The sequence below is a fragment of the Malaya genurostris genome, chromosome 2 (assembly GCF_030247185.1).
Source record: "Malaya genurostris strain Urasoe2022 chromosome 2, Malgen_1.1, whole genome shotgun sequence".
Taxonomy (NCBI): domain Eukaryota; kingdom Metazoa; phylum Arthropoda; class Insecta; order Diptera; family Culicidae; genus Malaya; species Malaya genurostris.
In genome coordinates this window covers 337,601,900-337,673,988 of record NC_080571.1, presented here as the reverse complement: position 1 = coordinate 337,673,988, position 72,089 = coordinate 337,601,900, and the positions used below count along the sequence as shown (strand labels likewise).

At 36.4% G+C, this 72,089-nt stretch overlaps 2 protein-coding genes and 1 pseudogene across 2 annotated transcripts; 2 read left to right on the top strand and 1 right to left on the bottom strand.

Moving 5' to 3' along the window:
* The first annotated feature begins 37,826 nt into the window (after positions 1–37,826).
* On the top strand, positions 37,827–43,061 carry LOC131429355 (uncharacterized). The gene is made up of 5 exons (XM_058593429.1): positions 37,827–38,290; positions 38,367–38,862; positions 38,930–39,053; positions 42,876–42,932; positions 42,986–43,061. Exons 1-5 carry the CDS (start codon positions 37,889–37,891, stop codon positions 43,059–43,061), a joined length of 1,155 nt encoding a protein of 384 aa, XP_058449412.1. The 5' UTR covers positions 37,827–37,888.
* An 11,840-nt stretch (positions 43,062–54,901) lies between these two features.
* On the top strand, positions 54,902–56,696 carry LOC131429354 (uncharacterized; annotated as a pseudogene).
* A 1,157-nt stretch (positions 56,697–57,853) lies between these two features.
* LOC131427910 (uncharacterized) lies at positions 57,854–58,587 on the bottom strand. Its single transcript, XM_058591492.1, has 2 exons — positions 58,249–58,587; positions 57,854–58,197 (listed from the first exon to the last, which is right to left on the bottom strand). Exons 1-2 carry the CDS (start codon positions 58,451–58,453, stop codon positions 57,872–57,874), a joined length of 531 nt encoding a protein of 176 aa, XP_058447475.1. The 5' UTR covers positions 58,454–58,587; the 3' UTR covers positions 57,854–57,871.
* Positions 58,588–72,089: the final 13,502 nt, after the last annotated feature.

Genomic DNA, 72,089 nt, shown 5'->3' with positions numbered 1-72,089 from the left:
TGAATTTTATGATTTTGTAGTTGAAAAAACGCTGGAAGTTGTTTTTGCTTTGGAGCCTTTCGTAATACTGATAAACTTTCAAAATCCAATCTGAAAGTGAAACTTAATCTGATTGATCAATTGGTAATCTTTCTTCTCTATTACCTTACGTTATGGCCATTTTTTCATCTTATCAGAAGCAAATTTTGAAAGCATAAGCAATTTTTAATCCACGCTATCAAAAATCTGTACAAATCTGTATTTTTTGCCAAAAATCTGTAATCTGCATATACAGAATCTTGGTCACAAATTTATCTGAAAAATCTGTAAAATGCAGATTAATCTGCATATGTGGCAACCCTGGTCGCCAGGGTTACCATCAGGGTTGCCACATTTAAATCTGCATTTTTCAGAAGAAAAATCTGTACATCTGTATCAGGTGATCAAAAACCTGTATTGAAAATCTGTATGAGAAATGTGGTGAGAAATCAAAGCAGAACGGAATGAAAAAGCCTTTCTTGGTTTGAATTTTATGATGTTATGGTTGGAAAATGGCTGGAAGTTATTTTTGAGTTTGAGCTTTTCGAAATGATGAAGTGAGCATGGAAAAATCTTTATTAGCAGATAGGACATCTGTATTTACTGTTCTTGGTATTCTTATTTATGTAAGTTTTACCCTCTTTTAAGAATTAACACAAAATCAGGATAATGGTTTTACTTCGAGAAACAACAGTACCATGCTTCAATATATTTTACCTCGATCATTATTCAATTTTTAATCCACATTCTCAAAAATCTGTAGAAATCTGTATTTCTTGCCAAAAATCTGTAATCTTTAAATACAGAATCTTGGTCACAAATTTATCTGAAAAATCTGTAGAATACAGATTAATCTGTATATGTGGCAACCCTGGTTACCATATTCACTGGTTTTCCTGTAAAACTTCAGATTTTTTTTATTCATTTTCGCTACACAAATTCTGTGTCATTTTTGAATTCAACTATTCACAGTAGATACGTTGACTTTGATATAGTACAAATAGACCTTGTGATTAATGATGCCACTTTTCGTTGAAGTCAAATCCGTGGAATTGGTTCCAAGTGTACTTATACTAATACATTTACATAAACTTAACAGCTTTTTAGGCTCAGATCCACAAAAGCAGGCTTCCAATAATGACAGATCGATGGTTAATAGATGCATGATTGCAATTTTAATTGGACAAGCGAAAAAATTATGCAGACGATGTAACAATATTTAATTATTTTCCTTTGAAATCAAGAGATATAATGCTAGATCAAGAGATTTCTGGTAAAATAATGCTAAATCCGAAGATGTCATATGATTCATCCGTAGATCCGTAGAACAGACAGAAATCCGTAGATCTACGGATAAATCACTGCTTGTGATGTCATGAATTTTCCTCCCAGAAATAACAACATCGCTACTGCAAAATGACGTTAGATGTACACGTTCTTAGTTATTTCTGAGAACATTAATTTTTATTTCTTTTCAGCATCCTAGTATTTTACATATGAATTTTTTAAATTCGATTGGTTCAAATTTGGAATATTAGTTCCGAACTAATCGATTAGATACGAATTAAGTATTTCTAGTGATGGGCAGCGATGCCAACTAGAGGCGTGCAAAACAGCTCATTTTGGTGAACAGCTCCGAACCGATCAGCTCACTAAAGTGAATCGATTCGATGTATCAGCTCATCAGCTCTTTTAGTTTGAACTTAAATTTCATTTTGTGCGCCGTTTTTCTTATGCACTGGTTTTCTTTCAAATGCATGATCGAAATTGAATCATTGATTTGCAATGATGCAATGAATGCAATGCGAATTAGTTTATCTTTAATTGATGTCGACTAAATTGAATTTCTTAAAGAGCCGAAGATCCGATCAGCTCGTAGCGTGTTCTCTTCGTCATAATGCAGTGAACTGGGTAGCAAATGAGTGAGCTGATGAGCTGCGGTTCTTTTGAAAAGAGCTGTAAGCTGTCAGCTCACTTCAATGATTCGATTCACTGGAACAGCTCAGGAGCGAATTGCCCATCTCTACTTTGAATTAAGGTAGCGCTTCGCCGTGGTCACGGGAGTTCGCTGCCTATCCCGGGGTTTCACGCACTTTACCCAAAATTGTGAGAAAACGGGAAAGAAAACGGAAATTCCAAGAACATACGATTCTAGATAATTAATTTTTCTATCGATTCGTATATAAATTGTGCCTGATAAACGTTTTTATCGAAAGATTTCGTGCGAGTTATAAAAATAAATGAGTTTTTCCTTATTCTTTCGCACGCACACAATGTCAACGCATGCATTGGGGTGTGCAAAATGCCACATGCGGTAGACGCTAACAACATTTCTTTTGTTTTCGTTGTCCGTTCTCTCTGCGTTAACGTTGAATATAGATGAGTAGAAAATGTAAGTAAGTGTTACTACTTTGTAAAATAATTTCTATTCATGTTTCAGTAGAACCAGAAATCAGTAAAGATTTTCATCGCTACTAGCTTTGACGCTTTGTTGAAAACGTAGCACATCCCTACATATGCGAGTTGTTTATAGCGAGAAAAGGTAAAAAGAAAACAAAACGTTTTACAAAACTCGCACGAAATCTCGCGAAAGAAAAGCTTTCTAACTGATATTTTTCGCCAAATGCATAGTAAAATCGTTTACCTACAATCGTATGTTTTTGATTTTTCGTGAATCGGGATAGTATTGGAGAAATTCGCAATTTAGGGTGAAATTTCGGCGACAAAGCAAGAGAAAGCAGTGAGTTGTCTCGCTTCGACCTGACCACGGCGAAGCGCTACCTTAAATTACGTTAAAGGTGTTCGGGGTAGAGGCGTGCAAAACAGCTCATTTTGGTGAACAGCTCCGAACCGATCAACTCACCAAAGTGAATCGATTCGATGTATCAGCTAGTGGTGGGCAATACGGTTCATTTCAATGAGCGGCTCTGAACCGAACGCTCTTTTGTAAGAGCCGATTCAATTGAACGGCTCATTGGCTCTTTTTCAATAAACGTCAATGTGGAGAAGCGGTTCGAGAGAGTGAGTGTGAGAGCCACGGAAATGCATGAGCGGTATGGGCGATCTAATACACTGAGGTCTTTTTTTATGCGGTCTTTTTTTATGCGGTTTTTTTACGCGACTTTTTTTATGCGAATTTTCAGAGTTATGCGGTTTTTTTTATGCGAAGTTTCAGAGTTATGCGGTTTTTTTTATGCGAATTTTCAGAGTTATGCGGTTTACCCTTCTGCGGTCTTTTTTATGCGAAGTTTCAGAGTTATGCGGTTTTTTTTATGCGAAGTTTCAGAGTTATGCGGTTTTTTTATGCGAATTTTCAGAGTTATGCGGTTTTTTTTATGCGGTTTTTTATGCGGTTTTTTTATGCGGTACGTAAATTCGCATAAAAAAAGACTTCAGTGTATTGTGTTTCACAACTAGAGGTGTCCGTGTGCGAGGAAGCGGGATATTGAAATAAATAAGTTGAAATTCCATTTGGAAAAAAATCTATTTTTCTTCTCCTATTACGACAGAATTCTTTGAAAATTCGCTGCTGAATAAATGTTCCTATGTATTTTTGACAGCTTCATTAGAAAACATCATCGTTCAACCAATAACGCAAACAAATTTGGGCGTACACAGGCACACAGATTTTCCAAGTTGAAACACAGATTTTAAAATGGTAACTCTGCTTGAGAGTCGCGGTTCAATTTTGAAGAGCCGTGGTTCGTTCGCTCATTGCTACGAGTCGGTTCAAATGAACGGCTCGTGAGCGCTCGCCCATCACTAGTATCAGTTCATCAGCTCTTTTAGTTTGAATTCTGCCATTTTCTGCCCCATTTTCTTATCAGGGTGGCAAGTGACCGGGAAAAACCGGGAAAAAGTCGGGAATTTTAGTGAAAAACCGGAAAAATATTACTAACTCACCTATGCGTAACAGTTTTTAGAATAATGATGTTTTTTCAACAATTGAAAAGTAGGAGACAACACCCAATTTTGCGTTTTAGCGAAATGTTCTGTACAAGTGTTGAAATAACTTATTGTCCATTGGAAATATGCCAAATATGCCAATACCCCATGTCTCGTCAAACAAAATTTAGAGGCTTGCAGACAGTTTTAAATCAAACAGGAAGCATCAGAGTTTTTTTAGTTGTTATCAATAACAGTATAATGAAAGCTCATTTTGAAAAATAAGGCTAATTTGGATGCTTCTGTTGGATTTTTGTTAAATTTTTAAATAAGTACTCAACACATATGGCAAAATCTCAAATTTATGGCAAAATTTCAAGTCAACATAGGGAAAATTGTAACAAAATTATTGAATATTTTTAAGAGCCTAATGTTTTTAAGTTTGCTAATGATTGCCCTTGTATCATCAAAATTGGTCTCAGTAATGTCATCTTGAAACAATACTTGTGTTATGCTTATATTTCTATTAGATGTCAAAAGGACTCGCAAAATTGGAAGAATTTTCGACTTTGATCTTATTCATCGATTACAGGAAGTATTTGAGTTCCTTTTTTGAGAGTTGAAACTGGTTTCTGAGGACCAGTATAGAATCTTAGAAAGATTTAGAAAATGGATTGATTTGTTCAGTGAATCTATGTTTAATTTTTTAAAGGTCCTCAACTATTCCATAGTAGGATCACAAGAACGTTGATATTGATGTAGATGAAGTTGAATTGAATTTAGTTTGAGTTTCTGGAACTTCAATAAAGTAATGATTTGAATTATATGAGGCTATATCTATATTCCCCAAAACAATTTTAGGGTTTACATTCGATAGTGTTCTAGTCGATTGGTTCTAAGCTAGTAGAATATATAACTAATTGAACTAATCATTGCTTAATTTGAAACCCTGAATGTTATTGATTGATCTGCTATAATCAGTTCAATTGTAGAAAGATTTCGCATAGAAGATAAATTAGTTAAGCTATTGGAAATAAAACTGGTTTTAAACCAGCGGAGAGTTCATCATGAAGAAATCGTGCTTCCTGATTATTTTTCTGATTCCTCTACGAGCATTTATAATCCTATTAGAAAAAAAAACACAGATCGATATATTGTGCATTTTAACAGTTATCATTTGATTTATTTGCCCATCAACGCATTGAAATCGTAAACATTGTTTATTGACTGACAGATATATTAGAAAAAAATGGTATTTTAAAAGAGCGAGTCGTGGCACCCGAACGGTTTTCCGAAATCTTAGGTATACGTACATATAATGATTTTAAATTCAATTCTATTACTTAAAAATTTCAAATTTTTGGTCTGACAGGACTTTGTTAATAATTGGTTTTATAGTTTTCATCACAATCACAGCATAATAATTCATCTGAGAGTATCGTTCATTGAACAGATGTGCTTATAAGTACATAATTTAAACAGTATATGTCCATATTACAATTTATTGTACCATGGCCGAAGCTCTGGCAATGACGATATTATGTTACGATTCTCTGTGCCATCATCAGTGTTGGTGATTGCCGATAATTTGGCAGAAAGTGGCTCGATATTTCTCTACATTGTATACAACAGTTTCAATCTGGTAGAAGCTGCTAAAAGAACTCGCTGTCTCTCAATGCATGAACCGTGAGAGTATTTTTCTACATTTCTTCGCTCCACTTCATACTCTAAGTATTTCACAGCCCTTAACAAAATATATACAGTCCGGCAATGATCGGCGCTGTGAGGAATTTACCAAGAGAGAAACGCAAGTTGATAATTATCGCAGATAATTCGACTTGATGATTCTCATACTAGGTTGAAATATACAATATTTCAAAACCCTGGTCTGAAGCATTCACAGTTATTTTCATAGATACAACTTATTCAAAGGTTATATGCACATAGTTAGAATAAGCGGTAATAGTAAAATGATTCTACCGCAATTATCAACTGCCGTATAGAATCGGATCGCAAAACGAGAATAAGCGACCGTTTGTTGCTTCAGAGAAAATCCCCACAGCAGCGTGCTAACCCGTGATACTCAGACAGCTCATCAAGAGAAATTCGCTCTCGCACTGATGTCCATTCTAGTGAACCATGACGGTGTTTTGTTGCTGAGGTGATATCCGTCTTTCTTTGATGGCAATGATTGAATATTGTGAAAAGTTGGTAGAGAGCGTTCTTTGATACGATAACAGCCATCCTTGGCCATCATGCCGTTTATAATTTTCCTGCCGAAATGATTTGAAGTTGCAAGCATAGATTGTTGTTGTTTTTTTCCGAGTGGCAAGCGTCCGTTTTTGGGATTGTTGTTCCTTATTGATTTATTTTCAATCATATGTATACGAAAAAATAATAAAAACAGTCATGTGCACTCGGAAAAAATCGGTTACGTGTAATCAAAACCCCTGAATGACTTGAAAAAGGCTTTATGCTTTTCTTATATGCACATGATATAATGAATATTTTTTATTTATACATCGAAATGCTTGGAAAGTAATTGAATCCTCAATTAGCGGGCCTATTACAATGATCCTTTTTGGACATGGGATGTCTGTTTAAATTTTAAATTAGAAAATATTTACAAAAAAAAACTAAACAGGGGCGATTTGAGCCTATTCCAAAAACCGGGAATTTTTCTCTAAAAAAACGGGAAAACCGGGAAAAAATCGGGAAATTGAAATCGGCAATTCACTTACCACCCTGTCTTATGCACCGGTTTTCTTTCATATGCATGATCGAAATTGAATCATTGATTTTCAATGATGCAATGCATTCAATGCGAATTAATTTATCTTTAATGTCGTCTAAGTTGAGTCTCTTAAAGAGCCGAAGATCCAATCAGCTCGTAGCGTGTTCCCTTCGTCATAATGCAGTGAACTGGATAGCAAATGAGTGAGCTGGTGAGCTGCGGTTCTTTTGAAAAGAGCTGTGAGCTGTCAGCTCACTTCAATGATTCGATTCACTGGAACAGCTCAGGAGCGAATTGCCCATCTCTATAATGGTGAGCATCAGTGATGCCACTTTTCGTTGAAGTCAAATCCGTAGATTTGGTTTCAGCTGTACTTATACTAGTACATTTACATAAACTTAACAGCTTTAGGCTCAGATCTACAAAAGCAGGCTTCCAATAATGACAGATCGATGGTTAATAGATGCATGATTACAATTTTAATTGGACAAGCAAAAAAAAATATGCAGACGATGTAACAATATTGAATTATTTTCCTTTGAAATCAAGAGATATAATGCTAGATCAAGAGATTTCTGGTAAAATAATAAAATATGACATCCGTAGATGTCATATGATTCACCCGTAGATCCGTAGAAAAGACAGAAATCCGTAGATCTACGGATAAATCCGTAGGGTTGACATCACTGGTGAGCGGCGCCGAATCGATCAGCTCACCAAAATTAATCGATTCGATTTATCAGCTCATTTCGATTCAACTGATGGTTAATTTTGTGACCCGTTTTTCTTGCACCGTGAGAGGTAAGATTTATTACTGATAATGTCGCATTCAATCCGTTAAGGTGAAATGTAGCGGAATGCGAAAATCGCGTTTTTGATCAATTATTCAAAAACTAGACCGATTCTCGACAAAACCAAAAACACTTAAGTTTTCGAAATCAAATTTATCATAACTAAGTATTCCTAGAATCTTGAAATTTTGCTTTGCCGAGTCGTAATTGGTTTTTGAAATGTATAAACGGTTACTGTTCCGTTCCACGGGGATGGTTTTAGAACGGAAAAGTAGTGTTTGTAGCAGAATTTCACAAAGAATCTGAAAATGCAACTCAAAATTATAAAAATATTAGCTAAAACAACCGAAATTTGAAAAAGTTTACATAAACTTTCCGCATTTTTTTTATTGCTTGCGCGCTGCTGTTTCGTATTGAGGTGGTATGAGAAATGCACGGTGGGCACGGTGGCATAATATCGTGAGCAAAAATTACATATAAAATAATGACGCGAATTTATGCAGCATTGGGTTTTGTGTTGAAATAAAAAACGAGTTGAATACAATAAAATGGGTATTGTAAGAAATCGTTTATTTTCTAAGTAACTGTCATTTATACTGCTAATAAAGTCCAATTCTGTTGAGTTCAATGCATTGATGTTGCTGAAGCAATAAAGCTTGGCTGTGTAATATCGTACAACAGGTATTATTTTAGATTGTAGCAATTTTTATAGCAAAACTATAACTTCATCATTGACAAGCTACTGAATGAAATGAAAACAAGCCAAGTATTATCGTTCATTAACCTGTGATACAAACAATGTGATAAAAATTGAGAGTCAGCTTCGAGCCAGTCAGCATGGAAAACTTATTGGAATTCATTGGTTTTTCAATTATTATGAATACAATGAATCAACGCTTGATTTTCCTTTCAAAATCGATTGAATAATAATGAACTACGAAATAACTTTATATTTAATTTCGTGCCCCAAATATGTGCTTGAGAAAAGATTCACCAAATAATTTTAACTGCATGGTAAGATGGATTCATGCGAGTAAAGTAAATACTTTTACGTAAATTCTATCTCAACGGCGGGAAAGGCTTGGTGAACTACTGGTAAAGATATAGAAAATACTTGAATGTTCTCTTGTCTTCAATCGTTATTTTGAAGAAGAATACATCCTTGCTACTAAGCTCAGGCATATACATGGTTAGCAAGTTATTCAATACATATACATATAACCGCATGTTAGTAATTCATAATTACTCATGATTTATAGCTCTAGTGTAAGAGTAATCACTAACAATAACGATTGAATTAGCATATATTCAAAGTGTGAAGGATTCAAAAATCCATTACGTCCAGTCTTTTTTACAAGCCAATATAACGAGAGGTAAACCCACTGCGCTCAATCATTGGAAAAAGTTCTTGTTTCTATGTGTCCGTTTTTCTTGGTATGCTTTGTGCGACGGTTCGTTCAACTGAAGCGGATAAAATTTTGCGCGCATTTTATGACGCTACATTTCACCTTAAAATGGCAGTTTTTGTATAATATTGCCCATCGTTGTCTACTTTTCGTTGTATTTTGCTCCAATGCAAACGACCAGCAGCAGGATGACGCAATCGCTCTTGTGTGAAGAGAAACTGACTCTGTGAACGTCCCGCAATTGATTCAATACTGAACTAAATTCTTGATATTGGAGCTGGAACTAAGCTCTGGACCTGAACCAACCGGAATGATGCAATTGATAATGAAACTTCTCATGAGGCCCGGCTCAGTTAATTCAAAAAAAAAAACTCATCATATGGAAACTTTTCAATGGTTAAATTCGCGCTTATTCGATTCGCATTTTCAGAACCGAAAATGTAGGTGCAGAACGCATCAATCAACTAAAATCCGTTGCCCAATTTACTCATTAAGGGACCGTAAGTAATGGTGGCAATTAGCCCTAATGGGAACAAACCCATCTCGAATTCGACATGCTAATAGCCATCATAAAACTGCTTCAATTCGCATCCTGCGAGCAGCCCCGAACTTCGTTATTCATAACGCGGACGAAATCGTAAACCAAAAACGAATCCTTTGTAGCAGTTTGTTAGCGCTTTTGCTCCATTTCTTCCCGCAGGATTATACTACTGAATAAGCGAACTGAGCACGCACTGAATGAAATACCTCATAGTAACATTTTATGCTCAATAAAATTTAAGGCAAAAATCATAAACATTCGCTAATGGGAGTTTTACAGCCGGGCGCTGGCAATTCTCATACCAATGCGGAAAAGCCAAAGCCCCGGAATTAGTGCCCCGGTTTGGTGATAAGACTTGCCGACTTCCGGTTGATATCGTGAAGTGTCAGATTTTCATTCGAACATGGGGAGGTACCGGAACAAATTCACTTCCCTCCCCCCAAACCGACGCCGGTCGATTGACCGATAAAATCTTTATTGAAATTTAATCGAATTAGGTCATTTAAAGTTTCAGGCAGAAGAAATCAATTATGTACCGAGCTGTCCGAACGCTCCGTCAATAATAAACCCCGTATAATTAAATTTTCCATTTCAGAGCCCAACCCGTCCACCGAGTCAATAACGGTCGAATAACAGCAAAGGCAGTACCTGCAGGGAGTCCTTTGTCATTTGACCGGTCACCGTTTCCCGCCGGGTGAAGGTTTCTTGTCGGTGTCGCCGGAAACGAGTTGGGGGTTTAGGAACAGGTAGAACATATCCGGCTGCTGCACATTGTGTAACTTGATCCGGTTCCATTGTTGGTTGCTTGCTTCGAGCCACAGTCGCATCCTAATGGATTATTTCTTGATCCGGGAAAACTACAGACGACTGACAAGTGACCTAATTTAGCAAAAGAAAGTTCGGAAACAAAATTAAACTGGATTAAAGCTGGAACTTTTAATGGTATCAATTTCTGATAAACAAGCATTAAACAAAATTTCCCGTTTCCAAAGAAAGTCCCAAATAATTTTAAGCTCAATTATCATGTGGCTTACCAATATAAATCCGGACAAAACCGGGGATGGTCCGGCAGTGTAACATCGGTATTTAATCGGTCATAACGATTACCTATTTACGACTATTGCTTGTCGACACAAGGGGCGCCCACTCGAATCCAAGACGACCCGGACGAGTGAGTCCGATAGTAATCTATGCTAAGTTACGACATAATCGAGTGGGGGAGGGTGTAGAAAGAAGAATCTGCCCCCAATCGAACAAACGTTGGAACCGGCACAATTGGAACAAATTTGCCACTGACTGCTCCGGAAGTAATCCGAATCCAGCAAAGTGGAAACAATCAAATCAATTATCAATTTAATGATCATTGGTCACGCTTGAGCTGGGGAAACGAAACGAGGCTCCAATGCGGGGAGGGTGGAATCCGATTTTTCATTGATATTGCTTCGCAAGGATGTACGCAAAATGGTATCAATTTTGCGTTCAACTTGTTACGATAGAATCATCTACTCGACTGGGGAGGATAATGCAATGGAAATATTATTCAAATTAGTTCTCGATGCTTTATTAATTCAAATGCTCGGGGGGAATCCTTTTGCTTTCTGTCTTCCGACTTTTCAGGAGCTATGAATTGTGTGACAGTATGATTCTAACCCCCCGATGACAATGGTTGACAGAGAAAATATTATCAAGATAAGAAGATAAATGTGAGAGAAATTGATTGACTCTTTACAGTAGCTTTCGCTGGGTGAGCCGTTCATTGAAAATCTTAGGAAGATGCAGGAAAAGTTTTCATTTCGATAATTTCTGAAGTCACTTTTTATGATAATAGTATTTAAATTATTTGCTTGTTTTTCTTTAATAAATACAAAATCATCCCCATATTTAGAGTAACGCTGATATGAAGATTTAGAACCCTATTCCCAATCCACCTAGTGGTGTTGAAATGACTTTATCTTGTCATTTACTCTGTCTCATTAAAACACTTTTGGAATTTTTATTAAGACAATTTTTAACACGAATTTGGGTTCATTTTTGATACAAATTTATTCGAAATAATTCGGGATTGTCACACATTCGGCAACATGCCACAAAACCGAATGCCTCACCAATAATACATTTGAGCTTGGTCATTGGTCCTTGTTTGAATGAATTGTGTAGTTACGTGACTTGTACGATTATATTTCCGGAGACAGAAAGGGAACAATTTCATCTTCGATTCTCTATTCTTAACCAAATATTAGCTTCGAACGAATCTAATGGCGTTTTCGTTTTTAATTTGCACTACACCGGTGCAGTGCTACACTGAGGCATGAATAAACGAACAAAAATGACGAAAACATAAACAGTAACCATTGACTACAATAAACGATTCCATTGCACAGAGCTACACCAAACTTTTGATGAGTGCTACACCAGTGGTATCGGTGCAGAAAAAGTGTAGCACTGGTGTAGTGCAATTGGTAAAAACGAACGGTTTCAGTGCAGCTTTCGCTACACCAGTGTAGTGCAATTTAAAAACGAAAACGACATAAAGCTTTTGAAATCCGTAATAAGTTTATTGTTCACATCACATAAACCATTTCTGTATAAAATGTTCAAAACGACGTATGTAACATTGAGAGATTCTCTTTGTTTACTTTCTCTTTCGATTATTGCAAAATATTAGCTTTAGTTATTATTATCGGTAAATAATTAGAGAGAAGGATTGCTAAGAGTGCCGTAATAATCAAAAGAGAAAGTAAACAAAGAGCATCTCTCATTGTTACATGCGTCGTTTTGAGCATTTTATACAGATTTTTTCTCCGGAACCAGAAGTGACCGCAATGTGGTCTATGTTAAGAACTTGATCAAAAACCCAATGGAAGTTTTTAAATGAGCTTAAGCTTGTTGAAATCGGCTCAACCATCTTCAACTTGATCAATGACTTTCTTATAGTTGCTTCAAAACGAGCCACAGCTTGTTCAAATCGGTTTTGACACCCCCACAAAAATTAGGTCTATAAAAAATGACGTTTTGCCGGCTGACGTTGTTTTTTACGAGCTCGATTTTCTCAGAGATGGCTGAACCGATTTTAATAAACTTATTCTTGTTTGAAAGCTATTGTTAGACCATTGATCAAGTTTGAAGATCAAATGGCTGTGACTTTTGGTTCCGGAGATGTGATTGCATGAGTGACGTAACCGACAAAACACGTTGTTTTTGTCGTGAATACGACTTACTTTACTATAAGGTGCCTTTTCAAAATTTACCCTCTGAGAGAGTGATAAGTTTTTGATCGTGAATATCTCTTGTTGTATCTAACGAATCAACATAATTTTTGCTACACGCCATCGGAAATATGATCACAATTTTATGATAAAATTTCCAGTTGTGCGACATAATCTCAAATAATTCAAAATTAAACTTTTCTGAAATGTTTGGTATAAACGAGTATCGAAGAGGATAATTCATAAGGCGCGTTTGCTAATCTAACTACCACTAGAATCGAAATTTTTCGTCTTAAACGTGTATAGCAAAAGCATTGAAGTATGTCAATAGTACACTATTGAAAAACCTGTCTCATTTGACCCATATCAACACCAGCCAATCAGAACGCGTTCTGAGGTAGAGAACAAAATATATGCTGCTGTACAACAAATCGTTGTTCCGAACAGTGTTTAATATCGTAGTGAGTTCCACAATTTGGTCCTTCTGAAAGGCAAAAATGAATCTCGTACAGCATCCGGATAGTTTCTTTTAATGAAATGCAAATCCGAAATGAAATAATCGAAATTAAAATTCTATATGCTGCTAGTTTTATAGCCGTTAGGACCGCCCATTAGTGAAAAAGCTACAAACGAAATCAGGTAAAAACAAACCTCTCAGCAAAAATTGAATCAGTTTGGATTCTATCGCCACTACGAGCAGATGTGTTTTGTGTCGTTTGCAAAGCTAGTTTCGCTTCCGACAAGAGCGATTACGTCACAGCTGCCAGTCATTTGCATTGGTAAAAAAGCAACGCTGGTGAGCATTACACAAAATCAGCCGTTCTAATGGTTCTAAAAGTTTTCTAACGAACTATTAGGATTTGTTGTTCGCAAATCGAAGGGAAATATCCTCAGTTTAGTGCAAATCTAGAACAGTTTGGTTAGATTTGTGCGCTTTTCGCTGTGTGAAAGTCACAATAATCGAGATCAAGTGAATCCTTCTGTAACAGTTGCACACTATTCAAGTATTTAATACTTGATAGTTACTTATTTATTAATTTATTCATTTATGTATCTATTTTTTAATTTATTTATTTATTTATTTATGTATCAACTGCTGTATTTATTTGTTGAATTGAATTTTTTCAATATAAATTCAATTCTTCCAAAACTCATTAACAAACATCCACATAAAGTAGACCGTAGTTTTTGGTGCAAATGAGATCCACAAGTCAATTACCCATCAATATAATTCAAATCAAATCCGCCTGGATTTATACGTTGTAACGGGTCGTCCTTCAGTCCAACCATTGGTAGCCAAAGATCACGCTTTAAGACTTTTAAGCCGAGTGAGATTGCCGAACATAGTCGAAGAACAGAATCCTTTCAGTGAGTTTGAAGGAAAGAGACAGATAGAATGCTGACATGGGCTAGAACGAACTAAATAGTTGAATGACCCAAGATTCCGAGTAATCCCGAAGAATTCTCGGGAAATGACGTACTTTCGCTTACGTTGAGATTCTCTTCCCTAACCTGAGGATTACAGGGCTCAATCACTTTGTCCCAGTTCGTTGAGTAGAGTGGTAGTGACGCGATTTTGCTCCGTTTACTAAAAGTGTTAAAGGTAATCGTGATGTGGTATGTCTTTTCAGTTAGCTATAAATTTCTATTCTTTTTACATAGCCAGGAAAGTAAAGTTTGTGAAGTTATCGTGTGCGAAATAGAGTTGTGTGCTGATAGAAAGATAAGGTAAAAATGTGCTTAAATTGAAGACCCGCTTTATGCTAACGATCCGTTCGAAAAACCACGTTTGTTCCATCCAATTTCTCAGGCTATCATCCGTACGAAAGCACGCTCGCTGGACACCGTTCGCTGACTGCGTCACTCGCCACATCCTGGAGGACATATCTGCCCGACGCACGATTTTCCGTCGGAAGAGAGTCGATCCGCTACACATCGCTCCATTGGAAGTAATCTTCCGGTGGCCTTAGGAAGTCCACGTGTCGGTGAAACACCGATCATTCGACCGGCAGAATAACCAGCAGCATCAAAGGCCATCTTCAGCTGGTTAGATTCGGGCGAAGTGCTCATAGCACTTGGATCCCCTCGTTCCCCACATGCTCTGCAGTAAACCCAGTATCACCATCCATCAGTCGCTGAGTCCGTTCCGTTTTACTTTATTGTTCCCGACGTCCATAAATACCGAAACCGATATAAATTGCTATCCGCTAGATTGATTTTCGGACCCCGCTTATAGACGGGCGCGTCCATGAAGTGATCACGTTTACGATCCATGTGCACATGTGACTGCGTTCTCGGAAGCACCCTCCGAAACGCACACAAATAATAACACCCGGGTGTCCAAGCTTTTACCATTCATCGCTTGCCGCTCCTGAAGATGTCATCATAACCTGTGGTTGGGTCGAACAATGAGAAAAAAAAGCACACTAACGAACTAGTAAATAGGGAGAGAAAGAAAACGCACACAATAGAAAGCTAGGCCTAGAAATTAGCATGCAGAACTAAATTATACTTACCGTGAAATCACGTCCAATTTACTAAATACATTACAATCTATGCTTAAAGTTAAATAAATGTTTTTTTGCTAGTGTAGCTAGATAGAGTTCTTAGTTGACTGAAATGTTTCCACGTCACTTCGGTTATGTTGAGTCCGATGTACAAAAGTGGTATTGAAATTTTAGAGCGGCGCTGGAATGTTTACGTTGTTCTTGATGGAGTTTACGTTGATGAATAAAGTCAGTTTTGAACCAAAACAATCGTGCTTTATTTTTTGTTAGGCCCGGGACTTTTCAGCCCATGTGTTATGTAGAGATTTGAAACAGTATCCACAACAATATTCATTGACATACACTCATTGATTGGTTGATGTGTTCTGATTAACACGTTCAAACATCAGTCAGTTCAATCCAATTTATTATACGAACTTCTTGTAAATAATTAACACTTTTTCAATTCTCGTTCAAGTTGAATGTTTTCAAATCTATTGATGGTTAAATCTTGATTAACATTAGATTGGGTCCTAAGTGCAAGTGACAGTTTCTCTTTCAATTATTACGAAATATTCCTGTATTATATTAAACAGAGCAAATCTGTCAACAAATCACCGAGAATCAAGCGCTTAAAATTAGGTCCGAAAAATCTATCACTGAACGTTCTAAATTGTCTGATAGTTACCGGAGAATCAAAATCTACAGATAATATACTCAAGCGAACACTGTGTGGAGCAAGCAGAAAATGGCATTCACACACCGCACACAACGCATTATCCTTCGAGCGACTGAATGTAACTTACAGTTTTGTCAACCACTCACTAATCGAACAACTTGCCTCGTTCACCGTCCGAAGTTGACAGTGGAAAAAAAAGTCGGCTCATATATTTATAGATTCCCTTTTGTGCGATAGTTCGTACGGTCGGAAGGATGACATCATTATGGTTAGCTCTTATTGGCTCGTGAAAATACAACGTCGTATACTATTGAAATATTTAAACGACGTTGTGTCATATGTTTAGGTTAAATGTTTCCGAATCGATGGTTGTTAATTTTTTTTATTGAATTTATTTGGTAGGCTTGGTCACCATATGGCATAGCGTAGCCGAAATCAAGTTTAACATTTTTTGTTTACATTTTACATTCTTTATGGACTATGTTAGTTGCTTCGTATTAACACTTTTCAGTTTGTTAATAATAATTTAAACTACTTAATTTCAAAAGGTTAGTATACATAATAATTTTTGTTTGCATTTCTCTGGCTTTTCGAAGTTGTTGTAGATGTTGCAGGTAGTATTGGTTTTTGGGTACTAGATGTATCTAGGTACCTGTAATAAGACAAAATTGTGATTAAATTTGTCAGTATCTATCGTACGAGGCCGTCTTGAAGGAGAATCCTTCAAAGCATAGGAAAAGTCAAACTTAAATACTGATATCTATTTGTTCTAAAAAACAATAAATTAGCTTCATATACTCCAAATCCATACATGCTAAAACTTCTCTAACTTCTCTAACACATAACTCGAATAAAGTCACGGCTCATGCCCAGACCCTTGAACCAAGGTTTTTTGACACAAGAGGGAAAATTGAATGTAACCATCTTCCCATCGTTCCGTCTGACCATTTTCTCTGCCAGTATATCATGGTTTCCTGATGCGCCAGCGAGTAAAATTCATCAAAGGTAATTCGTCTTTCGTATATATCTCCTTCTAAAGCCCCCACCTTTGCCAGAGTATCCGCTCTCTCATTTCCCAGAATCGAGCAGTGAGAGGGGATCCAAGCCATGGTGATTGAATATGAACCATTTGACAGATCACTCAAGGTTTTTCGTATTTCATTCAGGAAATACGCTGAGTACTTGACTGGTTTCATTGACCGAATAGCCTCAATAGAGCTTAGACTATCGGTGAAGATGTTGTAGTGATTTGCTGGAAGGGTACCAATGTGCTCCAGCGCATAGTGTATTGCGGCTAGCTCTGCAACGTATACTGAACACGGCTTCTGGAGTTTGAATGAAGCTTTATGGGATGTATTATAGATACCGAAACCATTAGTATCCATTATTTTTGATCCGTCCGTGAAGAATCTTCTGTCTTTATTGGCATATCTATAATTGTGGTCAAAGATTGAGAGGATGAGCTTTGAACGATGAGTTTCCGGAATACCCTGGATCTCTTTTTTCATCGATAGGTCGTAAAATACGGAGGGCCAACTGTAGTCTGTAGAATTGTTATGTTTAACATCGATACTGGAAGGACTAACCTCCAGGGTTATATACCAGTAGTACATTGTCATAAAACGACATTGTGGATTATATTCGAGTAACTTATCAAAGTTTGTAATGACCTGCGGGTTTAAGATCTCACTTCTCATAAAAAACCGAAGTGAAAGCTCAGAAAAACGATCCATCAATGGCTGAACTCTTGCTAGGATCTCCAGGCTCATTGTGTGCGTTGAATTCATAGAACCCAGCGCAATTCTGAGGCATCGGTATTGAATACGTTGAATCTTTAATATATGTGTTTTTGCAGCAGATTGGAAACAGAAGCTACCATATTCTAAGACTGAGAGGATTGATGTTCGGTAAAGCTTGATTAGATCTTCCGGGTTGGCCCCCCCACCACGTTCCGGTAATTGTTCGCATGAAATTGATTCGTTTTTGACATTTTTGTGTCAGATAAGCTATATGCTTTCCCCAAGCGCACTTGGAGTCAAACCAGATCCCTAGGTATTTAGCAAAATTATTTTGGACGATCGGCTTAGTTTAAGTGAAAATTCGGCTGGGTTGCGCTTTCTTGAAAACACTACCATTTCTGTTTTCTCAGGGGAGAAGTCTATACCCAATTTCATAGACCAAATAGACAGGTTTTCGAGAGTGTCCTGCAGCGGGGTTTTTAGTTCGGTTATTGTTGAGCCTATAACAGAGACAACACAGTCATCCGCCAGTTGTTTCAGTGAGCAATTTTCTGCTAGACACGTGTCAATATCCCTGACGTAAAAATTGTAAAGGAGAGGACTCAAGCATGAGCCTTGTGGGAGACGCAAGACAGCATTGATATTGGGCGGTAAGAGTTGCAATCAGACTCCGGTTTACCTGGTTTTTGGACAGAAATTACTTTAACTTGTCTCCAATCATCCAGTTTTAAGTTGATTTCCAAGAGTTGATTGAATAGATCTAGCAATCGCCACTTCGCTATATTAGGGAGCCACTTTAGCAAATCGAACTTAATCTTATCAATTCCTAGAGCAGAGTTATTGCAGGACAGAAGTGCTAGCGAAAATTCGACCATCGTATATTCTTTATCTATCTCGTTTCTCTCTACTTGTGTTTCTCTAAATTCTTGTTTCAACGGTACGGAGTCTGGACAAACTTTCTTGGCAAAGTCGAATATCCACCTAGATGAGCTCTCTCGAGCTTCATTGTTCAATGATCGAGAACGCATTTTTCTTCCTACAGACCATAGGTCTCTCGTGTCAATCCATTAACAAATTCGCGCCAGTAATTCTTTTTCCTTGCTTTTATAAAGTTTTTGAATTTTCGAGAAAGTGACGTATACTGTTAAAAAAATTATTAGACCTTTTTTTCGGTATTCCCTAAACTCGGTGGATTTCTCTCGGTAGAGTTTTGTGCACTCGCTATTCCACCACGGACTAGATGTTTTTTTACGAGACGAAGTATTGTGCACTGTTCGCTTTTGTGCTTGGCTGGCAGAGTCAATAATAAGATTAGACAGAAATTGATATTCTTCTCGCGGAGGTAATACCGGGACTGATTGAATACCTTCAATAATCACTTTCTCGTATTTTACCCAATCAATGTGCTTCGTGAGATCAAACTTGAAATTGGCGCGCGTAGTTGTGTGTGTGTTCTGTTCATAAACGAAACTTCGATCGGAAGATGGTCACTACCATGGGGATCTTGTATTACTCTCCAAGTGCAGCTCAAAGATATTGAACTAGAACAGATTGAGAGATCTAAGCGACTGTCTCTCGCTGTAGGTACCACTCGTGTAACTTCACCTGTGTTCATAATTGTCATATTAAATTCTTCGCAGAGATCGTATATCATAGTTGAGCGAAAATCGTCATACAGCTCTCCCCAACCTGTTCCGTGGGAGTTGAAATCCCCCAACAGAAACTTTGGCTCTGACATTGCCAAGCAGATATTAGGGAGGGCTGCGTGAGATACTGTGGTTCTCGGAGGAATATATATTGAGGCTATGCTAAAAGTTTTACCTCTGACAGTTACCTGACAGGCGACTGCTTCGACACTTGGGGTAGAAGGTAGATCGATTCGGTAAAATGAGTGGCATTTTCTGACTCCTAAGAGAACTCCACCATATGAATCTAAGCGATCCTGCCGAATAATATTAAAATCTGAGAAGATGAAATTTAAATCTGGTGAGAGCCAAGCTTCTCATAATGCAAAAATATCACATTGTGTATTATTTACTAATATTTTAAAATCATCTAAATTTGACAAAAGACTACGACAGTTCCATTGTAGAACGGTAATTTGCTCCCTATCTTTAATATTCGATCCATCCATCAAAAGATATTATGGTTGCAAGGAGGGGCAATTTGGAAGCTATTTGTTTAATGAAAGGGGCCACACAGGGAAGAATTTCTTTTATAATGGATTTTACGTGTTCGGAAGCATTAAAAAAGTTCAGGATGAGATCGACTATATTTGTGAGTGTGAACATTGGGGTCTCTGGTGACTGCTGTTGATCCACTGTAGATGGATTTACTTTAAAAAAAAGGGAGTTTGGAGTTGTCGGGTGTATCTATTAGTGGAGGAAAATCCATTTTATCTTGGAGATTGAATATTGAGTTTGATTTCTTCTCTCCGGTTTGTTTCTTGTTGGATTGGGAGCCACTGGGTTTTATTTTATTGATTTGGGTGCCATTGTCAGATAGCTTTTGAGTTTCTTGAGGTTTTTTCTGGGTCACCCTCATTTTTTTTCTTAAAGCACCTGTGGTTTCGAAATGATCTTCGGTGCCAATTCCGTCGTCAGAGTCTTGCTCATCGTGAGGAAGGATGTTATACATGTTCGCGGATTCCACAGAAGAGTTCAATTTTTTTTAGTATTTCGGAATAACTACGGCGAGAACGCTGTTGCAATGATCGTTTCTGTTGATCCAGTCTTTTAACATAGGTGGGACACACATCAAGATCATGTGGAGATGTGATCTTTGGTATATACAGTCTTACCGGCAATCGAAGTTTGTCAATTACGACATAATCCGGTAAAGCTGATCCAGAAAAGATCACTTTTTTGTCACCCTCTAGTGATACTGAAGCCATCTGTCTACACTCCAGTATCTTGATGGGATTACTTGCGTGTTTCTTGAATTGACCGTGTCCTTTCATAATCTCCGCACAGGTCATACTCCCTTCGGTAATCACACCCGAAATTTCGACGGTGTGACTGGGAAAATAAACATGATATTCAGCGGTAAAGCGCGCACAGGAAACTATTTCGTTTGCCTGTTTGCGATCACCGATAGTTACTCGAAGTTTGAAGGTACCGACCATATCAATACTGGTTAGAGATATAAAACGCTTAGTTAAATCTTTGCTGATCTGATTCGTATTCCGTCTTTTGATTTTCGAACGGAAAAAAACAATATCGGGACCGGTATAGTCTTCGGGGTAGGACTTGAGACGGGGGGTCGGAAGGGTAGAGCTGATTTTAGGTGGAGCATTATTATTTTTATGATCTGGATTCAAAGGATCGGTGTCTATTGGGTCACTCATATCCATATTCGGATCGTTTGTTAATAAGGTTTTTTCTGTTATGGGATACGATGTACCCTCTGTCGGTTCGCTATCACCCATTGATGTGGTTTAGGACCATCGGAGGCACTAGATAAATTACGAGTATGCCCTACTACAAGTATCTACTGTAGGTGACACAAGTGATAGGATACAACTAACTTGAATCTAATATACTTAGCTGTGTCTGTATCAAAGCGATGTATTGTCGTCGTCTGCTCACGTAGTGGTAATAGAACGTTCGACAGTAAGACGTCAGACGCTCAGATAATTGTTGTTACGCTGGTATGGGTGTCGGACAAAGATCACTGCTGCTACGATGATCACACTCTTCCCTGTTGGAGTGATCTGATCCCAACGCAAGGAAGCTGCGCGGGGAGTGGATTTCAAGCAACGGAAGACAACTCGCTGAAGAATGGCGGATATCGTGGTTTCCTTGTAATCGAAAACTTGTTGTACGGACAATCGATGATTTTGTCAACGATTGCCGTTTCTACACCAAAATAGGTTCTCACTGCACTTGAATAACTTCCTACCTGCACTTGGAAAAATAAAACCTCGAACATAGGTAAACTAACTAAATAGAACCTGGGCTCACAAGACACATCGGCTGACTCGCGCTGTAGCTCGACGAAGAATGTGTTGTTAAATTATTCAAATCCATCAACATGACATGACAGGAAATGGTTACGCGGCTAGATTTTTATTTTTTAATTGACACCTGGCCCCGTTCAGGAATGCCAAAAACTATCAATTCCCCCATGCTAACGACCACCAGCAGGATGAAACCCTCGATCTTCTTTGAAGGGAAACTGACTCTGCAAACGTCCCGCAATTGATTCAATACTGAACTAAATTCTTGATACTAGAACTGGAATTGAGCTGTGAACCTAAGCCAACCGGATTGATGCACTTGCATTATTTCCTGCTCAGTCAACTGCAAGCTGCTACTGCAAATATATCAAGTGTGAACCTTTTGTAAATACCGACCCAGGTACGAGAAAGGTGTCATGAATTTTATTTTTTGATACTCGTTGATACAAAATACGAATAGGACGCTGGTCTTACAAGCCAGTTGGCGTATTTTCGAGCCCCGACCTGGAAGGATTCTTAGTGTCAGTAGGATCCATAGTACTAGCCATGCAATGATTCTGTACACTAAGAATCGACTGCAAAGTCTGTTGAAACAGAAAGGCCAAATTCCACAAAAGAAATGTAATGCCAGGACTTTGCTACACAAAATACAAAACATTTAGGAAAATTTTAATATTGAATTATTTTTGATTCGGTCATGTAACTGAAAATGTTATCAAAAATATATTTCCGAAAATTATGTTGACACGTTAGATATAACAAGAGATATCCACGATCAAAAACTTATCACTCTTATCAGAGAGTAAATTTTGGAATGGCGTCTCATAGTAAAGTAAGTCATATTCTCAACAAAAACTTAAACAAAAACAAACCGTTATATCTCTAGTTCCCATACAAAACGATACACACAAGACAAAAGCACAAACATCCTTGCTCATGAGCACAACATTCTCTACGAAAATAACGTCCCCTATAGTGACAATAAAAATGCATTATAGTTCTGATTATAATTTATAAGTGTTTTGAAATTGATTCTGCAATCACTATATTGGTGAAATTATATAAAGCATGCTTTACTAGGATACCTTGAATACTAACATTTCTCTTCTGGACGCAAATTTACACAAATTTTTGACAAAATGTCATAAATCATAATGCAGTAGTTTTATCTGGCGACTATTTCAGGATTCTGTCAAATTTTCGCAAAGAAACCTAAACCGTGAATAAAATATAGTTGTGTTTAAATTTTTATGCATTACTTAAGAAAGTATTGTTCAGAAATGCTAAACTATGCAATCTTTCAAACTGCCTCTAATTCCAGGTTATCAAAAGCTAAGCCGTTCAGGTAGGATAATTTCATTGCTTTTTCCAGAGTCCGAATCTCTCCCATTCAGTACAGTCTCTTCATCGATTACACGATGCTCCAAATCTTACTCTCGCCTGTTATTACTCTCTGTTATTATTATTCCATTTGGAGCATGAATTTTTAAATCAGAGAATCGGAGTTTCGCTTCCTCTCCGCTCAAAAAGCAAAGATGCTCAACTGCATCAAAGCGTGCTCTGGTCGCAGCAGTGGCGGGTCGCGCCTCTGATTCAGTCCGGGCCGGTAACGGACAGCGTGGAAGCACTCGATTGCTGCGATTGATGATCAGCTGTTGTTTACAATGATGTTAATGAGTGTAGGGGCGCAATTGCATTGATCTTAATCAAGATGCTTGAAACAATGCAATGACGGCTAATTACTTGGAAATACCAACGGATATTAGTGGCATTTATTTCTGTTTTTTTTTTCTTACAGTAACGGAAACGATGTCTAATTCCATTGATTCCAAATCACAGACAGAGAGAGAGAGAGAGAGAGAGATCTCACAAGAAAAAAAAACTCATTTTGGGGGGAATCCTCCAAACAACTGGTTGATTTACGGCATCTGGCAGTGTATCTAATTACTGGCGGCTGTCGGTGGGGTCCGTGCGGGTTCCAACGAGCGCTAATAGACGATCTGAATAAATTAACACTCAAATTGAATTCTTCTTTCTTCGTTCCGGATGTGAATCTTCTCCAATTTTCAATCAGGTGCAACTTGTCTGACCCGCGATCCGATCGAGATCATTATCGAAACGACTACAGCCGACATCTACCGATGCATTCGGTTGAATTCCGGGATTCGCGTAGCCAACGGAAATCGAAATGTTTTGGTTGTGTTTCTGTTCGGGTTGGCATCAACACATTTTAATTAAAAAAGTGAGAACCGCGACACAACCAACACGATCGCTAAACTAACGAGTTCAGACAAGTGAATCGATAAATCAAACATGTTTCGCTTACTGCCCCACTAAACATTTAGCGCCTTCAGAGCGCCAATTTGAATCGACGTTTTTTTGTTGTTGTCCAGTTTGTTTGGTTTCGAAAGCCGAGTGCATTGTGATAAATGCTGGGCCGTTTCAGTATATTAAAATATGGTAAAACCATGGCCATAAAAGGTCAATGCTACTCTCAATTAAGTGCAAATAGTGTGCATAAATTAATGACCTGCTACCGAAAAACCATTTGTCGGTGAAATGTTGCCGTTCGGAATGGCGTTCCAGAGACATGTGTTTGAGCGGGAATAAGTGGAAACTGCTCCTCTCGACTGAACCACAAACAGATACGGGCTGACACTAATGAAGCTGTCGCCTTGCTCTGCGTTGCATTGTTTTAGTAATATTGCATGGGGCAAGTAATTAAAAAGCATTAGCTATACGAGTTGCGCTAACTAACGAACGGCAACGATGCTGAAAATTGCATACGCTTTTTGCTTTACGGCGATTTAACTGACAATTTATGTGATTAATGCAAACGAATGATTAATAATCGTTCAGCGGAACGGGGGCGAGATCTGAAATGAAAAGTATTCTTTTTTTGTTTCCATTTCGAGTTAATTCGACCTTCACGAGCATTCAATACAGTTCGAAGAATTTACGCATTAACTAGTTTTTGGATATTTTAAGATTGTCGGAAGATAAGTAAAAAGTTTAATTATATTAGGTCTGCAATGTAGAAACATCTGCATAATTGCCTGGTATGAAATCTTACGGGAATGTAGCCCCAGAATCTAAACTACAGCGCGCAACCTGCTTCACATTTTTGAAAATTTGTCTGCCAATTGAATTACTCTTACACAACTCTGATGGCAAATTTCAGTCAACCTGCCATCGTCGCTGGGCAATGATATGTGAGATTTCATTGTGGTATTCATTTCATCGCATTTCGTAGAATACTCAAATAGAGCAGAGCGTTGTGCACTTTTCGCTGTGTGAAATTCGCACCAAACCAGCGCAATAAAAGTTGGCAAAGGGTTGCTTCGTGTTCGAGAAAAATGTTCCGAACACACACACACACACACACACACACACACACACACACACACACACACACACACACACACACACACACACACACACACACACACACACACACACACACACACACACACACACACACACACACACACACACACACACACACACACACACACACACACACACACACACACACACACACACACACACACACACACACACACACACACGAATACCCTTCTGAATTCCAGAAATGAATCCCGTACAGCATTTTAATAGTTTATTTTACTCAAATATTGAAAAATATGAAATACTGAAATATATGAGCGATTGAGACTCCTGTTACGATTATATTTATGATTTCTGCTAGGTTAAGGCCTGAACTAACAAATTACTTGGAATGGAATATAAACGTAATCTTCCGTAGCCAAATAGTCCTTTTCAGGATTCCAAAAGTAACGAAAAGAATTTATTTAGAAAACTGTCTTAAACTGCCACCCTATAATTCCTAGAAACGAACTTTTCAAAGTCCTCAACGAGAAATATTGTTGGAGAAGGTTGGCGGGGAAGCAAAAAGTGCCACATGATATTTTTTATTGTATTTTCGTTACTTCTAATTCCTGTTTATATACCATCAGTATATTGCTTCATGTGTTTTCCTATGTTTAATAATCAGTCTACTCTCGCCGTCCACTTCATTTGTTTTGTCCCTCTTCTTAATATTTTTGAAACTTGCCACCCCTTAGTAAGTATGTCAGGCAATCAACTGAGCTCAAGACTGTATGGAATTTTTAATAATTGGTTTGAAAGTTTTGAAACTTGCACAGATCATTTCGTTCAAATGAACCGCAATGAATATCCCCGATTCTCCGTCTGTCTACCATCTTCATCGACTCTAACAAGATCTTTTTGCTGTTATTAACTTTACGCTCCCCCTTCCCCAGTATCTGTCAACTAATTAGATCTTTGTCGTTATCAGTAATTTCGTTCCCATTTCCCCCTTCACCACTCCGTTTTCCACAACATTTACTTCACTATGTTTCTTTCGTTCTCTTAGGGAACGTCATAATCATCGCCCACGGAAAGCCGCTCCAGTCGATGACCAACATGCGGGCCACTCGCCGGGTCTTCGTAGCCTGGGGGTGTTTCTAACGGACCCACAGAAGGATGCGGCAATCTTAGATACATGTCCACGTCACCTGGCTGATTCCAAGAACGGAAGACCACTCCTGTCGATAACTAGCACGCGGGCCACCAGGCTCGGAGCAGTTTCCCATACGGACCCATACGGACAAGCATGCGGCCACTACCATTGAGTAGCAACGTCACCTGTAAAATATGGTAAATCAATGTCTTTCGCGCAGCTAAAACGGGTTTTCTGACCCATTTTCTCCAATCGAAAAAGTTCCAAGATAAGATGTTTGTGGAACGGAAGATTCGGCACTGGTCTTACAAATCAGTTGTCGTATGTTCGAGCCCTGACCTGGAAGGATTCGTTGTGTCAGTAGAATCGTAGCACCAGCCCTGCAATGGTTCTGTAAACAGTGAATCGGTTGCGAAGTCTGTTGAAACAGAAGGTCAAATTCCACTACAGGAATGTAATACCAAGGCTTCACTTTGGGATCCCACATTTTAATTGAACAATTCAAGTCACACTGATACAGTGTTCATGGATTTTTTTTCATACGAAATAAGAATTTGCACCATAAACCATAAGGAGTGTATCGAAAATAAGCTATCCAAATACATTTGTGTTGTACGCATGTGTTTGTGATGGCTTTTATGCTCAAATCGCAGCATGCTGTGCGTTTGGCTGTCAGCTTTCGTTTGTGTACTTGTTTGTGCGGTTGAAATTCTGCGTTTTCAAATGTCGCATATTGAAAAGAGAGTGAAAATTGAGGTTCTGTACACATTACTAAGTGAGAAGGGTATTACTATGCGAAAATTGGCGAAGCGGTTTGGAATCCATCATGCCAGTGTTAAAACTATCATTAATGAATTTCGGGAACACTACTATTTGGATGAGCTACCAGGAAGAGGCAGAAAACCTGGTTCTTTCAACCCGAAACTGGACCAGAAAATGGTATCTCTTATCATGAAGAACAAATCAATGTCAATACGTGATTTGGCCAAAAAAGCAGGAACGAGTGACGGAATGATCCAGCGTATCAAGAGGCGATATCACCTAAAGACCTACAGAAAGCAGAAAATCTCGAAACAAAATGTAGAACGGAAGAAGCGAGCAGAAACAAGGGCCGGGATGTTGTATTCGCATCTTTTGCAGTGTCCGGATGCATGCGTTCTGATGGACGACGAGACTCATGTAAAGGAGGACTCAAAAACCCTTTCAGGTCCACAATACTTTACTGTCGTCGTTGGGGAGGATGTGAACGATGCGGACAGGTCGATTCAAGTAGATAAACTCGGTCGAAAGGTACTGGTATGGCAAGCAATGTGTTCCTGTGGTTTGAAGTCAACCATTTTTTTACACTACCGGAACTATAAATGCAGAAATCTATCGATCTGAGTGTCTCCAGAAGAGATTGCTGCTTTTATATAAGAAGCATAGTACACCTCCACTGTTTTGGCTGGATTTAGCGTCGGCTCACTATGCCAAAACCACTCTCAATTGGCTTGTGGAAAAGGGTTTAAGATTTTTTACTTTTCAGACATTTTTCAACGTTCAGCAATGCTCAAAACACAACAAGAAGCAGCTGGTTCAAGAATAAATAAATTACTCAACTGGCACGATCCCCTGAATTTACTGTCAAAATCACGCTGTTGATTAATTACTAGGGTATGGAAATTAAAATATTAAAAAATCAGCTAAAAACACTTCTGATATGTTACTGTGCTGCTAAATTCATCTCAAAGATTTTATATTCATCCCATCGTTGGTCCTTTATTCATCCCATAAATTAGCAATGGCGACAGCAATCAAAACCAAAATATTGCACTATTACACTCTCATGTTCAAAATGTCAATGATTTTCCTTAAAAAAGGCCTAACGCCTACTATGAGACAACACACGATATTTTTAGAAACAGTTTGGAATCATTTCGACGTTTAAAATTTTTTGGATCGTTTTCGTTACCTTCGTTTTAAATTTAAAATTTTACTGTGCAGTTAATTTGGTAAACTTAAAAACAAAACAAAAAAGGAATTGTTTTTATTTAGGTATTAGCCCTTCTAAAAACAAAATACAGAGCCAGAGATGCCATTTATACAGATTTATCTGTATTGTATAGATATTTTCGTTCGCATTCTGATTTAAATCAGATTACAGATTTTATACAGATTTCCTAAATGTAATATAGATTTATTCAGGTTCATGAAAAGTGAGAAGTAAAAAATAGACTTTTCTCTCTGAGTATCTATTAGTGTTTGATCGCAGTAATTCTTTAAAAGTTTATTAATCAACGGATAAATCGCATGCTAAAATGGAAATCTTCGCAGATATAAAGAATTCTCTTTTAACTTCATTTTATTAGTGAAAACAGATAGAGCAGATATCGACTTTCTATGCAACGGAATACATAGTTTCTAAGAAAATATCTGGCATCTCTGTGCACAGCCGATGAAACACACACACACTTCACAGCGTTATGTTGACGTATAGAGGAATGAAACCAGTGCTACTAGATTTGCCACAATGGTTATTTCATTAGTATTTAACACGCTCTTTCTGGTAATATTCGAAACCGAAACAGTTTTATTGAAATATTAATATCAATAATATAAATTAACTAATGTCACGGGTACCAAAAACATACTTTCTGATGATGATTTGAAGAAGAAAACAATTTTTGTTTTGTAACATTATGAGAAAACCTGGCAACTTTGCGAAACCAAATGAGATGAAAACAAAGCGCGATCAAGTGAACTAAGTGAAAAACTTTCATCTTATATTTTCAAAGACTTTTATTGCTTGTCGCGTAGTTTTTGAATTTTTTAGTCGTTAAATAAACAAGTGGCAAGTGAACATTATTAATTATGAAGTCATCTTGTATTCAATAGTAGTGTAATTGTGCGAAACAGTGATCATGTATTGAGACGAATCGTTTAGTAGATATTCAGAAATATGACGAACTGTAAGACGAAAATGTAACTCCGTAACTTAAGACGAAAATGATTCCTAAATCGAAAAGTGACTTTGTTTTAAATGAAAAAAAAAAAACGATCACCGAAGAATTTAAAACCATTTCTTCCAATGGAAAAGCGTGACAATCGCTTAGATATTCGTTTTTAAACATTTCACAGTTTGGTTCAGATACGTTGTAATATATTATTCATGTTCAAAGTACTGAGGTGAAGGGATGAGATGGAAATAGGAACTCAGATGAAATAGGGAGCCCTTACCCTAGTTTTATTGATGATTTTTTAAGGTTTAAGGTAAAATTAAAACAAATTTGTCAGCTTAGATAGGCAGACAATCAACTTGATCATGAAAAAAATCCGAAGAGCTTTTATCATCATAAAAGAACTGGGGTGGCATTATGTATCTCGTTTCGACTGAAATTTTATCGAATCGACCACGTTTCGTATTATGGTTCTCGATTCGAAGTCGATCATCGAGGTTCGTTCGACTTCACTCGAAGAAGTATTAGATTATCGAGAAGTTTTGGCATTATTGAGCCAAAACAATCGAGCTCGTAAACTACTGAACTCGATAAGAAATGGTCGAAAGTCTTATTACTATCGACTATGAGTTTTCGAATACGTTTCTTTTTTATTTAGGTAGTTATCGATAACATCTTAGATTTTCATAAACATATTAGTATTGATAATCTTTATTTTAATGCATTGTTTTGTATATCGTTATATATATATATTTTGTGTGTTTGGCATATTATGTACAAATCGAACTATTTAGAAAGCATATTAATTGAAAGCTGCGTGGTGTTTACTTAAAATAGCAAAAGTATGTCGAAACTAACCTATGCCCAGTAACTGTAGTTTGTAATAAAATTTCTGAATCCTGTGGAATGAAAACGTCGCTCAAACGGATTGTAAGAAAAAGCTTATTCGCTCGATAACAATGAGCAAATAATGTTTTTATCCATATATCTAACTCAAGTACATTGGAAAATTTGTCCAAACACCTTTAAAGTATTTAGAATATGCCAAAAGCATCACAATCTCGAGCTATTAGCGTGTATTCGACTCTTCAATAAGAGATCGGCTGAAAAGTTCGTATCGTTTCTATGAGAGGGCGCCACTAGAATTAAATCCATACCATTTTCAGTTAGTAAAAAACCTTCAAAAGATACGTGTATAAATTTGACAGCTGTCTGATTATTAGTTTGTGAGATATTGCATTTTGAGTGCAGCTACTTTTGTTATTGTGAAAAAAATGGAAAAAAGAAATTTCGTGTGTTGATGAAACACTACTTTTTAATGAAAAAAAGTGCCGCCGATACCAAAAAATGGCTTGATGAGTGTTATCCAGACTCTGCACCGGGCGAAGCAACAATTCGTAAGTGGTTTGCAAAATTTCGTACTGGTCATATGAGCACCGAAGACGATGAACGCAGTGGACGTCCAAAAGAGGCTGTTACCGATGAAAACGTGAAAAAATCCACAAAATGATTTTCAATGACCGTAAAGTGAAGTTGATCGAGATAGCTGACACCCAAAAGATATAAAAGGAACGTGTTGGACATATTATTCACGAATATTTGGATATGAGAAAGCTTTGTGCAAAATGGGTGCCGCGTGAGCTCACAATCGATCAAAAACAACAACGAATTGATGATTCTGAGCAGTGTTTGGAGCTGTTATATCGAAATAAAACCGTTTTTTTTCGTCGATATATAACAATGGACGAAACATGGCTTCATCACTTTACTCCGGAGTCCAATCGACAGTCAGCTGAGTGGACTGCACGCGATGAACCGAACCCAAAGCGTGGAAGACTCAACAATCGGCCGATAAGGTTATGGCGTCTGTATTTTTGGGATTCGCATGGTATAATTTTCATCGACTACCTTGAAAAGGGAAAAACCATCAACAGTGACTATTATATAGCGTTATTAGAGCATTTGAAAGACGAAATTTAAAAAAAACGGCCTCATTTGAAGAAGGAAAAAGTTTTGTTTCATCAAGACAATGCACCGTGTCACAAGTCGATGAAAACCATGCTGAATTTGAACGAATTGGGCTTCGAATTGCGCCCTCATCCACCGTATTCTCCAGATTTGGCCCCCAGTGACTTTTTCCTGTTCTCAGACCTCAAGAGAATGCTCGCTGGTAAAAAATTTAGAAGCAATGAAGAGGTAATCGCTGAAACTGAGGCCTATTTGGAGGCAAAGGACAAATCGTACTACAAAAATGGTATCAAAAAGTTGGAAGATCGCTATAATCGCTGTATCGCCTCTGATGGCAATTATGTTGAATAATTTCAAAAGTTCATCGATAAATTGTGTACAAGAACACGCTTGAAAAAATTCTTTACGTTTTCAAATGGAGTGGAAACGAATCTGCTTCTTGATTTAAATTTCAGAAATGTGTTCATGTTAATTTCGTGCGGCAACTTAAAACCGCAGTAAACAGTTTGCTTCTTTTCAGTACTTGAACTGAAAAAATGTAATCGAAAATACTCGAACAATAATTCAGTTTAATTTTTTTCATGATTGCAATGTATATGGGTTTGTTTACCTATGTATGTTATGACCAGAGATGCCAGATATTTTCATAGAAAATCTGTATTGATTCGTATAAAATATCTGTATTTATCTGTATTCGCTAATAAAATGAAATTTCTACAATACGATTATGTTAAAAGGTGTTATTCCAATAGATTATGGTTATAGAGTGGTAGATTGAATTTCATATTATATATTACATTCATCGACGAAATTTTATAGTTTTTTCCTATCAACAACAATTGAATTATGGTGCTATATACTTGTCTAATTTGAAAATGTTCACTTCATAAGTTGAGATGGATTTACAAAACCCAATATGCAACGTCGAGTCAGGTAATACAACTGTCAGTCTGGCAATAATGTTTCATGATGCCAAGACTTGTTTAACTTTTAAGATCAATTTAGTTACAAATTTCAATATAAATGGGTTTCAGTGTTCTTCATTAAATATCTGCACAAAAAATATATATTTTAAAAAGTGATTTGTACGTTGATTCCTAAGAGTTTATCTCGTCATTGCAATCAAATACTAATAGATAGTTTAATTTTTTCCTTCATACTTTTGGTGAAATCTGTATAAATCTGTATTAAATTTAAGAAATCTGTAAGAAATTTGTACTCTGTATTAAATCTGTATGCGCATGTAAAAATCTGTATAATACAGATAAATCTGTATAAATGGCATCTCTGGTTATGACAGTTCGAGCAGCGTCAGTCGAAATCTAGTACCACATTGTTAGGATCTCGATCACGAGGTCGAAAGCGATACGTAATGCCTCAGTTCAGTCGAATCGACTTCAAAAATAATCGTTTCGAGCAACTCGATTCGAGATGCATAATGTCAGCCCTGCTTTCAAAGTTAATGTTATGTGCTATTTCTTCGAATAAGATGGTCCAGCTGTATATTTTTGAAAATAACAAAGTTAAATAGACTAGGATTTAACGGGTCATTTCTGAATTGGCTAGGAGAACTGAACAACCTTACCATTCGCCGTTACCTCTGGAGTTCCTCAAGGAAGTCACCTTGAATCGTTTATATTTTTACTTTATCTCAACGATCTAAATTTTTCGATCAAGTGCATGAAACTATCGTTCGCCGATGACTTCAAATTATTTCATGTCATCAAATCCACAGTTGACGCAGAGTTCCTACAAGAGCAGTTGAATAATTTGACTAACTGGTGTAATATCAACAGAATGGTTTTGAACGCCTCCAAATGCTCCGTCATCTCTTTTAGTTGCAAACAGTCTGTAGTCAGTTTTGACTATAATATTTCACAAATTGTTATGGAAAGTACATCGTCTGTGAAGGACCTTGGTGTCCTCCTGGACTCTAAGTTATATTTCAAGGAGCACATTGAGGATTCATTTTCCACGTTACTAAAGAATTCTATTATATACATTACTTGAAAGCATTATATTGTGCCTTAGTTCGCTCTACGCTCGAATACGCCTCGGTTGTCTGGTCACCGTACTACCAAAACGATATCCAACGCATTGAAGCAATTCAACGGAAATTTGTTCGATTTGCTCTGCGTCGACTTCCTTGGAGAAACCCTTGGAACCTCCCAAGATGCAAACTGATTGACCTCGATTTGTTATCTGTCCGTCGCGACGTCAGCAAGGCTACTTTTGTGGCTGATCTCCTCCAATCAAGAATAGACTGCTCCGAGCTCTTACAGCTTTTACAAATAGATATCCATCGCCGTAATCTTAGAAACTATTCTTTTCTCAAGATCCTTTATGCTAGAACTAATTATGGGTATAACGAGCCTTTTGCCAGCATGTGCCGAATATTCAACCACTGTTCCAATTTATTCGACTTTAATCTATCACGAAACGTTATCAAGAAATTGTTCCTAGGGTTACTATCTAATTAGTTTAAGTTTCAATTAGTTTAGAAATGCTATGTTTAAGTGAAATGTATCATTTGGATGATTTTAATCTGTTGATGCTAAAGATGAGGAGGTTTTATGCCTGTTGGAGAGCAAGTTTGACAGAAACTAACTCCAAAAATAAATAAAAAAATAAACAAATAAACAAATAAACAAATAAACAAATAAACAAATAAACAAATAAACAAATAAACAAATAAACAAATAAACAAATAAACAAATAAACAAATAAACAAATAAACAAATAAACAAATAAACAAATAAACAAATAAACAAATAAACAAATAAACAAATAAACAAATAAACAAATAAACAAATAAACAAATAAACAAATAAACAAATAAACAAATAAACAAATAAACAAATAAACAAATAAACAAATAAACAAATAAACAAATAAACAAATAAACAAATAAACAAATAAACAAATAAACAAATAAACAAATAAACAAATAAACAAATAAACAAATAAACAAATAAACAAATAAACAAATAAACAAATAAACAAATAAACAAATAAACAAATAAACAAATAAACAAATAAACAAATAAACAAATAAACAAATAAACAAATAAACAAATAAACAAATAAACAAATAAACAAATAAACAAATAAACAAATAAACAAATAAACAAATAAACAAATAAACAAATAAACAAATAAACAAATAAACAAATAAACAAATAAACAAATAAACAAATAAACAAATAAACAAATAAACAAATAAACAAATAAACAAATAAACAAATAAACAAATAAACAAATAAACAAATAAACAAATAAACAAATAAACAAATAAACAAATAAACAAATAAACAAATAAACAAATAAACAAATAAACAAATAAACAAATAAACAAATAAACAAATAAACAAATAAACAAATAAACAAATAAACAAATAAACAAATAAACAAATAAACAAATAAACAAATAAACAAATAAACAAATAAACAAATAAACAAATAAACAAATAAACAAATAAACAAATAAACAAATAAACAAATAAACAAATAAACAAATAAACAAATAAACAAATAAACAAATAAACAAATAAACAAATAAACAAATAAACAAATAAACAAATAAACAAATAAACAAATAAACAAATAAACAAATAAACAAATAAACAAATAAACAAATAAACAAATAAACAAATAAACAAATAAACAAATAAACAAATAAACAAATAAACAAATAAACAAATAAACAAATAAACAAATAAACAAATAAACAAATAAACAAATAAACAAATAAACAAATAAACAAATAAACAAATAAACAAATAAACAAATAAACAAATAAACAAATAAACAAATAAACAAATAAACAAATAAACAAATAAACAAATAAACAAATAAACAAATAAACAAATAAACAAATAAACAAATAAACAAATAAACAAATAAACAAATAAACAAATAAACAAATAAACAAATAAACAAATAAACAAATAAACAAATAAACAAATAAACAAATAAACAAATAAACAAATAAACAAATAAACAAATAAACAAATAAACAAATAAACAAATAAACAAATAAACAAATAAACAAATAAACAAATAAACAAATAAACAAATAAACAAATAAACAAATAAACAAATAAACAAATAAACAAATAAACAAATAAACAAATAAACAAATAAACAAATAAACAAATAAACAAATAAACAAATAAACAAATAAACAAATAAACAAATAAACAAATAAACAAATAAACAAATAAACAAATAAACAAATAAACAAATAAACAAATAAACAAATAAACAAATAAACAAATAAACAAATAAACAAATAAACAAATAAACAAATAAACAAATAAACAAATAAACAAATAAACAAATAAACAAATAAACAAATAAACAAATAAACAAATAAACAAATAAACAAATAAACAAATAAACAAATAAACAAATAAACAAATAAACAGCCTCTAGTTTGATGCGAACGACTTCCAAAGCAAATAACAAAGGCTTTGAATCATGATTTGCACTATTTTAGCAAATATAAACTTCAGTGTTGAATCTTACTTTTTGTATTTGCATAAAAATTTGCTTTAAGGTACGAGTATAGAATTTCGGTCAAATTGAGCAAAAATGTCAAGCAATTTCTTTATAAATTTCTTCTGATAAGGTAAACTATTTTCTTCGATCTTCGCCATGTAAGTCGTTCACTGCATGTGAAACAAATTTAATGAATTCTGTCATCTTATTGCATCCAGCTTCCCAGGCCTCCGTTTCCCCATTCGACTTAGCGGTCAAGGTTGATGAAAATAAATTTTAGCAACGTGCAGAACCTCGTATGGCTTTGCTGTGCATCATCATCATCATCACCATCACCGCTACCCATCGCTACCAACCGTAGAAGGTCTCAGCAGGACGTCTTCATGTTTCCCGCTTCGAATACACCACACTGGAATGATAAAACAAAACAAGAGAACCGGAGAAAAAATTGAACCGCCAAAGCACTGATTATGGCAGCATCTCACGATCCGCGTCGAGATGTTTCGGCCTGCTATGGATCGATGCAGAATTCCTGAATTTGATATCAGAAACAATATGCAACTGCATGCATGCCGGTCACAATGCTGGACACAGGCCGTTGAACCGGACCCGGGAAATCGTGGATCTTAATTTCACCAAACCAGTCAACCGATGAGCGGTTCGTGTCGGGCGCTGGCTGAGCTGATCCGATTAGAGTTGCACAGCCAGAGCTCGTGTAAAACCGAGAACATGGATGCGATAAAATCGTTTAGTCGCTGAGTCTAGTTTATGCGGTGGGTGACATTCAGCCAAAACGCGACAACCAGCCATGCATAAATTCAGCTGGAAACCAAACCGCGCCATACCCGCAAAAGGTAATTTCAGTCATTATCCGAAATTTGTCGGTATCATCGCGTGAATCCGAACATTATTAGAGAGGTAATTTAAATACGCTCTGAACCGCACCAATCCGCCTTACATTTTGTGTCCATTCCATTTGTACTCGTAGAAAGAAAAAAAAAACACAGATTAGTGATGTTCCCAGGAGTCACTACACGATTGTTAGTCTATTCCTTCCGCGATCCTAAGCACCGTAAAACGATTATTCCGAACACATTGGACGCCACATAACATCACAAAGAAACTCTGCTATTTGCGGCCACAAAACAAACAACAAATGGTGCACTAATCGCGATTATACCCTTTTACAGACAATTGAAACCATTAGTTCAACATGGACATGAGTCACCTCGCTCGCGGTGCACATTCGGAGGCGGGTGTTTCTAGTTTGAAGGAATCCACCACGAAAGGTCACACTCTCCGGAATCGGCAGTACGCAAATGGATATAAAACCGGTCGGTAAAAGCATCCAATTCGTCGTCTTTATTTCTCCCGTTAGACCCCAGGGCCCATTACGGGTGACACCACAACCGGTTAGTGTCCACAAACGGAGCAGAAGATTGGGCTTCCGAGCGGGATGCATATGCGAACGCTTTTCTTTCAATCGTAAAATCACTTGACACGCGTAATAAAATTCAATAAAATTCCAGTAAAATGGTTACCCATAAATGTCAAGGCAACCACCCGCGTGAAAAGAAAATACCACCGCGATGTGAAAGGGAAATCTTGTTTGCTTAATTTTCAAAACCGGCAGCGGCGCTGCTGGGGGTTCGAGTTGTTAAAACAAACTCCAACTTCTGTACCTTCGCGTAGCAAAGTGATAAAATTTAACCGGCATGACGCCCGCGTGTGCGGGAGGAAAGTAATGCCACTTGCGTGCTTTGCTAATGCCATCATAAATTTCGGATTAAGGTTTGATCATAACTAGATTTTATCTGATAATTCGCATGTTTGTAAATTACGCCATTGCACGGAATCCACAAAAATTTATTACGGCAATCAATCCACACATTTAACCGGATTGATCAGGAATTGATAGCACCCAAAGTGCTTAAGAGCTGGGTGTTGGTGTTTTGTTATAATTTGGCTCAAGCGGATAATGGTTATACTTTGTCATTTATTTAGGTATAATCAACAGACACAATATGGTCCTAATGATAATTTCTAGTCTATATATATAAAAATGCAGAGATCATTCTTTGTAATCGCATCAGTTTGATCAGTTTTCACCCCCACCGGGTTCGTACATCAAAAAAATTAGGAAAACTTACCGGAAAAGTGGGAAAAACCAATAAAGTTATTTTGTATGGACAATGGAATTTTCCACTGAAAAAGTCGCCAATGATTGCTAGATTTACGATTGATGTTTGGCGCGCAACGAGTTGCATAAGTGCTTCACCGTCGAAGGAAAGAATACTAGATCGTCGAATAAATTTTTTGGCGCGCAATGAAATGTTTTGTGTGGAGAATTCTCATGCATGCTTGATTCATGCGATTCGTCATTCCGAGCCACGTGGTTAATAATACATGGGCGCCTAACGATCAAAATGTAGCAAGCGGTGAAAAGTTTTTCTGTCATTTTGGAGGTAGTAAACTTTTTTGCAATGCCACCAATTACAAGAAGGAGCATTGGACGCCGTAGTCGCGCTACAAAAAATACAGTAAATCATCGACAAAAAATGTCAGGAGTACCGTTGTTACAGACGCAACAAGAAAATACTTCAATAAACCCAGTGCAAACTAACGAACATCGAAGCCTTTATCGCGCTGCTTTGCACTATGATCCGGCAAACGATTATAGTACAGATAGTTCAGTCGCTATTGGACCAATGAACGTAGTGTGTATTCATTGTAAGGCGTTGAAGTTTAAAAATGAAACATCTGGATTATGTTGTGCAAGTGGTAAAGTTAAATTAATTAAATTAAATTCCCCTCCCGAACCATTGCGCTCATTGGTAGCAGGAAGTCAAAGTTCCTCCAAACATTTTTTGGAGAACATCCAAGCATATAACAGCTGTTTTCATATGACTTCATTTGGTGCAACACACATAATACGAGACAATTTTATGCCAACGTTTAAGGTAAACTATCTTCAAAATTGAATAAAGATAATAGGATTGTTTGTACTTATTTCATGTAGAAATACTAAATTTATAGGTTCAAGGTCAAATTTATCACAGAGCGGGCTCACTATTGCCAGTATCTGATGCAGAACATACGTTTCTTCAAATCTATTTTATGGGAGATTCTAACCTAGAAGCAAATCAACGTTGTTTTCACTATATTAATACGAAAAAGGAAATCGTGCAACAGCTACAGACGAAGCTGCATAAGAACAATGAATTAATTAAATTATTTAAAACAGCTTTAGAAAGGATGACATCAGACAACCATAAAATATTGATTCGAGCTGACAAAACTCCGGTTGGCGAGCATTCCCGTCGATTTAATGCACCAACATTTGACGATGTTGCAGTAGTGATTGTGGGAGAAAATTTACAATCACGGGATATTGTTTTACACCGCAGAAGCAATGAATTGCAACGTGTATCAGAAACACATCGGTGTTACGATGCTTTACAGTATCCGCTATTATTTTGGCAGGGTGAAGATGGATATCATTTTACAATCAAAATGATAAGCCCATTAACTGGTGATAAATGCATTTGAGTATTATTACCAGGAAGTATCAATAATTTTTAATATTGTGAAAATTACAGATGAGGAAACGAACAAAATGGTTAGCTCGATGAATTTTTATTCTTATAGAATGATGGTCCGTGAGAATGATGAAAATCACATTCTGAAATGTCGCAAACTGTTTCACCGGTATGCTGTTGATATGTATGTTAAAATAGAGACAGAAAGATTAACTTTCATCAGGTTGAATAAAAAAAAATTACGCTCTGAAGAATACATCCATCTTCGTGATGCGATCAACAGAGATGGACATGCCAATGACATTGGTAGAATGACTATTTTACCAGCTACGTACATTGGAAGTCCCCGTCACATGCAAGAATATGCACAAGATGCGATGGCATATGTACGACAATATGGTCGACCAGATTTGTTCATAACCTTCACTTGCAATCCAAAATGGAAAGATATAAAGGACTCATTATTTCCCGGACAAACGACAATAGATCGTCATGATTTAACAGCTAGAGTTTTCAAACAAAAGCTTAGATCACTAATCAATTTCATTGTGAATTTTCGTGTTTTTTTGAGAAACACAATGTTGGATGTATTCAGTAGAATGGCAGAAACGTGGGCTACCTCATGTTCATATTCTTATTTGGCTGGTGGATAAAATAAGATCAGATGAAATTGACGAAGTGATTTCTTCCGAAATTCCTGATAAAACGGAAAATAAAACTATTAACATGCGTGTTCAGTCACAAAGCAATCAAACTACAAACATGTTCTCCAAGAAATTATTGGATATTGGAGACGGGAAAGTAAAAGGAGATATTTCGACAGGTATGATTTCCTTGGAAGATGATTTTTGTAATATTACAACGTCGAAAAAAAACCTTATCGAGAAAGTTTTTCCAAATATTGCTCAGTATTACCAGAACCATATGTGGCTTAGCGAACGTGCCATATTGGCTCCGAAAAACACAGACGTTACCGATCTTAATGCGAAAATTCAAAATGCTATACCTGGTCATGCTGTTGCGTACAAATCAGTGGACACAGTTGTAAATCAAAATGAAGTAGTTTTTGAATTCTTTGGAATTGCCAGGTTTACCACCGCATAATCTCCAGTTGAAAGTTGGATCTGTTATAATCATGCTGCGTAATATTAATCAACCAAGACTTTGTAATGGAACCAGGTTAGCTGTGAACAAACTAATGAACAACGTAATCGAAGCAACAATTTTGAAGGGGAAGTATAAGGGAGAAGATGTACTGATTCCAAGAATTCCTATGGCCCTTATTCTGCGAGTCGAGTGAGGTGACTAGAGATGGGCAATTCGCTCCTGAGCTGTTCCAGTGAATCGAATCATTGAAGTGAGCTGACAGCTCACAGCTCTTTTCAAAAGAACCGCAGCTCATCAGCTCACTCATTTGCTACCCAGTTCACTGCATTATGACGAAGGGAACACGCTACGAGCTGATCGGATCTTCGGCTCTTTAAGAGATTCAATTTAGTCGACATCAATTAAAGATAAACTAATTCGCATTGCATTCATTGCAAATCAATGATTCAATTTCGATCATGCATACGAAAGAAAACCGGTGCATAAGAAAAACGGCGCACAAAATGAACCTTAAGTTCAAACTAAAAGAGCTGATGAGCTGATACATCGAATCGATTCATTTTGGTGAGCTGATCGGTTCGGAGCTGTTCACCAAATTGAGCTGTTTTGCACGCCTCTAGAGGTGACTCGACAAATCTCACCTCGCTGTCACATGACTGTAGTCACCCTATTCTACGAGTCGACTCGGGTGACGTGATAGCACAGACTAACAGACATGACAGTATGAGTAAATTCTTATAAAAATAATTTTTCGTGATGCACTAGTTCCACCTATATTGTACTGCGCGAACTATTTACTATCTGTACACCCCTTGTGTTATGTAAAAGTTATTTTACTAGTTGGTTTCCCCTCGTTTGTCAACACCGATCAGCTGCTTGCAGGGATGCCTGATTTCATCAAAATATTTGAAAATGAATCGTCACAATAAATTATTGGATTACGTTGATAATATATTTAACTTTTTCGCGATGTTGAAAGGTAACCATTTATTTGACTCAACGTTGTTCATCTAGACTATTTTTCATTGTGTTGGTAGTTTTCACCCAAAATTAAGTGGCGGCAGACCAGAAGCAAGTAAATATTGTAACAAAACGGGATCGATTTTGTATTGCGTTGGAGGATGAGAAGTAGGCACAATTATGTATATAGTTTTGGCAATATGTATTAAATCTGTATCCTGCATGAAATTTGCATGGACGTATACAAATCAATACATTATAGGCAATTCTGTATGAATGGCAACTCTGTTGGTAAATGAAAAAAATAAACACAGTCTAGATGACAGACAGGATGTTTACGATAGGGTAACGTGGCGCCATCATGACACATGTGAGTACTGTCCCAAATAAAGGAATATTCGAACTAACCGTTAAAATGATTGAAGAATCTAATTTGAGTGTCCTGTCTGTTAGTCTGTGGTGATAGGTTCATTCCATGGTGAGTGAGATGATGAACCTCAAGTGACGAACGATTCATTTTCTCAAACGTCAAAACAATAAAAATGGCGCAGTGTTTATGAGATTGACAAAAAGTTGAAAAGTTTAAAAGTTAAATTAGACAGTGCTTACCTAAACGATAGGATGTGATAATTGAATTGATTCTATAGGGTGATTTTTTAAGAGCTTGAGAACTTTTTTAAACAATAAAACGCATAAAATTTGCAAAATCTCATCGGTTCTTTATTTTAAACGTTAGATTGGTACATGACATTTACTTTTTGAAGATAATTTCATTTAAATGTTGACCGCGGCTGCGTCTTAGGTGGTCCATTCGGAAAATCCGCTTTTTTATCGACAAATTTTGTTCAGCGATGAGGCTCATTTCTGGTTGAATGGCTACGTAAATAAGCAAAATTGCCGCATTTGGAGTGAAGAGCAACCAGAAGCCGTTCAAGAACTGCCCATGCATCCCGAAAAATGCACTGTTTGGTGTGGTTTGTACGCTGGTGGAATCATTGGACCGTATTTTTTCAAAGATGCTCTTGGACGCAACGTTACAGTGAATGGCGATCGCTATCGTTCGATGCTAACAAACTTTTTGTTGCCAAAAATGGAAGAACTGAACTTGGTTGACATGTGGTTTCAACAAGATGGCGCTACATGCCACACAGCTCGCGATTCTATGGCCATTTTGAGGGAAAACTTCGGAGAACAATTCATCTCAAGAAATGGACCGGTAAGTTGGCCACCAAGATCATGCGATTTGACGCCTTTAGACTATTTTTTGTGGGGCTACGTCAAGTCTAAAGTCTACAGAAATAAGCCAGTAACTATTCCAGCTTTGGAAGACAACATTTCCGAAGAAATTCGGGCTATTCCGGCCGAAATGCTCGAAAAAGTTGCCCAAAATTGGACTTTCCGAATGGACCACCTAAGACGCAGCCGCGGTCAACATTTAAATGAAATTATCTTCAAAAAGTAAATGTCATGTACCAATCTAACATTTAAAATAAAGAACCGAAGATTTTGCAAATTTTATGCGTTTTATTGTTTAAAAAAGTTCTCAAGCTCTTAAAAAATCACCCTTTACTTGCTAATTTTCTTGTGCTCGACTATTATCACTGCCTCCGGTCTAAATGGAACAATTATACCGTACCATCTACGGGCGGAGAAGAATCATGCCATGACTGAAGGAAATTTTTTGTGCGTTCCTAGAGCTCAACATTAATAATTATTCAAACCTTCATTTTTCTATCGAAATATTATTTAGAGGTGGCACAACTGATGCTACTTAAACACTGCTTTTATCCATATTTTGATTGCCCTGGGAATAGTAATTTTTCTACGAATTTAGAAAGATCAATTGCTGGATGCGATGGCCAGGAAAACCCAGTGAGAAGCCCGGCTTGGCTGCGGGCCGATACTAATAGAATTAATCATTTTCTGAACGTTTCCGAAGGTACAAAGTGTCGGTATTCGTCCGATGTCAGATGATCCCGGATTTTTCTTTACAACGGTAAGAGTACTACCCGTATTACAAACGAATACACAACTATTCAAACCTTTCAGGTTAACAAGTGGTCGCATCAAGAATATCGATCTAATATTTTCAACGGACTTGGTGCCTTGTGCAGAATCAGTGTAATTGAACTATTTGGGAAACGCTGTGACCTCTATTAAAAAAGGCGATACCAAAACACTAGCATGGATGGAACGAGAAACATCGATTTGATGTCACATTCGACGGAATGAAAATTCACTTATATTACAGTGATTAGGATGCAATATATACAGATATCTGTTAAATTTATTTACCACACTGTGATTATACGATTGATGTGTTAATTCGTTAAGGTGCCAATGAATTACTCCGATTGAAAAATACAGCCAAATTACCCTGTGAAACTATTGCTAGGAAATAGTGAACATGAGTCTTATCTATTACTATTTAAATTGTAATTTACTATAAGACCTCAATCCGATTCTTGAGCCTCACATCCACATGCGCGTATACACACTAATATTCTGCTGGAATTTATTTGAATAAATGAATATCTCATCGTTCATACCAATTTGGATAAATTATTTGTTCACATACAAGAGGAATTAAAAAAATAAATACGATAAGAGTGAGAGCATTTTTTCTTCGGCTCATCAGTGTATAGCCTCTTTGGCTTAAAATTGACCACTAATGGAGCTGGGAACCGGTAAAGCTGAAATCGGTTAGTTTGGCCAGCAACTAGCATAGCCTATAAATTGAAACAGTTTTGAACCAAATTTGGAAAATTTGTACGTTAGTTGCATTATCGCTCTATATAAACAATATGACAGGTTGTAATTTCATACTAACTACCCTGTATTCCCGGAACCGGAAAGCAGGAACGGGACGAGCACTTTCCTGGTACTTCCGGAATCAGGAACGATGATCCATTATATTCAAAATCAACGGTTTTTATTTATCAGGTAATCATATCAGCCTAATTGAAGAATTGTACGATTATTTAAATGCAACTAGCTTTGAGAAGATCGGGAAAACAGGTGGATTTCAAGATTGCGTGCGATTCAGTCCAAGCGACGCTCAGTATTATTTGCTTCGGTCAAGTAGGTGCACTACATTGGCGACTATGGATAAAAATGGTACAGTTAGCGTCACTCATGTCAGCTCTAGTAGTCATCTTATATGCCAAAACCATTAGGTAGAGTGAAAACTGTTGTCTGATCGGAATTGGTTAGATGGAGAGAGATCTGTTGTCTCTGCTTGATAAATTGACTTTAAGGGTAAGATTAAAATAGGCGCGTTCTCTTCGAGTTTTCGCGTCGCTATAACACAGTACTATTTTTTCTGTGGTTGCTTCTTAGAGTTGAAGAGAAGATATTGTATAAGATTTTATTAAAATTCGTTGATTGAAAGTCGAGTAATCGGCAAAACAATATTGACTCTACTAATGAGATGACTATCGCTACAATAGCCTTATATGAAACAATACAAACCTGTAACCGCCTTATTTGGCGGGTACATCCAAAGTTAGGTACATTTGTTTAAGTTAGAATAATTTGCTAGATTTGGACAACACACACTTCAAATTAAACGGCATATAGAATAACTTTCTTACGGCCGGATAACGGATGAGTACCGCTAATTTTCCTAACAATTGCGCCGATCCATCCTTTCCGGAAACTCCGAAAGAATTGAAAAAAATTCAAAATTGAACTCTCATCGGAACCGGTTTTCACAAATTCTGATTTAAATTGAAGATTATGGCCGTATGAATTTCCATTTGATTTCACCCCAATCAGACTTTTGATTTTGGAATTACGAAGTGATGATGGTTCAACATTTGGAGCAAAATCTCACCAACCCAAAGAATTAAATTTCACATAAAACAAATAAATTGGTGGTAAGTAACACAACCCTTTCAAGTTGTCAGTCATGCGAAATTAAAAATTTAATCACTATTAATATACTTTCTGTATTAGAATTAATATAATAATAAGTGGAACAAGTTTCAATTTGTTGAAAACGAAAAATATTATTTTGATTGCCTTCACCGATCAGAATTTTCATTCATGTTGGAAAAATTTCATAAAATATTCCACATGTGTAGATTTTAAACCAGTAAAAATATTGGACTGGTGCCAAATTTGAATAAATGTTGTACTTTCATACATTTTGCCACGTGACGTTGTATTTCAAAACTGTTTTCTGTATCTAAAGCGATAATCACTTGGTTATTCTTCCAATCTTAGAATTTAAGCCTCTTCATCATGAATATCACCTAAATATTCAAAAAACAACGAATTCATAATATTCGTCGAGTGAAACTTATTTTTCAATGACATCTGGGAGTTTTATCATAAAAATAAAAATTGTAAATAACAATTAAAATAGATTCTATTTAGAAAGGCAAAATAAATTCCGTTCACTTCCCAATGATCATGAAACAACTTTTTAATCTGTTTTTTTTTTTAAGTTTTCCTCTTGCTACTAGACCTACCGATATCGATTTCAGAACATTGAAGTCATTTTTCAAAGTGATTGCAAAACCTTTCTGTATGAAAAATTCAAAAATATATACAATTTAGTAAGATGAGCGCAGATTTTTGAGAACAGCCATTCAAAAAAAACATAATTTTGGATAGGGTCCGGTTTCTATATAAAAAAGCAATTTAATACTCTTTCATACATAATTTGAATTTTAATAGAACAAATTTCGATTTTTTTGAATTTTCGTTCAACACTCCGCTTGTCACTTGCCTTACCGGTATCGACTCTAGAACTCACATCACAGTGACTTTTGTCACCCAAATTCGACTCCAAGAATACGGTGAGAGTTCATCGAAGTTCATCCTGGTGACTTTTGTCACTTCATTCGACTGTCAGAATCGTGTGACTCGGGTGACTCGACTTATCTCACCTCACTCGACAAATCTCACCTCACTGTCACATGACTGTAGTCACCCTATTCTAGGAGTCGACTCGGGTGACGTGACAGGTTCATTCTATGGTGAGTGAGATGGTGAACCTCAAGTGACGAACGATTCATTTTCCCAAACGTCAAAACGAGTGGGAAATGTTGCCGGTTGTAAGGTTTAAATTTTCTCGATATAAAACTTGAGTGTTGAATTTGTTTTCGGATTCCGGTTTGTTTTTTTTTCGAATCACGAGTTCCATTGCCGTTAGTTAGTATGAATTGCCATTAGTTGGTATGAATAATTAATGTCGATAATCCTGGAAATCGCTACAAGTTACTGGCCTTAATATATAATCGTTTGCAACGGTCTTATTTGCAAAGTACGTTTCTGAGGAGCGAAATATCAACTGTAAGATTTGTTTATTTGATTTAAATTAGGTATTAAGTTTACCTACATTGCAGTCCAGACCACTGTCACTCATTCGAATAAAATGCTTACCGGTGGACAAAGACCCGTTGTAACATTCTTGTTCAAGTTGAAAGGATCGTACAGGATTCCTAATTGTATTCTTCCCAGCTAATCTCTCAACAATATCGAGTAGTTAATAATGGCTGCGATTTAGGCAAGGACGAGTCCAATTAAAGTGTTGGTTTGATTATGGTACAGTGTGCTGGTATTAGAATCTTCATGAGGCACAGATGCTCTTAGTATAATTTTCTATCTCGTTATCTGGACATCCTTCCTCTCACAAAATAATTCATACCAAGCCACTGTGCTGAAGATTGAATATTCAGTTTTCGACTGACTGATGATTGGCTTTTAACGGTCAAATGTTTCTGAGAGTTTCGAATGACTTTGGGCCACATAAACTGTTGCATATCATTTATTTAATTCGTGTCAAATTAATACTGGGTAAGAATTCTTAGTTACACTTAAATATCATATACAGTAGCAGGAGCACAGAATTAGCGATGGCGATTTGGCGATCTCAGAAAATACTGCAAACGAACTAGCACTTTTGCTGCCAGCCACTCGAGAGAAACCAACTCCTGCACTCCTACTACTTCTACAAAATCAAATTCCTGCTAAATAACTTTTAGTTGGGTTTAATCGAAATAGTGCATGAGGCTAAATCAACAGTCTGGATGAAAAATAAATATATAATGATTAATATTCAGCACGGAATATTTTGTCATTGAACTTTGAACTGAAAACACTTCCTAAGAAACAGCTGAGTACATTTTTGCAAATTTAGACCATAATAAAAGGTTTTATGGTCTGCCGTTAACTTTTTTTTTATGTCACGTCGGGTTCCAGAACAACAGGACAAGTGTGTTTAAAATGTATTCCGCCATGTAGAGCAAAATGCAAAAAAGACAAACTTCTGTAAACTTGCCTTAAAGCTTTTTATAAATTATATAGGTTGTGCTATATGCTTAAACAACTTTCCTTGTTCAAAATTATAAGATTTTTTTTACCTTAGTAACATTTATGAAAACATGAGTTATATGAGAAAAGCATCATTACACGACATTATGTGGGTTAAAACAGTTTTTTCACAATAATCTGTGCTTTCGCGCATTTCGTGAGTATTAGTCATTTCATCCCAAAGTATTATGAGCCTAGTCCATCGTGCTCATAAAGTTGTATCTAATAATTTTACAGCTCAATCTCTCTTCTAATTCTCTGAAAGTATGTATGTATGTATGTATGAGTAGCCACCATCAGTTCAAGGATTTCCCAAGTAATGCGGGTAGACTTACCGTAGCCCCGATATCATTCACCGAGTAGTCTTCACATTATTGTTGTTACTGAAGGGAAAACAAAAAGGGTTGGGTGGATTCGTAAGCCGAAGAGCTTGCGTTTGTACCACGGGAATGCGAGACTCCCTTCCAACAATAACATCCAACTAAACGATCAACAATATCGCTATACGTGCTTGAACCCACCTGATGGTTTGTTTTAGAAGGGCGCGTCAAACTCATGTCAGACCTTTAGAAGGAACAAGTTCCTTCGAGTGAATCGGGCTGGCTATCCACGTTCCCTCGTCCAGTCCTCAATTCGTATGATGCCCTGATGCTCCCTCCCCTTGCTGCCCAATTGCTAAGTGTAAAATATTATAATATAATGTATTAATAGATGAGTCAGCAATCATTGTTGTATGACCATTCAAGGCGTCTGTCAATAAGTAATATAATTTATGAAGCAGTTTAAGGTAATCAAATGCAATTTGAAGTTAAAACATGTGTAAGATCCTGAAGTTCAAGGATATTATTACGTACGTAACCAACCCGTACACCACCGCCTACCACTACATGTTTAATTGTAATGTAGGTCAACAGTCCATTGACTAAATATAACAGAATATGATATAATATAATACAATATAATACAATATCATATGATATAATATAATACAATATAACATAATATAATATAATATAATATAATATAATATAATATAATATAATATAATATAATAAAATACAATATAATACAATATAATATAATATAATATAATACAATATAATATAATGTAATGTAATATAACACAATATACTATAATATGGAATCATCTCTACATGTTTTTTTTTCAGTTTGGTTGTTTTATTTTTTTTTTTGTATTTTTCATTAAATAATTAGACATTGACATTTTTGTTTATTACTCGATTGTTAGCGGCGTTGAATTTTTTATCTTGCGCTATGTTACATGTAGTAATAATAATGATACTCCATTGTTATTACTTGCCGTACTAATTACTATTATTATTATTATTATTACTACCATTACTATCACTATTATTATTATTATTATTATTATTATTACCACTACTATTATTATTATTACTATTATCATTATTATTACTATTATCATTATTATTGCTATTATTATTATTATTATTATTATAATTTTTATTATTATTATTATTATTATTATTAATATTATTATTATTATTATTATTATTATTATTATTATTATTATTATTATTATTATTATTATTATTATTATTATTATTATTATTATTATTATTATTATTATTATTATTATTATTATTATTATTGTTATTATCGTTATCTTGTTTATGTTCGTTTAATGTATTTATTTCGGTACTACATTTTATCCTGTTTGTCATGGTAGTTAGTTATGCCTTTTTTCTTTTGTCACTACTTTTATGTTAACTGTTAATTGTTTCGATTGGCCAGCTTCAAATCACTTAAACTAACGTGAATTACTAATTTACGTTGCGATATCGTGTAGTCAATTAAGTTTCCTTACTGAGATGTGTACATATTTGCTTCTTACCTAGCTATCTTGTTTTTACTATTGTGTGTAGCAATCTGTTTGTTTCTTCTCTACCTACACCTACACGCACTCATTCCAAATCCTACTAATTGGTGTCCGATCTCTCCTCATCACTATCCGAGAACTCGCTTTCTATATTTTTATAAATTTCCTCTACTTTTTGCTTAAGTTTGACTTTATCCCTTGCTATCTCTTCCCAGCTACTCAATTCCATATCTTGGAATCTATTGAAATCCTGTTCCAGAGAGTCTTTCCACGTGAAACTCGGCCGTCCTTCCTTTTTTTCCTTGAATTTCATATTGTACGCTATTTTTAGAGGATGTTTGTTTTCTCTTCTCATAATGTGCCCATAATATTTTAGTCTTCCAACTCTCACTTTCCTATTGATGGTTTTGCCATTGAGTTCTTTTTGTGCGTTGAATTTTCTGCTTCCCTCTTTCCTGCAATTGTTCCAAATGTCTTTCAAGATCAGCTTTTCAAATCTCGCAAGTTGTCTCCTGTTTCTTTTCGTTAGTGTTGATACTTTCGTGCCGTACAGCATGGTAGGAGCAACCACCGTGTTGTATATCATTCTTCCAATATCCCATGCTGGTTGGAATTTTTTACAAAATTCCACGATCAACTTTGTTGATCTAACTGCGTTCACACATCTTTGCCTCACCGTAGCAGGACGATTCAGTGTTTGTGTCAAATTAATACCCAAGTATTTTATTGCATCGCACACATTGAATTCCTTACCGTTCAGAATTATGGTTTCTGGCATGGTACCTGAGTGGTTTGGAGATCTTATGAGAATGTGACTCTTATCATTGTTAATTTCCAATCCAACTTCTGCTAGGCATGTCTCGATAGCTGCTATAATATTCTCCAAATCCTCCAGTTTCTCGACTAGTATAAGCAAGTCATCCGCAAACGCTAGTACACACGGTAATTTGAATGAACCTTCCTTTATCATTTTTAGCTCTGGCACAAGCGCCGAAACTTTTCGTAGAACGTTCTGCATTATGAGGTTGAATAGATATGGTGATAAAGGACATCCTTGTTTTATACCCTTGCCTCTGCTTATTTCTTCAGACAACTGGTTTTGCCAACGTACTCTTGCTCTATCATTGTTCACGCAGCTCAGCACTCTGTCGATTATGTGTGAAGGTACCTCCAAACGTAGCAACACTTCTTTTAGCAGTTCCAAGTCTATATTGTCAAAAGCCTTTCTGATGTCCAACGCAGCGGCGAACAACTTCTTCCCAGCATTCCAGTATTCCTCCATTACACGCTTGGCAAGGAATATTTGATCGTCAGTAGATCTCCCCTCTGTGAATGCTGCCTGGTATAGATCCAACTCTCCAGTAAAATCCTTCAACCTATTCTTCACCCATTTTGCATAAGGTTTATAACCTACATTGCAAAGGCTGATTCTCCTGAACTGATCAACCTTCCTTGGATTGATTACTTTAGGAATTGGAATTTGGATTGACTCTGTCATATCCTTCGGCATTACGTTCTCCATCCACATTCGTCTCCATATACCATGCAGCTGTTCCTTTGTCTCCTCATTAGCATACTTGATGTACTCCATCCGTACTCCATCCGCTCCAGGACTTTTCCCGTTACAAGCGTTGCGAATAATTGAATATATCTCTTCCTTTGTAGGTGGTTCAGTCAGAGGACATGTGCCATGCTGTTTTAAGAGCTCCATACAAGGTCCCTCACTCTCTTTTAAAACTTCTCCCCATAACTTGGTTGGGATATAGGCATTCAAGGTACGTTTTTTACGGACAAACTCCCTTAAAAACTTGTGAGATTTTCGAACTCTTACTGTAACATCGAAATCATTTAACTTTCTATAGAAGTCTCTAATAGACTCCTCAGTGTGTTGCTTAACCGTTGCTCGGAATTCCTGTTTTCTATCTTTCAGCTTCCATTTGTACGGAATCATATCAGGATATTTATTGGCCAGTCTGAATGCCTTGTTGAGCCTATTCAAGGCAGATCTTCTTCGCGGGGTCAGAGGTATCTTGCAGATACTCAACGCCTTGTTTGCTGCTCGTTTCATTTTGTTTGTGATTTCCCGGTAAGCTTCCGTTATGTTCGTTTTATCTAAATCAACTTTTAATGCATCACTACCTAATGCTTCGTGGTATTTTTTTCTCACTGATTCCTCTTTTAAACCCGAGGGCTCCATTCTATTGTCCTTTTTCTCTTTTGTATGCCTCTTCGATGATTTCGGTACTCTTATTGCTGCCAGAATGAGTTTGTGGTCTGTTTCGATCCTTGTCCATAATCCTCGGATATATCTAAATCCAACTTTTCCATCTGATGGCTTGACCATGTGGTCTATTTGACTTTCTTTATCCTTGGCCCGCCATGTTGATTTAACATTTTTTCCTATCATGGAAGATATGTTAATAAGTTTATGGACATGCAGGAACATTTTGAATTCATCCCCATTATCGTTGCTATGCTTGAATCCTAACTGTTCACCTACACAGCTGCTATCTTCTTCTGTTATTGTTTCTGTGCCGATCTGTGCATTCCAATCACCAACTATTATTATTTTCTCTCTAACCTGCTTTTGATTGAGCACTGTACCTAAGGTGGTCAGGAAACTATACGCTTTTTATTTGGGCCATGTACGTTCACCAATATAAGTTCATATCCATTTTCGATTGCTATTTTCGTTGATACTGCTCCTTTTCCTATACATCTTGTACCAGTTACTTCAACATTCGCTTCCTTCTTGATTAGTATTGCAAATCCTCTTGACTTATTCTGACCTTTTCTGGTAACATGCCAGTTGTAATTCCTGGTTACTATTCTCTCACACTCTGTATTGACTTCCTGAAGTACTCCAATATCTATTCCATAGAATTTGAACACCTCATCAATGTTATCCCTTTTATCTTGTCCTCTACAGCCTCTAACGTTCAATGATCCTATTCTTATCAGCTCTATATTTGCACTTGCTGTCGTCCCGTTCCAATCCTCACCACGTTTGACATAATTATTGCTGTTATTTCCGTTATCATGCTCGACCTTTTTTCTACTTGCTTTCTTCTTACCTACTCCTTCTTCTCTCTCATCCGTTGCTTTGTTTTCACCTCGAATTTTCGATCTTGTCGTTGTTACTACTTTATCCTGATTTTCTTTTTGTGATAAATCCTCTCTAGTTATCGTTGTTCCAAGCTCGAGATGTACAAGTGCTCTAATGCCATTTTCATTTTCCTCAATTTCTAAGCTCTCCTGGATACTCGAAGCTTCTCTGTCACGCTCGATTTGTTCAATATAATTTCTATGTTCTAATCGTCTATCCCCCCTCATGACGTCAATTGCACCTCCATTATCCGTATTATCTTCTAAAACTTCTACCACGCTATCATAGTGGTTTTTAACATTATATCCTGTGAATAAAATTCTTAAAATGTCAACCTCATCTGTTCTTTCCATTCCGATCCTTATGCACGGGTTATCATCTTGATATATGATAATAAATTTATCAAATATTTCAGCTGCAGCCACTATAGTCTCGTGGCCTAACCATGATCCCATTGTTTTAGTATATTCTAAGAACTGTTCAAATCCTTGCTGCTCTAAGCTCTCACTTAAAAATGGCTCGAATCGCTCCCTGTTTTCTTTCATGTAGTCCGAAATAATTATTCTAAAGTTTATAATATCGTCATCACTAGTCAGATCGTTTTCCTTTGGTCCAGTAAGCTGATCTAGTAATGTCCTAATCAAACAGTTTCCATCCTTCTCCATTTCCTTCACCTTTAGTAGATTGTGCGAGTTAAATTCACGTACTCTATAATATCTACCTTTATTTATCTTGCTTGCTTCTATCGCAGTTGGTGGTTTAAATCTATTATCATTATCGTTAAACGGCACGATTGTTCGTTCAATATCTCCTAAATTGTCACTGATCAAGATTGGATAATCGTATAGAGAGCAATCGTTTTGATTTGAGGAAAAAACTACTTCCTCATCCTTACTTTGCCTAACGCACTCATTAAGATTTACGTTCAATCTTGTTTTTGCTTTCATTTCCGTTCTCGTCAATGATCTGGTAACACTTCCAAACTGATTTTCTCCATCATATTGCTCGTAATACATTCTCAATTGAGTTCCTACTAGACTTGCTGAGCTGACGTTCGTGAGTGGTTCCACCACCATCACTTCCGAACCGTTATTAATAATGCCGATGGACACTCTAAAAAGCTCGACAGTTGCTTGCAAGATTTCCATTTCGACACCTATACTACTGCACTTAATTCGCTCGGCTCTCTCCAAGTAACCCTCTCCCCAATACTTGCAAAAAACATTCCCATTTTCAATAGAATCGGCGATTAAATGCCTGAATTCCCTTTCTGAAAAATTATGTGCTCGAAATGCCTCATCTTGTCTTCCTAATTGATCTATTAACGCGCTAACAACTGATTTGGAGTTTAAGAATAAAACCTCCACTCGTTGACCTTTACCCAGCTCAATTATTTTACTCTGGCGCCATTCGTGATCGCATGCCATTTTGTTTATATATTCAAGACAGTACGTTTCAATAAGGTTGGCTATGTAATATCGGTTCACTTACCGGTATCTCCTTAGTATTGGTTACCTTTTCTACCTACTTGCGCAACGGTTGTCATACAATTTGAGTGCTCTTAAGATCGCTCTTACACACACTACTCAACTGAACCAAGATTTTTGCACACTTTTCAGGCTATGTGAAGCTTGCTATCTTGCTTACTCTTTTTCACTCACACGCCTTAGACTCCACTTTTCTTCCTTCTCTTCTCTGTTATATTATACTACGTAATATTTTACTCTCCTTTTATTCTATTGAAGGATACCAATTTTAATTTAGCTGATCTGCTCTGCCTGAACATCTGGGCTACTTAATATGCTGAATCTATCACTTCCGCAATAATCACCTCCACGATATTCACAACTTTAAATCACAACTAAAAACCAATAGATTGGTGCTCAATCGAAAGGAAAAAGGCTGGTTCACTGCCAAGCACACATCTTGCTACACACGCGACCGCGCTCTCTCGTGTCTTGAAGCTGACTGATCTTCTAATTCTCTGAAAGTATACATTTATCCTAATGTATGAGAATTGAATTTTTCATAGGACATCTAAAAAGTAACAACATAATAGATACAATTATTTTGTTGTTTAATAACAACATCAAAGGTTTGAAAATATCTAAGATTTTTCGGTTAATATTCCTCCTGTCACTTGCTTTACCGGTACCGACTTTGAAACTCACTGCGTGTGACTCTTGTCACCCAGATTCGACTGCAAGAATTAGGTTTTGCACGATGACGACATAAATGAATTGCCGATGAATCAAGTTCATCTTTGACAGTTGCCGTGTACTTGTTTTGTTTTGCGACTGCGAGTTAAAAATTGAAAAAATGACGAAAAAGTGTCTGTTGAAAACGTATTCCACAGTGAAAATAACTAAAAAGATTGCCCTGTATGTGTTTCCAGCATCTAGGAGCGATATATGTATGAATCTGTTGAGTGTGAGGCGACTTGCAATTTTTACATTCGACCGATGAACTTCTGATGAATTTTTAAACTGTAAACAAGTACACGTCGACTGTCAAAAAAAGTTCATTCTGTTCATTTTTGTGAGGTTATGTCATGTTCGTGCAAAACCTAATTAGTACTTGTTTACAGTTTAAAAGTTCATCAGAGGTTCATCATTTGAATTTAAAAATTTGCTAGTCGCCTAAACTAAAAAGTTGTAAAAAATTCTAAAACAGTAACATGTGTGCAGTTAAAAACATCCAAAAAACCTATTTATCCGCTTACGTGCATGGTTTGTCTCCCGCTAGCAGAGCGAGGTATAATGCAAAAATTAAGGACATAGATTTTGTTGATCCGTACATTGCAAATTTAAGCGAAACAGAGTTCCCAACGACGGTAACCGCGGGTCACGTTGTACAATATTTGTTAAATAGATGTGCTAACAATGAAGATAGTTTTAGAAATACGAGAAGTATCAATGCATATAAAAAATTTGAAGCTGGACTAATTCATACTGTGAGTGGTGGAATTCTAAACGACTTATACGTTATGAGAGGAAAGGTATTTAAGTCACTTCGAATAAAGCTTTTCATTGTTCTGTTAAAATATCGTTTATAAGTTATAATAAAAATCATTATTACTGGTCAACTGTTTATCGGTGTGTAGGTGTCGCATTCGATGAAGTTGAATGAGAAACCGTTAATAGCATGGATAATTATACAGAGAGATGGATGGATTCGATCTGCACACTGCAACTGCGTATGTGGTCTTAGTGAGACATGTTCACATGTTAGCAGTATTCTTTACGCGCTGGTCAATCTACATTTCATGTCATCAACACTCAAAGTATACAAATCATATAGCTTGCCCAACGAATTAACTTCATTGTACATTATTTTGCGATTTAGTTAAGCGTAACCGACCTTCCATCGTACTGGGCAAGACCTGCAAAACGCATGAAAGATGATTTGTTTCATCCGGTTGAACAGATCGATTATGGATTTAAGGTATCACGACACGATGACCTTAACATAAACACAACTAAAAGAGATTTTCTCTCTTTTGTGTCATCATTGAAGGGAGATGAAGAAGAACCCGCTATAGTTCATAAATTTTGCGGTACAGAAGTTTCCTGTTTAAATTGTCGCCAAAACTACGTACCTGACTACATCCTGTTAAACAAAAACTTGTTGCTTGTAAACCTATTTGATACACAATTAGAAACACAAGGTATTGACATCATAAGGAAAATTGCAAGCGAAGTTGAGCTCAGTGTAGGCGAAGCTCAAATTGAAGAAATTGAGAAATTGACACGGTTACAATCTCGTAGCGATTTTTTGGCGATGGATCCGAATAGGTCGAATAACAGCTTCTTTGTTACATCAGTGTATCCATACTTCGACAGTTACAGTACCCAAGAAAATGTCATTATTAAGAACAATATGTTACCCTCATTTATCACGAGCTGATTCGGAAGCAATCCGTTATGGCAGGGATAACGAACCCAGAGCAAAAAAAGCATTACAAAAAGTGCTCCAAAACCACCAGAATATCCGCTTCTTAGAATGTGGTATATTCATTGATAAGACACGCCCATTCTTAGCTGCAACGCCAGATATGATTATGGAATGCGACTGCTGCGGTAGAGTTTGTATTGAAATAAAGTGCCCGTTTCGTCTGTTCAAAAAAAGTAATTTCAATAATCAGTTTCGTATGGCGGATCTTGATTATATTACAAGCAACCAAAACAGTTTTTTTTTAAACAATAATCATCATTATTATCTACAAGTCCAAGCGCAGATATTCATAACTAATTCTAAATACGGTATTTTTTTTATCTGGAGTGATACCGAATTCATCTGCATACGAATTGAAAAAGATGTATACTGCTGGACTGAAGCTTGTAGCAAATCTGAAATATATTTTGAAAATATTATATTACCGGAGCTACTGGCCAAATATTACACGAACAAGTTAAATAAAATTTAAAAAAAAAATTTTCAGTGGAGTACTTTTATTTTTTCCATCGAAAATATTGCTTGACCTTCCGAATATTCGCCTGACATGAAATTACTGAACATCAACCGTGTCGAGTGTCGTAAACCAGCAGTAAAGAAAGGGAAAGAAAGTTAGTCCAATACTCGTTTCTAGATACCGTGGTCACCACTCCATATCCACGTGTACCATGAAAGAATATTCGTATAAGTAGGGATGGGAGCTGATCCGGGTGTAACTTCATAGGAAAAACGATTAACTTCAAAACTTCACATTACTTCATGCATCCAGCTGTCGAGAGATCTGCATCCTCACGCATTAATTTTCCGCGTCTTTTTTCTTGATTTTTTCTTTAATTGGAAGTTTGTTATGGAGGTAGATGATGGACTCAACTTGAATTCCCGTCAGCATTTCAAATGATAAGACAATGTTTTAATGTATTATTGGTTTATTTAAACTTACAAGAATGCAAGAAACTTTGACTATCAAGTCAATGATGTTGTGACCATTCTGAAATCGAGCCATCGAATTTACTAGAATAGTACCAGGTGTCACCCGTACTTCAAAACTATGACGCTTATCAAAATTAACCAAACGGCATTTTACTTTTCAGATGTCTCTTTTTGGACCTTACTACAACCAAGAATATTCATTTTCCGCCATTGTGTTTTTTTTTTTCGAAGAGGTTTCGAAACTTATCAACAAATCAAACGAGTGCGACAACTGTACTCTTGTCTGCAATAAGTTCACTTTTGGAATATATTGTAAACAATTCTTCGGCCATCTCTGAGAAAATCGAGTGACATTGTCACATACACACACAGACATTTTGTGATCTCGACGACTGAGTCGAATGGTATATGACACTCGACACTCCGTTCAACAGTCGATTTTCACAGTGATTGCATAACCTTTCTATTTTCTATTAATTTCTTCTATGCTAAGAAATATAAGTATTTTTACCTCTTTATGTCAATTACAGATAATGCTAAATATTTATTATGTATAACCATTAAGTGCCCCATACCTAGATCCGGTAATCAAAAGATTAAAGTTTTGCATTTAAAAATATCACCCTAATGCTGCAATTTTTTATGCTTGGGATTTACATACAGAATGATTGATGCTAAGATGCTTTATGTATATATGTATATATATTATACAATTGTATATTCCAATTCCACAATTGTATCTACTAACATTTATGTTCACAAATTAAAAACATCCAACACTAAAAAATGAATGCAAACCTCCTGCTTGTACACCGCAGTCTTTCGAAACAATAAATACTTCTGTTGAAGTTTCCGCTTCGCTGCAAGAAGCGATCATTTTCGCATGGTCATGTTGATCCGTTTTTGTTATGCCTTTTGCCTTCACAACGTCATTACTTTCCGAACAATTCGCAAACGGTTCGCTTTTGCTGTCGTCTTCCTCCTCACAGTCAAAGGACACTTCAGATGAGTTTTCTAAGTCCGTAAACGGTAGTAACTGAGATGGTACCCAATCAACACTGCAGGGGTCAGTTGCCTTAGCAGGCTGGCCTGTAACACAAAACTTATTATGATTTTCACTATTAGTTGTGATTGACTTACCGGAAACGAAATGCAAGCCGCATAAATATTTGTTTTTCCAACTGAAATCCTCACTAAGTCTCAGAGTTTTAATCCAGGATTTTCTTCGTTCTTCATTTATGCGATTTATACAAATATCGCTCCTTGAAGATGGAAACGCATACAGGGCAATCTTTTCAGTTCTTTTCACTTTGGAACACGTTTTTAACAAGCACTTTCTCGTCATTTTTCAATTTTTTATTCGCAGTCGCAAAACAAAACAAGTACACCTCAACTGTCAATGATGAACTTGATTCATCGGCAGTTCATTTGTGTCGTCATCGTGCAAAACCTAATACGGTGAGAGTTCATCAAAGTTCATCCTGGTGATTTTTGTCACTTCATTCGACTGTCAGAATCGCTCGACTCGGGTGACTCGACTTATCTCACCTCACTCGACTCGCAGAATAAGGGCCTATGATTCCGAATGATTTGCCGTTTGATTTTATGCGGCTTCAATTCCCGATTCGGCTTGCTTTTGCAATGACGATTAACAAGGCACAAGGTCAATCATTGAAAAAGTATGTGGAATCAACTTAGAGTTTCCATGTTTCTCACATGGTCAATTGTATGTCGCCTGTTCACGAGTTGGCAAACCTACGTCGTTATTTGTATACGCTGAAAACGGTAAAACTAAAAATGTTTTTTCTTATAAGGCATTGCAATAAACATAATAATTGTCAGAACACAGTAATAAGAGTTTCTAATCAAAAATATTTTCTAACAGATCTTCTCAAGTTCAGATAAAAGGTTTGTTATTTCTATATTATCAAGGAGTAAAATAGGAACATACCTTACAGGCAAGAAAACCTTTTGCCGGGTCAGCTAGTAATATATAAAAAAAATTCCAAGTATCCTACTGCGTGATAGATTGAAGTCAAATCCTGATGAAACGCGGTTGAATGATCTCTGCAAGCCAATAATAGCATTGTTAGCACCGTAGTTAGTTCGTCGTAAAGGAAGTCGAATAAATGCACTGTTGCGAAGAGCCCGGGGTCGGACGTTGATATTAATTTTGCGGAGCAAAGCAGGGCAGTCAATCCTATCGGTCAAAACATCTGCTATCAATGAAGCACGAGCCACATCTCGACGAACTTGTAGTGTATCGAGACCGATTAATAACCCGCGACTTTCGTAGCTTGGTAGTTGGTGAGGACCGTAGGGCGAAGCGAATGAATCTGCGTTGTATCGATTCGATTCTATGAGCTCCGTTTATGTAGTGAGGGTTCCAAACGACAGAACAGTACTCCAAGGATGAACGAACAAGCGAGCAAAACAGAGATTTTAAACAGTGCACGTCTGTAAAATGTTTAGCCATCCTCATTACAAATCCTAGGTTGCGAGAAGCTTTAGAAACGATATAGCTGATGTGTTGCTTGAATGTCAGTTGCTCATCGAGAAAGACACCAAGGTCTTTAACACACGTCGTTCTGACTATCGGGGATCCTTCCAGAAAGTAATCAAAATGAAATGGCTCTTTCTTCTTCGAGAACGTGATGGTCGAGCATTTTTCAGGATTCAATTTCATACGGTTTACTTTCCACCACTCGGCGAAGCTCAACAACAACTGTCGTTGAAAAAAACCTGCATCTTCTGGGCTTCGAATGTAATAGTAGATCTTAACGTCATCGGCAAATGATAAACGAGGGCCCTCTAGAGTAAAGTTGACGTCATTGAAATACAGTAAAAATATTAAAGGCCCGAGATGGCTACCCTGCGGAATTCCAGACGAAGCGATAAACTCAGCCCGATGGCAAGGCTAGGGCGCTCCAACAAGTGCTAGCGTGGCCAACATCTGGGGCATTTGGTGGGCAATCAGAGCGCTCAAAGTACGGTAAACAAACATTCGAGCATTTTAATTCGAGTAAAATCTTAATTTCCTTATCGTAGTGATGATATTCTGATCGATAATTTGCGGGGAAGTGCTTTAAAGGGTACCGAATAAACAAGTAGTTTGTAATATCCAGATTTTTGTTAGCCATTCTTCTTCATTGTTTTGGTTTTTGCAGAATGATGCTGGCCACAGTTTCATGACGTCATAGCAGGGGGCTGGATAAACTCATTGGAAACGTGATCGCCGATTTTCACTGCTAAACGACGATCTACAAGCAGGGTTGCCACATATACAGATTAATCTGCATTTTACAGATAAATTTGTGACCAAGATTCTGTATATGCAGATTACAGATTTTTGGCAAAAAATACAGATTTGTACAGATTTTTGATAGCGTGGATTAAAAATTGCTTATGCTTTCAAAAATTGCTTCTGATAAGATGAAAAGATGGCCATAACGTAAGGTAGTAAAGAAGAAAGATTACCAATTGATCAATCAGATCAAGTTTCACTTTCTGATTGGATTTTGAAAGTATTTCGTCAAATCATTATTTCGAAAGGCTCCAACGCAAAAACAACTTCCAGCGTTTTTTCAACTACAAAATCATAAAATTCAGACTAAGAAAAGTTTTGGTTTCTTTAAATTTGGGTTCTAAAGATTTTTTCATTCCGTTGTGCTTCGATTTCTTATCACTTCTATATACAGATTTTCAATACAGGTTTTTGAGCTTACAGATTTTTCTTTTGAAAAATGCAGATTTAAATGTGGCAACCCTGTCAACAAGATATGACTGCATGCTGGCAATCAGCAATACTGTAAACGCTACATTAGTGGTCCCCGAACAGCTTAAATGTAACTTAACTTAAAGAATCGTATTCGATTACTGGTCGAACACGACTCTACAAAAATTCTTGAGCTCACTAAGGCTCATATGTTCATCACGAGAAACTATCTAAATGAGACAATGCTTCGAATGAACAACTAAGAATGTGGAGAACAGACGATGTTTTACTCTAGCGATGTTTTAGTTTCTGGGTTAAAGCGAATGATGAAGTTACCAGGATTACCAAATTCACTGATTTTTCTGTAAAACTGCCGATTTTTCGTTTATTTTCGCTACACAGATTCTGTGTCATGGAAAGTGCCGTGAAATATCATTATATTTTAATTTCATTTAATTAAACTCAATTAGATACGTTGACTCTGCTATAGTACTCAAAGAACAAATATTTTTCATTTCTTTTACAGCGGATTTTCAATTCGCTTAGCGTCGTTTATGAACGAAACTAAAGAATTTTTTTGAAGGGTCGTATTCGGATTCAATATACGAACGCGATTACATTATTAAAACTACGCTCAGGCAGGGTTGCCAATTTAAAGCTGTATTTTTCAGCAGAAAATTCTGTATCGTGGGATCGAAAATCTTTGCATGAAAATTACAAGAAATCGAAGCACATCGAAATAAAAAAGTCTTCAGAGCCTCAGGCACCAAAAAAAATTTTGCATCTGAATTTTACGTAGTAGTAGTTGAAAAAACCTTGAAAGTTATTTTTGTTTTGGAGCGTCATGAAATGATGATTTGATGGAAAACATTTTAAATCCTATCCGAAAATGAAAACTCATTCTGTTTATTTTCGCTTTCGTTTATTGGGTATAATGTAGTTTCAATCTTCTTTTTTAACTACCTTATATTTATTATGACCGGATTCATTATCTTTTCAGCAGAAATTTTTGAAAGCCTTGCAGTTCAATCAGTCGTTACAATACCAAATTACCTTTTTTGTGTAAAAGTTCGAAAAACGCCGGTCACGCGAACCAAGAAAATGCACTGTTGGCCTTTTGCCGAAATGTATGCAATAGTATTTATACATAGTGGAAGGGATTCGGATATTGACCCACTTTGTACCAAATTTGTGTTCAAGTTTTGCTTGTGTGTAATTATTTTATAGCGTTAAATTTCGCTCGGGAATGCGTTATGCAGCGAATCGAGGTCGCACTATGAACCGACATCCAAGTAGAGATGTCAATGTTTGTAAGAAACATAACGGTTGTTTTAAAAAGCAATCACCAAGTAGCAATTCTCCTGTAGAGGCACTTCGAGCAGCCCAGCACTCGCTTATGGGTTCTTGCGTTCGAGCTTCCACATAATGGTTATTAATGTGTGCAAAGTCGTACGCAACGTAGATTTTCACTTGTATGCTTTGCACATTTTTTAATGTGGAACACATTTTTGTTTTCTATATAGCGGTGCAAACTAGAAACTCAAGAAAAATACATGTAGAAATGTGGTCAGGTTTTGAACAATTACAGCTCAGTCAATTTTGTATCAATTATTAATATTATGTCACCATTTGATTGGAAATATTTCTACGCATTGATTTGAATGTTCATAGCCATGTATTTTTAATTGTATATCATTGAAATTTTGATTAATAGCTAGCAGTGTCCTATTTTGCATGCAAAAAATCTCCGGCATACCGGATTTCCCTGCCATAGTCGACGGTTTTGAAGGAGTAAGCAGGGTTGCCACATATACAGATTAATCTGCATTTTACAGATTTTTCACATAAATTTGTGACCAAGATTCTGCATATGCAGATTACAGATTTTTCTAAAAAATACAGATTTGTACAGATTTTTGATAGCGTGGATTAAAAAAGTACGGGTGTGTAATGTCAGAGACATAACTGGATGTCGTGAATACGAATATGACACGCTTTATTTATGCTTCCGAATTCGAATTGGTAATTGATCGATTGTTTGAATTGTGCAACTTTCCCCTCTTTCATTACTAGAAATTTAAACGATGCGCCTAGACTAAACTACATATTAGTTACATTAAACATTCTGAAACGCAATTGAATATTATGAAATAAGCAGTATAGTTCATTATAATAAAAAATGGTGGCTCTGAAAAGAACTTTTTATGAAAGCGTTCGTGATGAACAGTGACGAGTTGAGTTAGTATTCCGGAACTAAGCTCTGAAACTTGAAGACCGCCATGACTACCAGAATGAGTTGTATAGAGTACAGTAAAGTAAATTTCCGCATAATTCTTTACGAGTATTATTATGGTTCTAAAAAGAACCGAATAGAAGAAGTCTGGAATAAAGAACTGGACCCTGAGTTCAAGAACTAAATTTAGAACCAATAACAGACTCAGAATCCAGTTTGAATTCTAGAACTGCAATTTCGAAACTGAAATTAGTTCCGGAATACAGTTTCAGCACGCAGGCTCTGAATACTAAACCTATATTGCGGAACTAATATCTGAAATTTGAACTTCTCGTTACGACTACCGAAAAGCAAATGAGAGTTGCTACCTGAGCGTTTGAGGTTTTAACCACGCAAAAGGTGCACTCTCCGTCGCTGCTGGTTGATGGTTTAACTCCCACGACGTCTGCTTCCACCGAACACACGAAAAGAAATGATCGATTTTCGACCACGGTTTCCCTTTTATACGCATTCAGTTGAAGATATGTGCCTGACTGCCTCAAAATCGTCGTCCTTGCGCGAAAAATCCAAGCGAAAGTAAAGAGTTTTCCGCATTATTTTCAAATTTTGAGAAAACCTAATTTTTGAGTTGTTTGTGGTTATCTCACATTGTTCAAAATATTATCCTAAATTCCTGATCATATTTTTGATGAAATGGTGAAAGAATTATGTTGCTACCATTAATACAAGTCGAGATATTCACGATTAAGTTCTGCCCATTCTTCCATATGGCTAATTTTGAAAAGGCACCCCATAGTAAAGTAAGTCGTATTCACGACAAAAATTGAATAATGATCGAGTTAAAATCTATTAAATAATGGTATTGATTGTTTTTTTCAAAATGAAAATATTTTCCTGATTGTGTGTTAATTCTAAAAAGAGGATAGAACTTTTATAAAAGAGTATGTTAAGGACAGTAAACACATATGTTCTATCTGGTGGAAAGATGATGACCTCGGCCATAACGCAAGGTAGTAGAGAAGAAAGATTGCCAATTGCATTATACCTAATGAACGAAAGTGAAAATAATCAGATTAAGTTCTCACGTTCAGATTGGATTTTAAAAGTTTTTCGTCAAATCATTATTTCGAGAGGCTCAAACGCAAAAACAATTTCCAGCATTTTTTCACTACAACATCATAAAATTCAGACTAAGAAAAGTTTTGGTTTCGTTAAATATGAGTTCTAAAGACTTTTTCATTTCATTGTGCTTCGATTTCTTATCACTTCCATATACAGATTTTCAATACAGGTGTTTGAGCTCCCGATACAGATGTACAGATTTTTCTTCCGAAAAAGGCGGATGAGTAATGTCAGAGACATAACTGGATGTCGTGAATACGAAAAAACTGACACGCTCCCATCACTTTTCCGAATATCAGTTAGTTGATTGATTGTATGAATTGTGCAAGCTTTCCTCTTTTTCACTAATAGAATTTGAAGCGATACACCTACATTAAAGTACAGTTTAGTTACATTAAACAGCTACTATTCTACAACTATATATTCCAAACTTGAAACAATTCCTTTTTAATTTGCTAATATAGGAAGCTAGGTACGACAAATTTGTAGTTTATTTTTATTGAAGCTATGAAGTTCGAAGATATCTGATTCTTCTCGAAATTTCAGTACGAGACAATTGCAATGACCTGGTCTGAAATGTATCTACGATCTTCGGTATGCAAGAGTGATTCTAATAATAATAATAATAATGATAATAATAATAATAATGATAATAATAATAATAATAATAATGATAATACAGATTAATCTGTATATATGGCAACCCTGTTTCGCAAGGCATATTTTCACACGACCCCATACTAGTATAAAGATGTGTTCAACATCATCATTTTCGCTTTCGCATTGCCGTTCGTAATTGAATGTGTTAGTGACGGTACAAATCTGCTTTTCTACCTGTCTTCGGAGCCATCGTTCTGACTAGAGATGGGCAATTCGCTCCTGAGCTGTTCCAGTGAATCGAATCATTGAAGTGAGCTGACAGCTCACAGCTCTTTTCAAAAGAACCGCAGCTCACCAGCTCACTCATTTGCTACCCAGTTCACTGCATTATGACGAAAGAAACACGCTACGAGCTGATCGGATCTTCGGCTCTTTAAGAGATTCAATTTAGTCGACATCAATTAAAGATAAACTAATTCGCATTGCATTCATTGCAAATCAATGATTCAATTTCGATCATGCATACGAAAGAAAACCGGTGCATAAGAAAAACGGCGCACAAAATGAACCTTAAGCTTTCAGTTTGGTATGTAAAATTGCAACACCGGTTGTTAGCAGATTTGCAATTAGGCAGACTTTTTTGCAGATTTTCGAAGTTTTTATAAACAATCGTCCAATTTAATGGCTTTTGCTATCACTATACGGTTTTTGTTTGCTTTTTCTCGTCATACTTTTGAATTTTGAGATCGCATAGAAGCATTTCTAGTACGCAAACGCCCAAAATTTTGTCTGGCATTTCTGCCAGAATATTGGACAGTTGATTTAACCCCATCGCTGTCTGTTGTATTGAAATTAACTAGCATTAGAGTCACAAGAAAAAGGCGGGTGGGTAATGTCACAGCCATAACTGGAGGACATGAATACGAATAAAACTGACATGTTTCTTTCTCACTTCTTGATAAATCATTCGTATTAGATTGTTCGTATTAGATTGTGTATATTTTTCAACTTTCATTGCTTCGCTTCCAGAATTTTAACGAAGCATCTATACTATGCTTTGTCGCCGAAATTTCACCCTAAATTGCCAATTTCTCCAATACTAACCCGATTCACGAAAAATCAAAAACATACAATTGTAGGTAAATGATTTTACTATGCATTTGGCAAAAAATATCAGTTAGAAAGCTTTTCTTTCGCGAGATTTCGTGCGAGTTTTGTTAAACATTTTGTTTTATTTTTTCCTTTTCTCGTTATAAACAACTCGCATAAGTAGGGATGTGCTACGTTTTCAACAAAGCGTCAAAGCTAGTAACGATGAAAATCATTACTGATTTCTCGTTCTATTGAAACATGAATAGTAATTATTTTACAAAGTAGTAACACTTACTTACATTTTCTACTCATCTATATTCAACGTTTACGCAGAGAGAACGGACAACGAAAACAAAAGAAATGTTGTTAGCGTCTACCGCATGTGGCATTTTGCACACCCCAATGCATGCGTTGACATTGTGTGCGTGCGAAAGAATAAGGAAAAACTCATTTATTTTTATAACTCGCACGAAATCTTTCGATAAAAACGTTTATCAGGCACAATTTATATACGAATCGATAGAAAAATTAATTATCTAGAATCGTATGTTCTTGGAATTTCCGTTTTCTTTCCCGTTTTCTCACAATTTTGGGTAAAGTGCGTGAAACCCCGGGATAGGCAGCGAACTCCCGTGACCACGGCGAAGCGCTACCTTAATTTCAGAATCCAGATTTAAAATTCATTTCCTGAATTTTGTTCATGAATTCTGAAAAATCCAAAATTTGAAACCATTTTCAAAATCCAGAAATAGGATTTAGTTCTAGAGTCATAGTTTTAAATTCTGAACCTGTAATCTGGAACTAAATTTTTAAATAGAAGTATGAAACTAAATTCGGAACCTAAAATTAACTTCAGAATGCAGGTGGACCAGAATCTAGATTCTGAGATTAGTTCTTGAATTTAACTAAAAATTCAGTTCTCTGCTACTGCTGGTTTACTGCTAGCCACGACGTCTGAATACGAAGAAGAACTACATTGATTCCACCTTACCATTTGGAGTTTTTACCACCTCATTATTACTGATGTTGGTGGAAGAACCTCAGCACGATATCCAGTTCCGTCTAACGTACTAGAAAAAATTAACAATTCTCGTTCAAGATTTACCTATTACACACGACCAGTAAAACATCGGAACTGATATGTGCCTGACTACCTCAAAACCGTCGTCCTGGTGCGAAAAAGGCAAGCAAGCGTGATGAATTTTCCTCGTTGTTTCCGAAAGTTTGAGGAAACATAGATTTTGAGTTATTTATGGTTATTTTACACTGTTGAAAATTAAATCTAAAATTCCTGATTATATTTCTGATAGCATGGAGGAAAAATTATGTTGTTGCGTTAAGTATAACAAGAGATATTCACGATCAAAAACTTATCACTCTCCCAGAGGGTAAATTTTGAAAAGGCGCCCCATAGTAAAGTAAGTCGTATTCACGACAAAAATAGTGAAGTATAGTTTCTTCAGTTTCCTCGAATAAGAGCTGTGAATCAAGACTTCCCGGGACTTCAATATAGGATATTGTTGAAACACTCGGGAGTGTGAGTGAGTTTAGTGGTGCCTCCGAGCATCTTGAAACCGGAACATACTGAGTCACGCGCGAATAATACCAATACTGGAATTTCTCACTAACAAATATCCTTCTCCCGTGACACTTGTGGAGTGCGCAGTAGTATATACGGCCTCCAGTAACAACAAGTGTTGGACTAACATCCCTTCGGGCCTGGCCGGCGCCGGTACTGATCAATGAATTCTGGGGTTACCAGAAGATGTACATTGAAGGATGATTCACCAGTCACGAATTATCTAGAAATTCCCTGTACAATTTCAGCTAATCCCGATCAGTAACGGAGTAGCAACCAGGGGTGGTCGCTCAAGTTTAAGCTCAAGCTCAGACGATGCTGTCCTACATGTCCTTCCGTAGGGATTTCGTGATAATTTTTTAAAAGATTCTGTATCCTGCCATGTTCACTAATGAACTTCGGTGGATGATACTTTATTATTTGTATGTTTTTATTCGTTTGTTGTACTAACGTTTTGAATATATTTATGGGTACCCTTTGGAATATTGCTTCTTCTGTCGACATTGCGACTTACTTTACTATGGGGTGCCTTTTCAAAATTTACGCTCTGAGAGAGTGATAAGTTTTTGATCGTGAATATCTCTTGTTGTATCTAACGAATCAACATAATTTTTGCTACATGCCATCGGAAATATGATCATAATTTTATGATAAAATATTCAGTCGTGTGACGTAATCTCAAATAGTTCAAAATTAAACTTTTCTGAAATGTTTGGTATAAATGAGTATCAAAGAGGATAATTCATAAGGCGCGTTTGCTTTCTCGTATTTTTAAAGCTCATAGCTCAGTGATGTGTGAAAGGATTTATATAATCTAACTACCAATAGAATCGAAATTTTTATAGCCGTTAGGACTGCCCATTAGTGAAAAAGCCACAAACGAAATCACGTAAAAAGAAACCTCTCAACAAAAATTGGATCAGTTTGGATTCTATCGCCACTGCGAGCAGATGTGTTTTGTGTCATTTGCAAAGCTAGTTTCGCAAGCTAGTTTAGAGCGATTACGTCACAGCTGCCAGTCATTTGCATTGGTAAAAAAGCAACGGTGGAGAGCATCACACAAAATCAGCTGTTCTAATGGCTCTAAAAGTTTTCTAAAGAACTATTAGGATTTGTTGTTCGCAAATCGAAAGGAAATATCCTCCGTTTAGTGCAAATCTAGAACAGTTTGGTTAGATTTGTGCACTTTTCGCTGAGTGAAATTCACAGTAATCGAGATCAAGTGAAGCCTTCTTTGTTTTTGCGAAAAATGTGAAAAAGGGAATGCTTGCATAATTCATACAATTGATCAACTAATTGATATTCGGAAGTGTTAAGGAACATGTCAGTTGTTTTCGTATTCACGACATCCAGTTATGTCTCTGACATTACCCACCCGCCTTTTTTACTCATATTAGGCAAAATTTATTAATTTCGCTAATTTACTCGCTCCTCCGTGCACTTTTGCTGATCACAACAGAAATGATTTCTTTCCGAATTTACAAGAAGAAGCTTTTACATCAACAAATACACGTTTTCCTATAGAATGTAAACGTTTATTGTGGAGATTTTTTCAGGAAATAGGGCAAAGCAGTAATATAATTAGGTATTTCAAAAATGCGCTCATTGAAAATATTGGACGTCACATTCCAAAAACCTCCCCCCCTCCCCACTGTCACAAAAGGTCACGTTTTATGAAACACTCCCCTCCCCCTTGCGGCAGACGTCTTTCATGGACAGCCCCTAAGCAGACTCTCGTGCATTTGCGGATTCAAAAGTGTGACGATTAATTGAAAATGTCGATCATAAGAAATTTTGGTTGCCTTGTTCCACATTAATGGCTCGAACAACCCCATGGGGCTGATCCTTGCAGTTTTTCGTCAGTTCATATGCTTGAGGATGCTCAAATTGGGGAAAATTGTCAATTTGTAACTTTCCGGAATGCTCCTTCAGCAGTCCTTATCACCAGAGTTGGGAAAAATACCGGTAAAATTCATGGTATGTTTATGCACTAATTAGGTTAAACTTAATAAAATGCTATTTGACATGAATTTGATTATTATAGAAGCAACAAGAGCGCAGCATTTGGCGCAGCGTTTGAAAGTGTTTGTATTGGCATAGCAAAATCCTGCACTTCTGTTACTTCTGTGTATGATATTCAAGCTTCAAGCACTTTGTGATTGGACATGTTTTTCTTATCATTATAATTATTATTCATTGCAGCATGTATGTTAATATTATTAGCTGCTTTTACTGATGGTATTACTCCATTACGACGGTATCACTAAGTAAATTTCAAATATATCACGAAACATGGAATTTCGATGCGACCGACGAAATAAACTCACCTACCGAGCCTAAAATTATTAATATCGGATAATCCATATCCGAGAAAACTGAGCGGTAATCAGTTTTGACGTTTTTGTCACTTATACCATTATATCACCGGAACCGTAAGTGACAACCATTTGAAGTTCAAACCTGTTTAATGAAGTAGCATTAAAACGAGCCTAACTTTGCTGAAATGTTGATTCCGGTTATCAGACAGCGATACTGATTACGATGAAGACATTTTTAAACTCTAAGTGAAACACAAATTTATCTTATCAAAAATCAATCGTTTCAAAATTCATTATAATATCAACAATCAATATGTGATAGGAAAAAATAATACTGACTATTTTTATACTATTTACTGTGAATCAAAAAAATGTCTTATTTCCACCCCTGTCATGGACATACGAACTGTTTTGGGTTATGCTGGTCTCTGAATACCGTTTCTGGAAGTACCATAAATAATGACAAAAACTTAAAAGAGGAACCCTCTTCTACAATTCATGGAATGCTTAATCGATTGTCACACGTTTAGATTGAAAGGAATAAGGTTCATACAATTTCTATCTATTCATGTTGCAGCTTCAAAATTTTAATTACAATTCATTTCAAACGACGGTCATTAAAATAATTTCATGAAAACTAAACACAACGAAGAATATTCACGCGGAAAATACATGCTGATTGATAAAAAAAGTATCATCTCACTGCTAGGTGGATTAAGGTCGTTTTTTATATACAGCTTTCGGTACGGCCATCAGAGCCATCTGTAATTTTTCCATAATCTCATCTCGGGCGCTGAAACGCATTGCACGGAGCGGTTTCTTGAGCCGACCGAATAGCAAAAAAGTCGCAGGGAGTCAAATCAGGTGAATTCGGTGGTTGCTGAATGGTATTCGTTTCGTTTTCAGCCAAATGTTCAACGGATAACGATGGCATTGTGTAACGATGGGTTATCGTGGTACACGAGTTGTTTGCCCACAAATTTAGTATTTCTCTCGCAAACGTCACATAATGCCCAAATAATACTCCCAATAGTAAATTTACGGTCTACGGTCATCCGTCCTTTAATTTTGTTGATGTTTCCGATGTCGATGGCCTACCGCTTCTCTCAACATCATTCACAGACTCACTGCCACTTCTGAAACGTACGTGCCACGGAGATAAACGACTCTTTTTTCCTCAGAGTATCGTTGCCGAAACACAAGCATTTGCAATGTCGTCGCACCATTGAAATCGTTTTTAACGCAAAATTTAATGCAAACTCGTTGTTGCAAATTCAATCGCAGCGTAACTTTTACAAATGTCCAGGTAACCTAAAAACGCGGGTAGGTAATGTCACTGGAGGACGTGAATACGAATAAAATTTATATGCTTCTTTCACACTTCCAATTATCGATTACCGTTCGTATTGGTTGATTGATTGTGTAAATTTTGCAACTTACTGCTTCGAGTTTAAAAATTCAGATCTAAAATTTAGTTCCATTTAAGACACTGAATGTAGTTCCAAAATCTAGTCAAGAAATCAATTCGATAGTCATTATCAATACATTTCGACTATCCTGGTTCCCGTTTTCCGATTCCTGAGGCACCGGAAATAGTGATCATATGTTCCCAAATGGATCCCACACACTTTTCTCAGCGATAGTTTGATTGATTTTCCGAAACTTAGGTTCAAATGGAAAGTCTTGTGGTCCCATACGGAATTAAAGGAGCGAAACAGACAACACAAAAAAAATTCCTAATCGACCTAAAAACTTTTCCGATCGGTGGTCACATTATCAGTAGACGGCCATACAAACCGATTTCGGTTATTCTTTCAAGAGTCGAAGAAAATTGTTTTGAAGAATACCTCAGTATTAGTGATGGGCGAGCGCTCACGGGCCGTGCATTTGAACCGACTCGTAACAATGAGCGAACGAACCACGGCTCTTCAAAATTGAACTCTCAAGAAGAGTTGCCTTTTTTAAAATCTGCGTTTCAACTTGGAAAATCTGTGTGCCTGTGTACGCCCAAATTTGATTGCGTTGTTGGTTAAACGATGATGTTTTCTAATGACGCTGTCAAAAGTGCATAGTACCATTTATTCAGCAGTGAATTTTCAAAGAATACTGTCGTAATAGAAGAAAAATAGATTTTTTTCCAAATGGAATTTCAACTAATTTATTTCAATATTTCGCTTCCTCGCACACGGACACCTCTAGTTGTAAAACACAATTTTAGATCGCACATACCGCTCATGCATTTCCGTGGCTCTCACACTCACTCTCTCGAACCGCTTCTCCCCATTGACGTTTATTGAAAAAGAGCCAATGAGCCGTTCAATT

What these genes read in the sequence shown, in the direction of transcription:
- LOC131429355 (XM_058593429.1), top strand. Translation starts at nt 37,889, where the DNA reads ATGTCAGGAGTACCGTTGTTACAGACGCAACAAGAAAATACTTCAATA. An exon ending in ATTTTATGCCAACGTTTAAG is followed by an intron (nt 38,291 to 38,366) that starts GTAAACTATCTT and finishes CTAAATTTATAG; the next exon opens with GTTCAAGGTCAAATTTATCA. An exon ending in CACCGGTATGCTGTTGATAT is followed by an intron (nt 39,054 to 42,875) that starts GTATGTTAAAAT and finishes ACGTTTCCGAAG; the next exon opens with GTACAAAGTGTCGGTATTCG.
- LOC131427910 (XM_058591492.1), bottom strand. Translation starts at nt 58,453, where the DNA reads ATGACGAGAAAGTGCTTGTTAAAAACGTGTTCCAAAGTGAAAAGAACT. An exon ending in CGGCTTGCATTTCGTTTCCG is followed by an intron (nt 58,198 to 58,248) that starts GTAAGTCAATCA and finishes TTTGTGTTACAG; the next exon opens with GCCAGCCTGCTAAGGCAACT.